Genomic DNA, 60,948 nt, shown 5'->3' with positions numbered 1-60,948 from the left:
TATGGTATCCGGAGTATCCGTGGAGTATCGGTATCCGATACGTATCCGATACGGGTACGGCACCATTTTGGAGTATCCGGGCTTCATAGGTTAAAAGAAGAAGAAAAAAAACGTTGTATTATATGTTGTAAATATACACAAGATTGGAGGGTGTTTTAGTACATCCAACAAAAACAGTGGTATCATTCCACTTTCTGCTCATACTAGCGTGGAAACATTTCTCTTGTGGGACCCGCAAAAAGCTTTCTTTCCCTGCCTTTATGAAAGTGTGCCAAACAGTGGAAAGTGCTATCATTCCACTCTCTTTCCATCCACACATCTTTCTTTCGTTGGAACCAAACACAGCCTAAGGGTCTGTTTGGATGATCAAAGAAAGTGAAAGGAAAGAAAGACTGAGGAAAGATTATATGAGGAAAGAAAAAGAATAGAAAGTGAGAGGATTGTTTTGGTTGTTTGGTATAAAAGAAAGTGGAATAGAAAGTGAAAGGAAAGAGCGATGTGTATATTTGTAAAAAGACAATTACATCCTTGAAGTTGGTGTGTATATTTGTAAAAAGAATAGAAAGTGATATGTATGTGTATATTTGTAAAAAGACAATGACATCAAGGCTATTTTGGGCATTTTACCATGAAGTTGGTGCATTTCTATACTTTCCGTCCTTGCACTTGCAGAAAGTTTTTGAGCGTGGGTCCCACCTCAAAACTTTCTTTCCCTATCCTTTCTTTGTCCTGCCAAACGGTGGAAAACTACTATAGCCACTCACTTTCTTTCCCTATCCTTTCTTTCCCTTATCTTTCTATGGATCCAAACATACCCTAAAGGAATAGAGTAGAAGAACTTCCTGGAGGTAGCAATATATTCATAAAAAAATAGCAATGTATAGGTCCATCAACGGCCAAAATGTGGACCATATAAATCATCACATGATGTGTGTAACCAAATATTAATTAAAAGCTTCCAATTGATCATCATTATTATTATGTCCGTAATTTTCCTCCTAGATCCCTTGTAGTGGAGTAAAGATTATTCGAAAAGTGATATTATTTTCAATCAGTTTTTTAGTCTTGATTAGTTTTTATTTTTAAAGAGAGTCTTAATTTATTACATGTTGTGGAAGTCTGACCCTTTCGATAGGCCCAATCTTATTAATATTGTTTTTGATTTCGATCGTCTAACACGAGTTTTTGATAACTTTAAAATATGAGTATAGATGAAACAGTTTTAAACTTTGCAATTGAAAAACAAGTTTCTTTATATGTAATGTGTCAATGAAAATGTCATATCTATTGGTTTAACTTAACATGTCACATAAGTTTTCAATTACCTAACATTGATATTTGATTGACATATGTTGATTTAATATGCCACTTCATAGTTTGTCTCACATGTCTCTTTATTTAATTTTTTTATGATCATAAGATTTTGGACACAATGTCCTCGATGAAAAAAAGATTTTGAACACATTCAAAAAAAATGTTGTAGAAAAATAATAAATATGATATATTTTTTTAAATAATTTGATCACTCAAATATTTCCATTTATTATGTCACTTAATAGTTTTTGGTCAAGACCTACATTTATTTATATATTTTAGTTCCTCAATTTTTTTAATATATATTTTAATTTTTTTTAAGGATATATATTTTAGTTGCCCTATAAAATAGTTGTTCAAATAATATTACGAGATTAAATTCTTATATAATATCATGACCGACCATTATGTGACAAATAAAATATATTATTTTCAATAGATATAGATGCCAAGTCCATTATAAGAAGAGACAAAAACAGTGAATGATTTTCATTTTACATGGTTTGAAACCCCTGGTATTTGGATTTCATACCATACCATTTATAACCAAAACTATTCATTCTAAAGAAGAGCCCACAGACTATTTATGCTTATCCCAACCACTACTTCTAGTGTCTCTCTCTCTCTCTCTCTCTCTCTCTATGTATAATATGAATGTTGTTTGATGAACTCATTTTACTTTTAACTTATTCTTAATGGCACTTACTGCAGCAATGCTTTTGCTCCCTCAATATTATGGAAGATCATCAATGACCTTGCCACCTTCATCCCCACCTCAAACCACTTATTTTGGGATGAAAGCCTCACCACTCAAGTATTGGATCACCAATTACATACAATCCAGGAATCAAAAACCACCAGATTCACACTCATGACTGCTTGCATGGCTGAGGTTTGAAGAAGCCCTTTAACTTTGCAGATGACTTATGATCCGTAGAGCTTTTGCTTGTAATTATGCTTTTTCTTGTAATTATTATGTTTTCTTTTGACAATATGTAACTTTGATGTTATAAAATAATACTATAGCTTTTTCATATTTTGCATATAAAAATCACCTGCAAGGTAATCTGCAGGGGTGTAAAAATTTAGACTAATTTTAGGAATCCTCCAAGTGGAGGTTTCCTTTCAAAAATTATCGTATGCTGCTTCAAGCGACGCGCACACGGTATTCTTTAGTAAAAGGCGAAAGAATAGTTTGCTTTGTGCTCATCGCACAGCTCCGTGCCTTCTTTTGTTTACCAAAGGTTTCATTATGTATTGAACTAATAAATAAAACTTTCGTTGGTTGAGCGATGTGGGACTTAAATTGCTGCTGCTTCTTCACTCACCTAAACATCATCACTTATGCAAAACAATCATAGTTTCTTATGCATTTATTTAATAATAGCATAGAGATACTACTTTTTTTTTCTTCTATTAAAGGCAAAAGAGACATTGATACTAGTAACAGTGTAAAAGACAGTTTTACTTTTACCAATTGATTGTTTCAGTTCAAGACTTGCGGCCTAGAACAATGATGAACACAGAGTGGATTAAAAACAGGTATAATAATACATAAGAAGAATGAATTCAATCAAATAACGTCTGGCCAAAAGTGCATAATCTATTTGTGAAAAAAATCACAATTGCATAATTCTGCAGACTGAGCAAACATTGCACCCACTCCCCACACTTCAATAACCAAACTTTGCAAAAGCCTTCAACACACACTTTCACAAGACGAAAATCAAAGTGTTCCTCAATATAATTGACACTCATTCCTTGAATCATTCTGTACCATATTTCCTTACAAGTTACCACCATAACCTCATTTTGTGATTTGGTTGTTTTAGTTGTTGGTATTGGAGTTAGGCTATAATGTCTGAAACTATATGGCTTCAAAGCATTGACAAGCTTATGAAAACATCATCAAGGAGCTTGTCTCAGTTCATACAACTTTTGGAAGCGACAAACATGTCTAGAGTTAGGAGAGTGAAAACTAACAAGGGGTTTATAAACTCGCACTTCTCAACTATGCATCAGTTTATACACGAAAACTCATCCTCGACAAAGACAATATCATGTCACACCACAAACATACGTACTTCGCAAAACAAATGCTGTTTTTCTCTGTAAGTGAAAACCAAAATTTATAACACACACACATTTTACGTGCTAACCACTTGGCCTTCAATCGTTTTATTAATTGTTTGGTCACAAAACTTGAAAATATTTTGTAATTAGACCCATCATGAACTTTCAAATAATTTGTGTTTGGGTCCTTGATAAATACCATTAAAACTTCCTTCTCATTCAAATACGAGCATTATATCGGACTCCACTTATGTACCATTAAGGATGAAATATCCCTAACATTGGATATAATTCAATTGTGACACATAAATCGATTCAACTATTCTCTTTCTCAGTTCACATTTTTTATGTTTAAAAAAATTGTATTGTCACATGTCACATTTGAATTGACAAATGTCATGCGACATTATGTGACGCAAGTGCAATCCGCATTAAATCACATTACCATTTAGGGACAAAATTGTCTATCCCCTCAATATAACATGTCATGTACCACTCAATTATTATAATTATTACAAAATCCCTAAAAAACTAACTAATTGAATTTGAAAAGAAAAGAGATAGAGAAATCAAAGAGAAATTGAGAAAAGAAGGATTGAGTGAAAATGGGGGAGGTTGTATCAGTGCAACACAAGAGAAGAATCTTCTGAAACAAACCACCCCATCATCAACCTTCTTTTCTCAACAATCAATAAAAAAAACCTAATTTCCAATTTCCAATTAGGGTCAATTAATAACATTTGTTATTTATTGACCCTTTCAAACCCTAACGTCACATCAATTTCAATTTCCCCTTTTCATACAATAATCAAATTAACTCAAAAACAGCTTCCTGAGTCTTCTTGCAATGGCTTCATCAGAGATCGAGGTAGTTTCATCAGAATCGCCGAAGCCCCAAGAACAGCAGCTACCTCCCATACTCGACGTCTTCACTGCTTCCATCCATGGTGACCTTCAAAAATTGAGAATTTTCGTTGAACAAGACGGTGCCTCTGTTTCTAACCCCGATTTTAATGGCTATTATGCTCTTCAATGGGCTTCTCTCAATAACTTTCACCACATTGTTCACTATCTCATTCAGGTATCTTTATTGATCATAGCAAAATTGGGCATTTTTACTGTTCTGTAAAATTTCAACTTGATTTTGCCTTGTTATGCATAAAGTTTGTTCATTTTTAATATTTATGTTGGTTTGTGATTGTGGGTCATATTGGAAATTAGTAGTTTTTTTTGTAAATTTAAGTGGTTAATGAGCTTTAGTTTAGGACGAATCACGAATCGGGGAGAAATAAGTTTCAATCGTGATCAATGTTAAAGATTGTACTTATAATATGGAATTGTGTTGAATGATGTTTAGTTTAACTGTACTTGTGTGGCATATTTTGAAGCATGGTGCCGATGTCAATGCTAAAGACCTCATGCTACAAACGGCTTTACATTGGGCGGCAGTTCGTGGTGCAATGGCAGCTGCTGATGTGCTCTTGGAGAATGGTGCTCGGGTTGAAGCTGCTGATATAAATGGATACAGGGTATGTTTTGTTTTCCATTTGCAGTACATTCTTAATCGTGCTTGCATGTCTAATTAATGTTTTGATGGAGGATTTGATTGTCCTGTGTAATTAGATACGTTATCAGTCAGGCAGGGGATGGGGGTTTTATTTGAATCATTTGAAATTCTTGCATTCAAACCCAAACACTAATTTGAACTAGTGACCACTTGTTAACTGATACTCCTAGCGGTAAACTGAAGTCAACCACCCATATCAGAATTCATTCACCTGAAATGCAACTGTTTACCAATTTTATACTCTATCTGATACCCAAATATCTGAATATTAAAGGTTCACCTGCCTTATTAATCAAATTTATAACAATTTTTCAAAACATGTATATGTATTTAAGTTGTTCTAGCTTTTGGTTTAATCAATAGATGTTCATGATTGGCATTCTTATCTGTAACTGTGAGCAGTTATATTTCTAATTATTTTCTATTTTAATTTGCATAGTAGTCTAATGATTCACATACATAGATAAAGTTGGTGAGAAACACTTCAGTGTTATTTGGGTTGAGATTTGATTTTCTCGCTTTTAATTAGAAAAGGGCCATCTTATTTTCGCTGTATATATTATTTTTAAAGATTTGCGTTGGAAAAAATAAAAACAAATAGGATTTTAGATGTTGCGTCTGATTGCGCAGACAAATACATTGTAAATGTTCAACAGAATCAATAAACGTAAATCTAGTTGCAAGTATTCTGCTATTTTCATAAGTTAAATGGTTTATGCAGGCAGTTCATGTTGCTGCACAATATGGACAGACAGCTTTCCTAAATCACATTGTTGCAAAATACCAAGCTGATTTTGATGTGCCTGATAATGATGGAAGGAGTCCTCTACACTGGTATGCTATAAATCTCTTGATTGTTATGCATTGGTGATGAAACCCTATTTTGAAAGTAACTGATTGTCAATGGCATATTTCACCATATTTTCTTTTAACATGAATTACTTAAAATCTATCATAAGTACCACAATGCACGTAATGCTTACTTGATACAGAATGTATAGTTCTCTTTTTTCAAAAACAATTAATTTAATGGAGTGTTAACTAATGAATGGGATTCCAATGTGCTTCAAAGATTTTTAATAACTTTAGGTTTGTAAATGCAGTTTGTCTATTTGTTGAAGTTCATTTGTTGAAGAAGTTGATTCTCTTTTTACTTAGTTTCTTAAGTACTTTATTCTTACAACCAGGGCTGCATATAAGGGATTTGCTGATACAATAAGATTGCTTCTATTTAGAGATGCAAGTCAAGGAAGACAAGATAAAGATGGTATACTGTGCTGGCATTTGATACCCCTTGGCTTTTCTAAGTTCTCAATTATGTGATCTTTATATCATATTAGCCCTTCCACCATTTCTATGTCTAGTTTTAATATTTGGTAAAGACCAGCCTGGAATATGCATGTTTGAGATCATCCTAGCATATGCTAGAATAAAGATCAACTATATGGGATTGATAATTTTGGAGTTGAGTACTAGACAGGCTTTGCAAGAATAAAACATACTAATTCAGTATTTGTACAACTTTTTTGGACTGGTTAATTTTATAGTACTCCTATATCTGATTTTCTGTATTTGTTTTGGTTTTCTTTTTCTAGTCTGAGGATTCATTATCCCAACACATCTATCTAATTATAATACATCTTTTATCTAAAACAAAAACTATTCACAAAGTGAAAATGTTTTACCATTGTTTTTTGAACACCTCTCTAATACTAGGTTGAATTATTATATTATGCATAACTTTAAATATCATGTACACGTTGATTTAATTATCTTGTAGTTGCTGGTTCAAGGGGTCTGTATGCTGGAGCAACCTAGTATTAGAGAAGAGTTTGTATGGGGCACTAAATTGAAATTTTGAGATTATACATTCTAGACATTTGATGATAAATCCATAAAAAGTTTAAATGTTCTTATTAATTAGTACAACAGATTGAGATATTTTAATTAATACTTTTGAAACGGGACGTTTGTGTTTTTTTTTTTTCCAAAGGCAAGTCGCTTTTGCTATTAACTTATAGTTCTGCTGGTCATTTTAGATATTCTTTTTTTATTTTTATTTTATTTTGGGAATTTGTCATTTTAGATTTTGATGAGATAATATTCAATAAAACTGGTTTAGGTGCTACTCCATTGCATTGGGCAGCATTAAGAGGTCATTCAGAGGCATGTGCTGTGCTTGTGCATGCTGGGACAAAGGAAGAATTGACGGTGAAGGACAACGCAGGATTCACTCCTGTACAACTTGCATATGATAAAGGTCATCAAAATGTCGCTCCTTTCCTTGTACGTACCATTATATTGATAAGGCCATTGGTTGTGTAAATTTTCAGGAACATTCTTGACTAAACTTTATCGTAATCAATAACCATCGTCAATTTTAGTTTTGCTATGAGTAGTGGGTAGTCAAATTTAGTTTTGCTACCTATAATGAGTATTATATGTTCCAATATCTAATGGATAAGGCCCACTGTACTATACTAATAGCGGTCCTTGAGTGCTAAAGAAGTTATTTCTTAGTCTTCAGGTATTTAGCAAGTGAAAAAGGGATGCCTGCTAAATATTTGAAGGTATCCTTATAAGAAACATAATTTAGCAGTAGGTGGTACTGGCTTATAGATCATATAATAGAAGTAATGTTAATGCCTGGTACACTACATACTGATCAATCATATCAATGGATCTGTTTTTTCATACTTTTCATTGTTACTACTGTTTTATTTATCCTTTAACCTTGACTGACAGATAGATTAAAAAACTGATGTTACTTTGAGTTTCTTTACTCTTTTGTGCGGTGAAGAAAAAGAGGGGTATCTTTTATCTGGTAGACGTCGCTAAATTAAAACAGGAATAATGATACTGTTTACTTGAACAATCATTCTTTGCTTTTGGATATTGCATGGGAACAATCCCTTGTTGCATTTTGTTTATGCAGTTATACTCTTATTGTCTCTATAACTGATTAGAGTGTTCATTTATATTTTTGCAGTCTAATCAACAACGGGCTCATAGCAACCACTGGAGAGGCAAACTTTGTTGTGGGTTGGTGACAGATATTGGTTACGCTCCCATTTTATTGTGTATTATAGTCTTTCTCTCGTTCCTCTTCATCAATTCAGTTGTTGCAGGTACTTTCAAAATTGCATTCCAATTAACAATATCATTCATACAATGCATTCACATTACTTTTAGAGTATTTATATGAATATTACTTACCATTACTAAATCTTTTCCATTAATTTTTGCCAGCTCCTAACCTCAAAAAGATTACCGCTGTTGTTGGATTTTGGTCATGGATAGCTCTCTCTTCATCTGTTGGTTCCTTGATTATGTTTTATAGGTGTAGTAGGTAATTTTCTGTGTCATTCATTCTTTCTTCTTTTGTGTGTGATATATAAATATATCGACTTCCTATTTGTGACATTATATGCTTTGGATGCCCTACCTTCTACTGATGCATGTCCATTATTGCGTGAATGCTCCAATAAGTTTCTGAGGATGCTTACTAGGCCCATTATAGGGAAGTAAAAGGCCGGAACAGAAGGGGAGCAAGCTCATTACTTGGAGAGTATATGGGCATAAGAAAAAAAAGGTGAGAGAGAAGAGAATGGAGCAGCTGCTTAGCTGGCAGTTAGTTGCATTTGGGTTGTTATAGGGGAGGAGAGAGGAATAATCATAAGAACATACGAATTCTGTTGCAAGTTATAACCCGAGAGAGAAGGAAGGGAAAGAGAATTCTTCTTAAGGAACTTGGCTCTCGTTCTCTTGTAGAGACTAGAGAGCTCAGTCCCTTGATTTTGCTTTGATTTCTAATGCAATCGGTCTCTCCATTTCAGTATTGTTTTCAATTCCTTTTTCCTGCTTATAAGAAACTTTACTAGTATTTCTTTGCATGTAAAAATGATGTTGGAACATTTAGCATGATTATATTCATGTTGCATTTTCCTGGCAAGATGGATCATCTTTTTTCTTGTTTCAATACTAAGAATTTCATTTGCTGTCCATATGCAAACATTATAATATATGTCTGCTACAATTAATACCATTAAACATGATAATGTGTTCTAGTATATCAGAATTTTTTTCTTGATTTTAATATTTCTAAACTTACCATCACCGTAAGTTTTTTTTATGTTATCTTCAATCATATGCAGCAGAGATCCAGGGTATATAAAACGGCCAGGAGACTTGGGTACTCTGAACGAAACAGAGGTATGCTGTCCTTTTATGATTTTTGTTTAAAAAATGTTGCTTGTAAGTGATGGGTCTTGTAAAGACAAGACTTTCACTTGGGCCATATTACATGGCTCCTCTTTCCTGAGTAATAACATTGTAAAGTCTGTGAATGTTACTTTGTTGTATTCTGCAGGATCCGTTGCTGAATATTGAGCTGAATAGTTCATCCGTTTGGACGGGAAATTGGTCTCAACTTTGCCCTACCTGCAAGGTTAACTACTTCATATGCATTCTTGAGTATTTGAGAAGTCTATATCAATGCCTGACTTTCCTTCACGTGTTGTTTTATTAAATTCTCAAAGAAGTGATCACTTATCAAGTTTTCTTGAATTGTATTATCAGATAATAAGACCTGTCCGATCTAAGCATTGCCCTACTTGTAAGCGTTGTGTAGAACAGTTCGACCACCATTGTCCATGGATATCTAATTGTGTTGGGAAGGTAAGCAGTGTGTTATTTTAATCTTAACCTGCTAGAAGAAAAACTCATTCTTATGATGGACTTCTCTTCTTAAAAGCCACAGTAGCTGTTCTTTTCCACCTTTTATATGATCCTTAACATCATTAATTATATTCATCTTGCAGAGGAACAAAAGGGATTTCTTTATTTTTATCTGCTTGGGAACTATTACTTCTTCTGTTAGTGCCGTCATTGCAGTTCACAGTATGCCCTGCAGATCTCTTTTTGCAGTATTCTACATATTGAAGTTATAGAATTTTTTGTTTCACATGACCTAGATAACAGCCTTGTTTTCCATGACAGGAATTTGGACATCAATACCAGCATTACCAGCAGGAGAAACATGGATCCATCAGGTGTTAGTAAGACATCCGGGTCTTGTTGCATTTTTGGTGATGGATGCTGTTGTCGTTGTTGCAACTACAACTTTGACAGTAACACAGGCTTCCATGGTAATTGCCTAAACCATACTGGCCAAACTTTATTAGTAATCATTTAGGTTCTTGTCAGCAATATATTAAGGAAGATTGCCCAAAATAATTATTTATAAATATTATGGTAATTGCCCAATACATTCCTTTTCACCAATTCTGTAAAAGAACTGGTTATCTTTATCCAAAAATGAAATGTCACCTTTAGGGAAAAGAAAAGGAAGTAACTTACTTCCATTCTTACCAAATATGAAGGCTTTTAAATTTCCACTGCACACAACTTTCCATTACTAACAACTTGAATATGGTAGTTATATAACTCATGTTTGCAAAATGTGCTGCAGATAGCACGAAATGTGACCACAAATGAACTAGCGAATTCCACACGGTATGAGTATCTTCGTGGTCCTGATGGGCGGTTCAGAAACCCATATAATCATGGTTGGTGGAAGAATTGTGCTGATTTTCTTTTGCTGGGTCACACAGATGACGATGCTATTGCTTGGCCTCCATTACAGCAGGTGGCTTCTTAGAACAATCTCCCCTGCAGTGTCTATACACCCTTTGTTATATTATCGCTTGGTTCATAGATGTATATCAGTCATTTGAAGGGTGTTCATTTACTGACACATGTACATAATGTACATTGGATTACAGCACAGAGAAATAAAAAACTTTTTTGGGTCATCAGAAAACACATTTTTTTGATACATTGCATTCACTCATGTGCCAATAGTGCAAGTGCTTTGTTAGTATCCATAACTTCAAAGGAAATGTTCAAAGGAATGCTAAGCGCAACCAATGTTCAAAGATACACTTGGCATGAATAAAAATGAACAGGTGCAACTGTGCAAGCTTTGGTTATTGAAAATATCAAAGTATATATAGACAATGCATGTATTGACTTTTACATTTACCACCCTACATCCAAAAGCTACTTTGGATTTATCTTGTTCTTACGTTTTAAACATTTTGAAAGCGGAGAATGGAATAAAGACAGTGGAGTTTTTATAAATGTAAATAAAAATTTACCAATTAAAAATGCCAGATAAAACAAACACCTTCTATCTTAGCATTTTTCTCACCACTTTTAAACTCTTAAAACATTTGTTTTTGACCAAAATGCGTGAGTATCTCTTAAATCTAGGACCTCCGATTGTGGAGTCACTTTAAGTCCGAACAGTTCCAGAGCTTTCGGTTCCAAAGCTCAGTCTGAAATTTTTGAGTTCTGATCCAGGGGGGTGAATCAAATGTATTAATTTATTTATGGAAAATAACAATATTTTTTAAGGAAAGAAAATACTTGTCAATAAATTACAGTATTATCGAAAAGAAAAACAATGTTTGAAACATTAAAACGAGATATAAAAGAAATCTGAGGCCGGTGTATAACATAAAAAATGCAAGATATAGAGATACCTACAGTGTCCCATACAGTATCTCAAATCTTATGTTCAAATAACACAGACGTTACAAAATCTCAAATCTAATGTTCAAATAACACGAACATTACAATATCTCAAATTTGATGTTCAAATAACACATGTTATTACACAATATATGCCAAGTTACAACAGCAGTAGAAGAACTTCTAAATTATACAAACAGATGGAACCAACCCATGACTACTTTTTATTCAAAACATCATAGCAATGGGATGGGCTGTATTGACTATATATACTCTTGCTCCCAAGTAGCTGGAGAAGATGAGCACAAAAAACACCATGTGCAGGCAGCAAGGGGTCAACTCTGCTGGATTCCGCTAGGCCATGACTGATTTTTGACAGGCTTTAGAATGGTTCCGACTTCTGACAGAGCCGCTTCGTCGATTCCAGAAGCTGCAAGTTCTCTTGCGGCAGTAACATTTTCCTCCACCTATATTTTCTCAATTTAGAACGGTTCATCTTTATCAAGTGACTGGTCTAACAAATTGTTCTTGAGATATGAGAGAAATTGTACTTGAGATATGAGAAACTCGTATATAATTCTTGCATAAGCCTAGTGCACCCAAGAACTCCAATATTGACATATATTATCAATTATAGTGGTTAATCATCGATCAACTGTGACTGTCTATCAATAATTAATAATGTGTCAACATTACATTATTGATCTGAGTGCACTATGTTTATGCGAGAAATTTTTCCATTTTTCATACTCCTGTTGGTAGAGAGTATGAGGAAGGACAAGAGTAAACAACCATGTTTGCTTATTATAGTGTAATATAACTATGTTAGCATGAACAATAGAACTACTTGCAAATCATTTGGGTCTAAAAAACTTCTGCTGCTTGCAAAAACTTAAAAACGATCTTACAGCTAAATTATAGAAAATTTTAAAGCCAATGCATGCAAATGTCAATCTCTTAACAAAGGACCTTCAAACGGATCAATACATGTTACTAAATTATGGAGTAGATGATAGCCCACTTGTTTTACGGCACAAAACTCCACAAATTATGTGATAGGTTCTTCGTCTAGGTTCCTGATGATAGCCCACTTGCTTAAATATTGCATTGGCATACATTTCTTTAAACTTTTGACTTGCTCTTTGATTAGTTTAGTATGAGAAAGATAGAAGAAAAAACAAGTACATATTTTACAGAGGAAAGTGCTCATATATGTTTCAATGAAAACAACAAAGAGAGAGGTAACAATCTGATAGACCAAGCTAAACAAGTACATATTTTACAGAGGAAAGTGCTCATATATGTTTTAATGAAAACAACAAAGAGAGAGGTAACAATCTGATGGACCAAGCTAAACAAGTACATAATTTACAGAGGAAAGTGCTCATATATGTTTTAATGAAAACAACAAAGAGAGAGGTAACAATCTGATAGACCAGCTATACAGTGATACCAAAGCTTTAGAGCAAGGCTTAATGCACTATTCACCAAATCACAGATTTTCAGAACATGGATGTATGTATGCAATTAAATATGACAAATTATGAAGATGAAACAGAACCTGTTCGACAGATCTCATGCCAACAAGAACTGATGTGATTTCCTTATTTAACAAGCTGTACTGCATTGCTAACTTTGAAATGTTTTTTCCATTTTCTTTGCAATAAGTTGCAGCAGCTCTACAAGCAGACTGCATATTCCAAACAAAATACATAGAACCAGTTAGTTTTGATGAAATATGCAATGTACCAGACCATAAGCAGAAAACAGTGATTCATGAGAGACATTGTTCAAAATGTCCACAAACATCATTCAGTACTAGGAGGCAATTCACTTATCTGCCAAGAATATTGAATGCAGTGATCATTCGTTCAATATATCATATGGGGGAAATCAGTAGTTTGGCTAATTAATTTGATTCGAGTCTTCTTTTCTTAATATGCGTGCACTCCAAATTAAAACTTTATATTTTCTTTCATTGTTTTCTGTCTTCTATGAAACTACTCTCAGATCTTATACATACAGTTATTTGAGTTTCTTTGCTACATGTGAATTCTATTTCAAATTTCCATGCTCAATTTTCTGTATTTCTCTGGCAGAACTTATTTCCTTTCTGATTTACATATACAAAATACTCTCAGAACTAAGTTCTTATACACCGGAAACGTTATCCTTTTACAACAACAACATAAACAATCAAGCCCTATCCCACTAACGTTATCCTTTTGTATAAGAAAAATATAAGAAAAATAGCAGTGCCCGATAAATTTAGTAGCAAATTACAATTACTATTTTTTTGTGCAAAAGATGATTTGGTGCAGGTTTCTTATTTACTCTCTCTCACTCACTTAAACATACACACACAAGCATGATTTGTTTTTTGCAATCAAACTCAAAACTAGCTTACAACACTAAGGTGTGATCATAACATGCAAATTAAGGTTCTTATTTAATGTTTGCTACCAAGTGAACTCAAATTAGGTCTCAATAACAGATACAATATTATCAAATTTTCATTGTCTTATCCGTAATTAATAAAAAGACAAGACCTTAAGTTCCGGTGAAGCAGGATGCCATTCAGGAGGGCCAGCCTCAGTGAGAAGACCCATCGCCAACGGAGAAGCACTGATAATGCCAACACCCTTGGACTTCAGATAGGGCACTATATCCTCCAAAGTCGAATCATTGACAGAGTGATGGCAATAGGAAAGTATCACATCCAATGTTCCAGGCGGAACCCTATCAAGAACATAAGTAAATACCTCCAAAGGAAGTCCTGTAATCCCAATGAAACGAGTCTTCCCTGCTTCCTTCAGTTTCTGGAGTGCAGGAATTGTTTCATTAACAATCTGAACAAAGACAAACAGTTAGTACCCCTTGAAATACAGTTACCAGTTAAGTTACAACTGAAATTAGATCCTCTTTGGATAAAAAACTTAATTAAGCACTTATGTATAAGCTATTTTTGTTTGTAACAAACCTGATCTAACGATCCAAATTCAATATCATGACACTGAAGAATATCAACATAATCAAGCTGCAACCTTTCCAAACTCTCGTCTACACTTGTGGTGACTCTCTCTGCACTAAAATCAAAACCCTCTTTGTACCTTCCACACTTAGTTGCTACAATGTATTCACTTCTCGGAGCGTTTAACGCTTTCAACGCCTTTCCGAGCACTTTCTCAGACAGTGTTCCTCCATAATATCTTCAAATTTCGAGAAACTGTTAGTAAAGTCGAAGAAGAAGAAGAAAATGAAATGAAAAAAGAGAGAGAGGAATTTGCTTACGGAGAAGTGTCGAAGAAGTTGATGCCGGATTGAAAAGCGATACGAACAGAGGAGTTTGCTTGTTCTTCTGAAACGGAACCGAAGACGTTTCCGAGAGGAGAAGCTCCGAACCCGACGGAGCTTAGTTTAAGTCCAGTTCTTCCAAGTTCACGTAACTCCATTTTCGACTCTTTTTCTCTGTTCTTTCTTTCAGAGCTTCTTCTTCTTCTTCTTCTTGATAAGTATCATCATCATCCATCATGATTCATGTCATCCATTCGTACTTTTCGTACTGCTCCCATTTTTCTTGTTGGGCTGGATTTCTAAATAGGCCCAATAAAAACTCTAACATTTGAAAATTGCTCTTTAGACACGTTTGCTTACGTACACCTCGAACGTTTTGTCAAAAACATAACCCATTTGGTAATTAATTACTACTGTTTACCTCTTTTTTTCTCACAAAACATGTAGGATAATTGATCTCAATTACCTCTTCAATCTTCTATTCTATAGTTTACAAATCCTTACAACTCTATCTTTACTGGTCTTACGATATATTCGATTTAAATTCCTAACTCAATCTTTTCCAACAATAATGTAATTGAGAAAAAGAGTAGAACGGTAATTAATTACCGTTACTAAAAAAAAAAAAAATTGAGTATTGTTTCTGCATGGCAGTTTGGAACAACACTTAACTAATTAGTTGTGGTTGGAGGTATTTTGGATAGTTTCACATGTCTATGAGCAAACCATAGGTGTCTGAAGAGCGATTTTCCTAACATTCCACATCACAAAATTTCAGGATTAACCTGTCTACAAATAACATTAAACTAAAATTATTATAACAAGTCTAATATTTTACACACACGAATTGCTTCATTAAAAATTCGAAGATTTTTAAACATGGCCTCCATGATGTGATTTGTTGTAAATCTAGGTTGTCTTCGCTTACTCACTCATGCTTGATGATGGAAAATGCTACATATCTCCGATTCAAGGAAAATGCACAAGCATGAAACATGCAGTCGTTCAAATCCCACGAATAGTTGCTATATATTTAATTTTATTTAAAATGACTAATGATCAATATAATTATGTTGTGTCTTTTTAGCCGATAACCATGGTCAGTGTTACCTCACGTAGGGGTGTTCAAAAAAACTGAAAAACTTCCCTCAAAAAAAAAAAAAAAAAAACTGAAAAACTAAACTAAACTATAGAACCAAACTGAACTTTACTTATAAAAACTGAATCGTTTATGTTGGTTCACAAACTGAATTGTTAATTCAAACACAGTCCACAAACCTGAACCAAACCCATAAAAATCGAATCAAAACTGTGTGAAGTGTGAACCGAACTGCTAAAACCAATTTAATTTCACCAGTTCAGCTTTCATTTTATGAATCTGATTTCATAACCGTGGTAGCAGAGTGCGGGCGAGTTAGTACAATGGTAGTAGTACTACCTAATGTTTAGTGTTAACACTTCGCTTATTCAGGAAGAAAACTTGTTTGTGTTATACTGTTATGTGAATAATTTCTGCTTTTGGTAGAGATTAATTTTGGTTCTTCACATAGTAGGATGAATTAAATTGATAAAAAATGATTAAAGAGCACAATGGTAAGAGTTATTTATAAGAAGAGTTAGTCTCACTAACTCCTAACTACTTAACCAACCAACTAACCATAATCTACATATTAACTAACTATGGTTTATATTCACTATATTCTAATATAACCTTCAATGTTATCACACATTTTTTTTAAAATAAAACATTTTAATCTCTTAATACATTAACCAATATTGTTAATTCTTGATAAAAAAAACCAATGTTGTTAATCGTACTTGCTCTATTCCAAAATATGAGTTTTTTACGTACACTATTTGTCCTTTTATAAGACCTTTTGAAATTGCTTACAATACTATTTTTTTTTTTTTTACCATGATACGCTTCTTTAACTCACACCTTTTCATCAACAATTAACAAACTAGAAATTTTATCAACTCAAACTCTATTGAAAAGACAACCTTGCCAACAACTTTAAGAGTAGTTCGAGTAAATTGATACAAATGGTCGAAAACAAAGAAGTCTACAAGAATAGGATCACGATTTGATGTGGTCAGTAAAGTGACACAGACACGTAGTCATGTTTCGGTGACCGTTTGATCAAGATCAGACGATCCAAATTTGTGCTCGGTATATTAAAAATTATGAGATAAAAATTAAATTTCTTTTTCCTGAACCGTTAGATCAATGTCGAACAATCACTAGTGTTTTTGACAGCATTAATGTATAAAAAATATACGACCTCGTGAATATGTTTCCCAAAAATGTAGCCTAATGATATAAGTTGAGACGTCTAAAGAGTTTTAAAAATGAGATCTAGAGTTTGATCCAGTATCAATTTCTTCCTCTCATAACTAATTAAACACTAACATTTGTCTATAAAAAAAAAAACTGTAATAATCATAACATTGCCTAATTTGAATTAGTTGGTGGACAATGGACATTGATCCACCCACGCCATAAAATGACTACGACTTTAGAGCATAGGTTTGTTAGTGTACAGTATACACGTTTTGCTAGGTTTGTAGATAGCTAGGTACTATGAGCTGAGTTGTTCCAGCCTCCAGTCCAGGTAGCACAAGATCAATTAATTGTAAAACCAGCTTGAAAAAACCTGGATACAACCATGCAGCTCATAGTTACGCCAACACTTCTCTTCTTACTCCCTACCAAACGACCATATATAAGTACTACTAACCTTTTTAATATCAACATTATTTCGTTAATGCGCGTAAACTTTGATATAATATATGCATTTTCATTGTACAATGGGCCACATATCACTGTATGCTTAAATTTTCATCACGTGTACTACAGTCGGTTCACTAAACTGATTTAATTAAGTTGACAACTCAAGTCAAAAACATAAGTAAATTATTTAATGGCAAAAATGCGATGATTTTAAGCATCAGTTTAGAAGTACTCAAAATTCACAGTGTCACTGCAAGTTATGTAAAATCTCTAATTTTAGTAGCTTTGGTAAATTCACGGTGAAAAGAAGAAAATGAGACACAATGGAGATCCAAACTCCTCGTTTTAGAAACTATGTAGGATAAAGAAACCAGTCATGCTATTTTGTACGAAGAAATTGATCGTTGATGCGTAAATTAATATGAGTGCAATTTGTAATGGGAGATTACGAAATATATGGATTTTCTTTTCAAAAAAACGAAATATATAGATTTTGATTTGAGCACTGAGATGGACCTAGATCGATTGCCGGAGTTGATGTGCGACGGAAGAGGACGATTCTTGAGCTCACCGGAGGGCTGTCATACTTGCAAACACTCTAATGCTCAAGTCAAATTTTGAGCGAGGTGGGTAAGAGGTATTTCAGAATAGAGTGTGTGTACATTTCTAATGGTTTCTAGACGAGGTCTCGGTAGGACTGGATGAAAATTCATTGAGTGAGTTGAGAGATTTCCAGCATAATTTGTGGATCAGTGTCTGATCTTGATCCCACGATGATGATGATGATGATAGACTTGACAGACTCACTGGGGTGTGCTGGCGGTGCAGTCCCTTAGCGTGCACCTCTGTAGTAAAGTCCATTAAGGATTTGGGTTTAAGCCTAGTCGCATCACTTCGTGAAAGTGTGTTTCATGACCTATGAAGCATTGACACATACACCGAATACGACACACATTGAAACCAGAAATAATTTGAGAAAATAAATTAATTGAATGCAATCACATGTGTCGGTGTTAGACATTGACACATGTCAAACACCGAAAACGCATCTGAGCAGAAGTGTCGATGCTATGGAGTTCGTCTTCGTGGCAAACAACATTTTCCCAAATAAATATGTCGGTATTTTGAAATTGCAATCAATAACCGGGGGCTAATTCATGACATATATCTACTGATATAGGCATTTTCTTTATAATTTCTTAATAGCCAATACGTTAGCTAATTAGCTCTTTTAGTGATGATTGTGGATTATCATTGACTAAGAAAATTAGATATGAGGGTTGAGGAAGAATTAATCAAGTAAATAAAGCAAATAAAAACGTACCTTGAGGCTTTGGACAAGGATAGGGGACCACACAATCAAGAAAAGTCCTTTTCATTTATAAGCTATTTCAATGACTTGTTGATGAACACCCCCCAAAAGTCCACAATACAACAGAAGTTATATGTGTAAATTTGTGAGCCTCTAAATATATAAAAAAATGTTACGTCAATTTTTCTTGATTGAAAAATAGTAGGCATCTTGGGTTGTATAAGCTGATTCACATCAAAACCCGTAAGAACGTTACTGTTCCAAGTTAGGATACAGTGATATTAGGACAAATGTTATCACCACAAAGACCATATATATAGGCTGATGCTGATGCTATATAGTACTTACCCTCACATTAACAAATACTGAAATCGTGCACATTTGTTGATGAGTAAGCTTAGTTTATTATCAATATTTACATTATTCCATCATTAAGAATTTTACACTGAGTTTTGCTGAATAATATAATTGGTTTGATACAGGATATTTACCTTGACCACTTTTGATTTCAAGGTTAGCTTTCTTATGGAGAATATTTCATTTATCAGAGGGTTTCCTGAGCAGGTAAGACATATAGTTCTTGCAAATAGTTTTTCTCTGAACTTACTATACATTCATACTTTGGCAGTGACTAATTTTGGAACCATCTAACATTTGGTTAGAAAATAAGACAAGTATCTAATAATAAAAAAGAGAAGTAATCTAATAAAGGCACAAGGTAAATGCATGAAATTTCCATGAACATTGTGAAAACGTGTTTGATCTTGCAGGAAATGATGGAGGATCCTTCATTTCTTCATCATCAGTGGCATTTGAGCTCTATCAATGAGTCTAACTCACTGCCAATAGGTACTGCTTTTGGAGACACTTCACAACACCATTCATACGTTTATCCAAACTTCAACCCTAGAACTTCAATGGAAACTGCTCAGACACTAGAGACTCAATTTGTTCCGTACCCGAATCTTCTTTCATTTGTCGATTTGAATCAGTTAAATCAGTTGGGATTGGTGAACCCTAAGGATGAGATGATTGGTTCTCAAAACAACAACACAACTTCTTCCGACATGATTTCTCAAGGAACCTTTGAGGCCAAAAAGGTAGCAACACGTCCTAAACTCTCTCTTCCTCAAGACCATATAATATCTGAAAGAAAGCGGCGTGAGAAGCTTAGCCAGCGCTTCATTGCTCTATCTTCCCTTGTTCCCGGACTACAAAAGGTATAAAAAATTCGACTATCACGAATTTTTTACATTTTATTTTGAACCTGACTCAACTCTACAAAACAAATTTGTAAGGTGAAGATTGCATTAGGCTTTATGATCTCTGCCTAACGCGGGACTTAAGTTTTTTCTCGATATCTATGTTGAACACATGTTGGATCATTTAGTGTTTACTATTAGTAGGACACACGGTGAATATATAAGAATGTGTTTGTGGTACTATCTTTAACAATTTTTGTCGTCTCGTTTTTCATTGTGCTACTACTAACAGATGGACAAAGTTACTGTTCTTGGAGATGCTATCAAGTACTTGAAGAAATTGCAAGAGAAGGTGAAGGTTCTTGAGGAGGAACAGAACATGAAGAAAAACGTGGAATTTGTGGTGGTTGTGAAGAAATATCACTTATCCAATGATGTTGAAAATTCTTCTGCAGAATTTGGTGGTCCCTTTGACGAGGAACTGCCAGAAATTGAAGCAAGATTTTGTGATAGAAATGTCCTCATAAGAGTTCACTGTGAGAAAATCAAAGGAGTTGTGGAAAAAACAATCCATGAAATTGAGAAACTCAATCTAAAAGTCACCAATAGCAGTTTCATGACATTTGGGAGTTGTGCACTTGATATAACAATTATTGCACAGGTAATCTTTGTTTCAACAAAAGTATTGAATTAAGTTTCAGTAGTTATATTTTAAGACTTTTGACTACTTTAATGAAAAAACTTGCTTATTTACTGTATATCTATCCATGCATAATTTTCTATTATTTTGTTCCAACGAAATTACTACAATTGTCTATCAATATGGAAACTATTTGTGCAATTTGCAGATGGATATGGAATTTTGCATGACGGTGAAGGATCTTGTGAGAAACCTACGCTCAGTTTTTACGTCTTTCATCTAAGGACGTTCCTTTAGTTCATACTAAACAGATCCCAGAAGCATAAGAAGAATATATAGAAGATACTGTCGACTATATATACAGGTGTTTAAAGTTTCAGTTCTTTCAGTGATATTTCTTTTTTCAAGGCCTGCAATGTCAACTATCCCGTCTACTCCAAGCATGCTCTATGGTTCATTTGCAGAAAGGGTTTTTTCTGGTTAACTTGTTGACCATGTTAGGGATACTCTATCTCCCCTAAAAATCTTATACAAGGAGCATTGAATTTTTGGGTGACTTTGACAAACAGGCCTTTGTATTGTCAGTCTCTTTCTGTTTAAAATAAAATATGTTGATCAATAAAAGTTGTATGGAGTTTGAACACTTTGCCAAAGGCTGTAAGTTCAAAACTCCTGCAAAGTATGTACCAAAATATATACAGTTAAAATGTTTGGTTGGTTTAATTAATTGTATATGTTACAACACAGTGTAGTTTTTTTACATGCTTCTCATACAAGTCGCATTCCACAGTCGCTATGGAAGGTTGCTTGAACACAATGTGTATGTGTTGCATAAAAATAATGATATCAATGCCATCATAAAATTATCATGATTCATTAAATATTTAACAGAAAAAACATTGAAGGATTGAGGAGATAAATATCTACAGCATTTGAACATTCATAAAATTATTCGGAACTAAAATTGCAAATTCTTCATAAGTAGACAAAAATGTACAAAAGAAATATTTTTTTCATTGAATATGTGAAGTGAAGGATTAGACAAAATTTGATCTGGAAAATAGTAAAATGGCCAACATTGTAACGCCTTTCACTTTCAAAATATATTACAAGGTTTTACTGATGTCATATCCGTTACATCAACAGCTAAGCTATGGATAACACCAAAAATTTAGAGTACTGTTCTTAAGAAAGATATACTATAAACAGAGGGAATTATTACACAAGTTTATTACAGATATAGATAAGAGACAAAGCAAAACTATTTTTTTCCTTATCTGACTTATTTTTTAATGAATTCTACTCCCTTCTGGATGCTTCCTGCCAACTCTTTCTTCGCTTTTTCCAACCCAATCCTGTTAAGTATTAAACATCAAAATTTTAACATTTTCCTTTGTTTGTTGCTTCCAATAAAGAAATTAATAGTTTGATAAACTATTGGAATACCTCTCATACTCATTGAGGGGACCCAGTGGAAATATTTCTTCTGCTCCAGCACGACCAAGACGAACCTTGGTTGCAAAGAAAGGAAGTTCCGTAACCTATTGAAGACACGCGCTGCTGTAAATTTTGATATGAAAGGGAAGATAAAGAGCATGCATAAGGGAAAAAAGGACTTGAAATTGGCACCTGAGAATCAACATAAGCACACTCCACCACTCCAGCTTCTCCTTTCAAGCCATGGAGGCATGAGTTAGCAAACTTAGCAGCTGCATATGCCTACACAATCAATCATGTTTAGTTAGTCCCTCTACCGGGACACAATTGATACCAATTGAGTGTGCGTGGAAATTTAGAAATATTGAGATAAACTATTAACCATTGATAGTGTTGCAGAACCAGCCCCAGCTTTAGCCTGTAGTATGAATAATATTTATTAGATTATAGTCAATCAGTCATAAGCCAAATAAAATTAGAAGTAAAGAAATGAAGTTCAGTGTAAATTATCAATCCGTTAACAAGCTTATCCTTCTTATACTCCAATCGCATATTAGGTGATAAACTCGTTACTTATATGAACATTACCTCAACAACTTCTGTTCCACCATTTTGAATGCGATTTGTCAGGTATTCGGTTTCTTCTGCAGTGAAGCTACTAGGAGGCTTAACCTTTAAAAACCAAGTTTGAAGAAGGTTTAGTGACTTGTTTAACGATGTCATAAATTTTAAGTAAGGAAGTATCAAGTATCCTTTACAAAACCTGTGATAAAAGAGGCAATATTGTGACTCCTGCATGACCTCCTACCACTGGAACATCAACTTCTCTTGGATCAACACCAAGTACCTCTGCCTGCAAGAGAAAAATAAAATAAAATAAAATACACCAGCATATACTCATACAATAGTAGGAACGAAATTCAATTACGAGAGAGAAGAGGAAAGCTATGCTTACCACAAAAGTATTTGCCCTCACAACATCAAGGGCTGTAACTCCTAAAAGTCGCTTTGGATCATATGTACCAGCTTTCTTGAAGACCTCAGCAGCAATTGGCACAGTGGAATTCACTGGATTGCTAATCAAGTTGACAATCGCATTGGGGCAACACTTGGCAATTCCTTCACAAAGAGTCCTCACAATTCCAGCATTTATCTTAAATAAGTCGTCCCTGGTCATTCCAGGTTTCCTTGGCACACCAGCAGGTATAACTACCAAGTCCATGCCTGTGAGTGCATTCTCAAGTTGTGGTTGCCCCAAAAAGCCGCGAACCTAGAAACCCAAATATACTTGCATCATTCGAACATAATAGAAGCTAAATATTGTTAAAACAACTCGCACATCCTTAAAATAAATAGTGGCTTGAACAGAATCCAGGTTGAACCAAAGAAAAACACAACTGTTACTATTCACTATGAATTAGCACAGCCACTACTAAGTGCGTGTTTGGAAACTTGTAAATTCACGGTGTCACCGTGCCATTACTGAAGCTGAAATTTGTTGCTTCAATAAAGTCACGTTCAAAGTGCATAGGAACATGAGAATTGTCAACGCGGCACACAACCAAATATGATTTAAATTTTTTTGATACAATTTTAGATGATATCAACATTATGTTAAATAGAAAAAAAAAATAGAAAAGTGATGAAAAAGAAAAATTACCACAGCACCGGTGTCCATGTGACTAACATCAGCTGTGACACCAGGGGTGTTGACGACATCGTAAAGATGAAGAACTGAAACCAATGGGTTCATCTTCAACAGCAAAGAAAGGGATTGACCAATTCCACCAGCAGCCCCCAATACTGCTACTTTGAATCCAGGTGCCCCACCTTTGGCTCTGCAGTTAGCTCTGTCAATTACAACATCACCTCCTTCCTGTCATCACAAAACAGACATAGCATTCATACACAATAATTTTAAGATAAAATGTCTGCCACCGTGATTTGGGCCGAAATTTAAGCAGTGACATCGAAGTTCTTGGTTTTGATATATTTGCAGCCGCAACACGGCCCTAATTTATACCCTATCGGCTGCATTTGACTGTTATTATCTGTAATATCAAGATTTGCTATGCGAATTTGCAAAATTTAAAACCTTATACACACTTATCAATCAATAATATTCGGCAACAATTAATTAATTACTAACATTTGCCTATAAAAAAACAATATTGGACAACAGTGAAAACTCAAGTTTATCATGCAAGTAATACAAACCAATATCATTGAACTTTCTAGCTACGTTAGCTGAATGAAACCAAAGGAAGAAAAAAAAAACCTGGAAATTTGAAGGGTGAAGATGAGCAGAGATTCTTGCAATCCTTTGGTTGGCTCCTGCATGTGCTTCCATTTCTATGGATTACTTGAGAGACAGAGGAAGAAGCAGTGTGTGCTGAAGTTGAAGAGTTATAGTATATTATGGGGTGCGAAAAACGGGAAAAAAAATGAGAGGGTGCAAAAGAATATAAACAGAAAAAATATAATGAATGGATAAAATATACTAATTGAGAATAGGATACACCAATAAATTGACATATATGTCTAATGTTTTTCCATTTTTTTTTATAATTTTAGCCAAAAATGAATTTTGTGTGGAATCCAGTTTTCTGAACCCTTATCTTATTATCCTAGACCTCAAATGAATGTGGCTCTCAGAATTCTTAACCATTAGGATTGCACAATGTGAAGTAAAAGGAAATGCATAAAAGAAATTACGTGAAAGAAAAGTCTCTTCTAACAGATTAACTACTACTCCCTCCGTCCCAGAATAATTGACCTATTTTCTAAAAAAAAGTGTCCCAAAATAACTGACCCATTTCAATTTTCAATACAACTTTCATCATTCCCAATACAATATAACACTAAATAATACTACTTTTATCATTCCCAATACAATATATTCCACTTTCCCCTTTATTTATACACTTTTCTTAATCTGTGTGAAAAACCAAAGTAGGTCAATTATACCGGGACGGAGGTAGTAACATATATCGATAAATAAAAACAAATTTTGTTGGATATAATAATGGTTCCAAGAGCAGAAATTCTATAAATAAGATGAGTAACATTATTAAAAATTTAAAGTGCAAAATAGTTTATCTTTCCAACTTACAACGCTATGCAAACAACCCCTTTAAAAAAATCACTGTGTGAACAAGTGTCGACTCTCTCTTGCATGATTGCATCCCCAAGAGCATAAACTAGTGGGTGAAGCAATTAACCCTCCTATGAGTTATGATCCTCTCTTGGTTCTTCTCCCACAGTCCAGTGCAACAATTTTCATTTTAACGTTTTTACTGTAATAACATTTTTTTTTACAGAATAATTAATAATATAACGACATTTTACTATAACAGAACCACAGTAGCTTAGCTTTTTTACAGGTAAAATAATTTGCTACACTATTGGCGAGAATCCAAGTATTCTCTGTGATTCGTATACAATGAGAATTGAGGGAGTGTAAAAAGGTTAACATATTAAATTTTAAAGAGTGTTGTGAACGTTTTTTTTCTATCCTTTTATTTGACACTCAATTTTTTATTGAATCCCATGCTTTTTAAAATAAATTTCACATAAAGTGCTGAAGGTATGTGTTCATAGAATTTTTGTTAATTTTTGGAGGGAATCATTTTTGGGGGTATTCTTAGTAGTTCCTTTCTTTTCAAAAGAATAGGGTGATTTGGCCTTTGGGCTATATCACGTAGCTCATGGGCCATTATTATGAAGGTGCACGTATTGGGCCGAATAAACTTTGTTGGTGAAGCAAGCTGCTATATAGGCCCCTTGAAATGCTCATAGACTCCTCAAATTTCTAAAAAGTCTTTCACATCTTAACTTTCGATTGCTCTACTCTAGTTTGGGAGTTATAATCAGATCGACCCTGAAGTTCAAATTAAGCTTGGAACGGTAGATACGACCCAAATGGATCGAGGCAAAATTTATAGTATTAAATACCTAATTTAACAACCACTCGTATTTTCAACAACAATTAACAACACTCATAATCTAACACAATATCCAACACACGTAGTTCAACATCAATACACCAAAGCTCAGAATTTATATAGTTGAATACAAGCAAACAATTTTCTTTTAAAAGTAAGTTTAATTATCATAAACAAACTGAAAATATTTTTTTTTTATAAAATCTCTAAATAATAATATTTAATAGGTTGAGTGTTGTAGTTTTTTTTAAGAAAAAAATTATTTTTAAATAAAAATCAATTTTAAGAGTATTGCATCCATTTGTTATAATTTTTTTATAAAAAAAAATCAGATTTTTTTTTTTATAAGGCAAGAACAAAATGACATCAAATAGAGAGCTATCCAACTAAGTTGGTACCCTACTCTAATCTTTTATAAAATGCTCATAAATATTATTAAAAAAGGAGAAAAAATAACATAAAAATTGGGGGGACATAAACTTAACCCAGTATAACCACACAAGAGTGTAGGTCGACCCAAACATGTGATACAAAAATTAAAACAACGCACAAGTGTATAAGTTTACCAACCTCTAATTAATCTTAAAACTAATTAAAGGTTTTTGATGCGGTGATTGAACCCTCGCTCAACGCTGAGGTGGCTAATGTACCATCAACTATCTGCAACAATGGCAGCAAGCTAAACGCCCCTTTCGAGCCTCTCAGGCCAAATCAAACAAAAGTGAATAGCGAATTTTAAGCTAGCGTATGAATTGCCTGCCAACATAGAGACAAATCAAGATTCATCAACTTCCTGCAAAAATAACAACAAGCTCTACATGACTCTTTTGAGCCCATGAGTCCAACATTAGAGGGATAAAATGATGAGGATTTCAAAAAATCGGAATAAAAAAAAAGAATATCCAAAAATAACTTCAAATGAGAAGCTGTTAAGAGTAGCTTCTCAAAAAATAATTTTTTTTTAAAGGAGAGAAAATAAGAGTTAAAAGATGGAGGTAATTTTTAAGAAAAATCTCTTTTATAATTCAAAGAGACTATGTTTTTTAAATAGTGATTTTTATTGGGATAAACAAACACAAAATAGATTATTTTTTTTACAAAATTTCTTAAAAACAATCTCTAATTGATTGTATGTGAAAATCACTTTTTATTTAATTTTTTAAACTAACCATACATTATTGAATTTGAAGATCACTTTTTAAACAAATACTGCAACAAGACGGAAAAACAAACAACCCAGCACATGATACGAACAACACAACGCCACACTCAAATGATAAAATTATGAAAAAGTTGGATCTACGTGAAAATCACTTATTTAGATTAAAATAGGAAGAAAAAGATGAAGAGAGATGATTTCATATAAAAAAAATATTACCCAAAATAACACTTAATGAAGAAAATGGAAAAGAGAACTTAAAGAGATAAAAGTAGGTCCGATTTGTTGGAAAAGAAGAACACTTGTTAATTGGTATGATCCTCTAAATTTTGAAATTATGAAAAACACATATTTGAATTTGTCAGAACATGATTATGATATAAAGTGATTTGATAATTATGAATTAAAGTTAATGTGTTATATTTTTTTTAAAGGCTAAAATGAATTATATTAACTGAGGTACTGGTAGTTTAAACACAAGGGGTGCCAAAAAAATCAGGATGAAAAAGTCGAATTACAACAACATACAACAAAGAAAAATAAAAAGAAAGGAAGAAAAAAGAGGACTAAGCAACCCCATTACAAGGTGATTTCCAAACTAGTTAAAGTATCAAGCCACCATAGACGATAGTTAAAAGCAAAATTAATGTGTTTCACTTTCAGCCATATGTAAGATTGTAGCTTAATTTTATCGTGAAGTTGTTAATGATTCCCCTTTTTGACAAAAAAAACCCAAGCATTTTTTCACACCAAATCACCCACACACATGATAACCAAATGAGTTAAAAAGTTACACGGATGCTTTTTGGAAACCCGCCTAAATTTTCATATTGAAGAAAATGATTTGCTACATGTCATCGTACTAAAACCAAGCCAATTAGAAATACCTAGCCAAACTTTCCCAAAGAAATCACAAGACATAAATAAATGATCAATATCCTCCACAGTGCCACACCTGCCCCTACAAAACTGAGCATTAGGATGAAGAACGTGTATCCTAATTAAATTATCCGTTGTAAGTAGGTGATTGCGAAGCAGACACCAAACAAAAATACTAACCTTCAAATGGACTTCCTTGTTCCAAATTGTAAATACCACTTGTTTAGCTCATTCATAACAGACTTGGGGCTAATTATTCACATTTAAATCCAACAGAAAGATTTAAGATCATTTGAATTTCTCACAAGAAAATAAATAATCAATTTGGAGAGGAAAAAGTATTATATAATACATTAAATATTTTTTTTTATAAATCTTTTTGTATCATTCTCTTTTTAGAGGTTGTATTATTCTCTTAAAATGAAATTCTAAATAATTTTTAAGAAATAGAGAGCATTCCAATTGGTTTTAATAATAATAATAATAATAATAATAATGCATTTTTCTCCAAAAAAAATGCATTCTTGATTAAAAAAGCAACATCCCATGCTCTTTGGCCTTTGTAAATCAATGCTGACATTACCATATATAAGCGTCATAGAAAAACAGAAAAATAGAATATGATGAAACACACTTCGATAGTAATTCGTGATTACCAAATTTTTATGAAACATCTATTAAATCGTAACATATAAACATTAGCATTGTTCCTTAAAAAAACATTAGCGTTGTAATGATCCGATGATCAAAATTATACGTGAGAGAATTTTTGTACGCTATGCGTTGCAAAATTTTCTTTTGGTTACATGAGAAAAAGAAATAAGAACGAAAACTAAGCCTGTAAGAAGGACACGTCTAAAACATCACCTAGTAAAGCATACATGCAATAAACACGAAAGAGGCTCATTAAATGTAACAAGATGGTTTAAACTATTAGCTCCCAACTTAGCAATGATATCGGCATAAGAGTTCCCTTCCCAAAGGATATGATGAATAAAAATAAATCAATCCTTAACAAGATAATTCTAAATGAGTTCCAAGAGATTTGCATAATGATAAAATCTCGGGATGTCTTTCAACACCAACTGTACCACATGAAGAGTGTAGAGAAACATATAAGCTTTCTATAACCTACCTCCCGACATAACTTTACACCAGTCGACAATATTTGAATCTCAACATGTAGGATATTCGAGATCCCTACCCTACCAAAGAAACCAAGAAAAAAAACTCCCTTCAAGCTTTCATATTAATCGCCATAGCCCACTTTTCTTGGATTGGTCAAAGCACTTCCGTCGACATTGAAAAGCATGCTGCAAAATTTGATAGAGGACATCAACAGAGAAAATAATAGCTATTAACACTTTTTTTATAAACTCATTTATTTCTTTTATTTTTTACATGTTATTTTTTTTTTTTTTATAATTTTGATAATTGTATAATTATCTTTAATTTTTCTGAATTTTTGTATAGTTTCTTTTTCAGACATGTTTGCAACTGTCATTATGTTAACCTGTAATTTTGACAGACTCAATATAATGCTGTTAATGAGAGTTGACCTTTTGTTCTTTCAAGAATTAAAAATGACATTTCTAGCATGAACATTTCGACATGGTCTGGGACTTATCATTTGGAAGAGTTTAAGAGCTTCGGAGTTCGACAAGAGGCAAAGCAGAAAGAAGTTTAGTCAAAGCTAAGCAGTTGCTGTCGAAGGAGAAAAAATTCAAATTCAAAAAGCAACAGTTTTCTTATTGAAGACGTGGGGAACAAACAGTTTTCGATGGAAGAAGTGCAGTTTGTGGCAGTTAGCTTTTTGCAATTATTTTCACTATGTATAAACATAGTTTTTCATATGAAAAAGAGGCCGCAAATCACTTATAGAATTCTAGCACCCGAAGTACCAACGTCTAAAGAAAAGAGTCATACAGAATGTATGTATCTGATTTGTCGAACCACCTTTTACATTAATGCATTGCAATTTACTTTTTCTTTAAGTTTCTGCGTTTTAAACTTTTAAGTCTTTCACTTGCATTTTCTGTGTTTTTCTTTGTCGAGAGACAATTATTTTCATACACAAATTCATCTTGTTCATAAAGCAACCTATGAATATGATGAACATTCATACACTTTATGGAAAAAAATGCACAACATGTCCTAGAATATTTGGTTTGATCCTGCTTGTAATAATCAAAACTAGTCTTGTTGTTTACTAAAAACACCGGTAAACACATTATAAATAAAATTATCTTCACATTAATTTAGATTTTTTTTTTGTTGAAGAAGCTAAGCAAAACTTTATTAAAGAAACAGACAGCTCCTCTAGCACAAGGTGTGCTGAAGAGAAACTGTTAAGAGTAAATTTACATCAATGTTAGGCCACAGCCAGCCGAAACAGAATAAAAAAGAATTACACTATTGCTTGAAGACAACATAATGGGTTTAGCCTTCAATCGAACAAGAAATAGTACGATTTCAACCACCAATACGTTTGGAGTTTAACCTTTTCTCAAGAGTCTCAAGCTGATCTGACTTGTTTTGGAAAATCTCGTTATTACGATCTTTCCAAACAACAAAAAGCACCGAAGTCCAAATAATAGTAAACGCAATCCTTGAATTTTTGGAAAAGCCTCCAAGACCGCGAAACTGATAAGAATGAGTACAAATGTTGCCATTAAAAACCGAACCAATTCCTAACCATTCTTCGCCGTTTTTGTTGCGTTCTTCATCGATTTTTCTCCTCATTCAAGATCTACACATGGTTTTCGCGATTGTTCCAGTTTGATCCGTAGCTTCGACGATGGTTTCTCTCTAATTTTGATCGGTTATCATTTGATTCTTATTCGTCTTCTCTGGTTTCTTGTGGACGCTGGTCTTCTCCAAGCTGTTTGATGTTTTGGCTATCGGTTTGAGTGGTGGTTGCGTCTTCCGGCGAGATCCCTGTTCTCCGGTAATCTTCTTCCTCCATCTGTTTTACTTTTCGTTTGCAGTTTCGGTGTTGTGGTGAGTGCAATTTGAAGATGTACTGTCCTTGGACCTTTCTGGCTCAGCCAGAGGTGGTGGCGCCGGAAAATTCATCTTCCGTTTCTAAAACCTTTGCGCAAGCTGTTTCCGCTACTTGCAACAGCCAGGTTATTAAGCTTCCTCCCAAAGTTATCATTGGGGATACTATTAGAGTTAAGATCACACAGTCTGAATATGAATCAGGACTTGAAGATTGCAAGCACAATCTTCATGGGAGAGTGACCTTGAATAAGAATGATTCGCCATTTTCGACCAAGTCTTTGAAGCTTAAATTGATGAATTTGTGGCCTAATCTCAGGAACTGGACGGTGATTCCTCTAGGAAAGGGCTGTTTTTAGTTCAAATTCAACTCAATTGAAGGTATGAGGAAGGTTTGTGCTCAAGGTGTCGTCAATCTCAAATTTGGAATCTTGAGGTTCTATTGTTGGTCGAAGGATTTCAATCTACAAAGTCAGGTTCAAACACATGCTCTGATTTGGGTGAGGCTAATGCATCTTCCACAAGAGTATTGGAGAAACACCACCTTATTTGAGATTGCTTCGGGAATAGGTACTCCTTTGATCATAGATGATGATACTCAAGCTAGGCTTTTTGGTTTATATGCGAGGGTGCTAGTTGATGTGGATTTTTCTGGTAAGCTCTTCGAGTCTGTGTTGGTGGAACGAGAGGGACATGCTTTCCCTGTTGCGGTTCATTATGAGAGGCAACCTGGTTTTTGCTCACATTGCAGATTTATAGGTAACACAATTCAACAATGCAAGAAACTAAGCTCAATTCAAGGTAAGGAAGGATTAGAGAAGGATAATAAGAAAAATCAGACTCAACAACAACATCACAGTGTAGTTTCACAACCTAGAAATCCATCTAAAAACGATGTTGTGACTCGAGATAATATGGAGGTTTTGAACGCAAGCACTTCAATATTACAATCTAAAGTTGCAGTAGCTCATCATAGTGTGGAAATTGGCATTAATTCTGCTTTGGCGACTAGTACTCGTACCAACACTTTTCAGGTTGATATGGTAGCAGGAAATCCTAGTGTAGTAGATGTGCCAGATTCAGTCACTGGACATGATTGCAATGAAGGTAATGCTCTTGCTCTGAATAATTCTTTTGACGTGCTGAATTCTATTAATGATAAGTTAGATGGTGAGGCCTTGTTTGAGGATTTGGGTAGCAAGGTGGTTTCACCTGACAAGTTGGTAGTGATCAGAGATAATCATGCTGTTAATCCTCTAAAGGATGTTGGTTTAGTGTCTGACACAAGGTTAATGGCACCTGCTAAGGTTGCAAATCCCTCACAACCTTTGTTACATGAGACTAGTATGCAGGCGCATTTTTCTGACATCGGGATAATGTCTTTCCCTAGTTAAACTTCTACCTCTTTGGCACATACGACTCTTGTTTCCTCCGGTAAAGCGGTTGCTCCTTCTGTTTTGAGGCAATGGGCCAATACTCCTGTTTTATCTCCCTTGGCTCAGCCTAGCAATTTGGTAGGAGTTCAATTTGATCCCAACAATGCTATGCAATGTGATTCTGCTGAGTTGCTTACTACTAAATTAGAGGAATCTGTGAGTGCTTCTGCTGAGATACCTGTTACACATAAATTGGTGGAACATGTGACTGTTACTGAAGTGTTGGGACCAGACAAAGGAAGAATTTAGAAATCTAATAACTCTAAGCATTGCTCAGAGGCAAGCAAGAAAAGTGTCCAAATTCTTAGTAAATTTTGGGGTGATGTGGTGGACTCTGACACAACAGATGGCACTATGGATCCTGACACTGACAATGAAAAGATGAATATGCACCCTGTGGCTTTGAAGTATTTGGAGGCACAACCAGATGCTAATCACCAACCTAAGTCCACCAGGAAGTCAAGAAAGACTAGCAACTCTACAAGAGGCAAAGGCTCTGATGGCATCACAAGTAGAGATCACATCCAAACTCGTCTCAAAAAGGGTGTAATCAAAAGCAATCCCAGATATGTTTGACTGTTAGAAAATGTTTCTTAATATGTGCTAACAGCTAGTTGTTTGACAATTTAGTTTCGACAGTTGATTTGATTCTTTGCATATGTTGTTTTAGTTGAGTTTTGTTTTAGTTGAGTTTGGTCATAGTTGGTCTGCTTATATGATGTAATAAGGTTCAGGCCTACTCATGCTTTGCAATTTAATTTTTCTAGCTTTGATTAAAAAGTGTAACACTGCGATGTATGGAGTTTCCACACCCACCTGTCGACCATGCCAACCTGCAAAACACAAGTAGAAACCCGCTCCACACACTCCAAGACCAGCCCCTCCTCCCACGCAAGTAACCTCCTACACCACTTCCACACTTCACCTATAATTTTTTTAAGTTTCAACATTATAAAAAAAAAATTAACGAAAAACACAACTTTACAACCTAATTTTGACCTTTTTTTGGAAGAACTTTTGATAATATTTTAAACATGTTTGCAAAAACTTCATTTAAAAATGCACATTAAGTTAATAACAAAAAAAAAAATACTGAAACTGTATGAAAAAAATATTTGTATGGAGGAATACTTGTAACTTTTTTTATGGAGACGAAAAGTAAAATTTGATACTCTCTCTGTTTCAAAATGAGTGTCATTTTAGGTGTTTACACACATACTCCCTCCGGTCACAATTATAAGCAAAAAACACTTTTTAAATACATTGAATAATTAATGTATCTGACCTATAAATGTGTCTGGATACATTAATTATTCAATGTACCTAAAAAAGTGTTTTTTGCTTATAATTGTGACCGGAGGGAGTATTAAGAAATGCAATGATTAAAAGAAAGAGAATGGTTATTTTACCAAATTATCCTTATTAACTATTGGTTAGTTTTAAAAGTAATACTTTGGAAGTAATACTTTGGCTACAACGACACTCATTTTGAAACGGAGAGAGTAATTTTTAAGGATGAAAAATTGGTTTAATACAAAAATAAATAAATGGTTGTGATGAGATCTTATGCAACGTGGCAAGCAGACAAACATAGAATGAATGGATTACCTTATGCAATGGTCTCGTGCAACGCGAGGACCAGCATAATTCCCCTCGTTTCTTGGAAAGAAATTAATAAATCCCCCTCGTATATCACGAGTTCATACTAATTTAACTTTAAAAAATTCCCTAAAAAAACTTAGAACATCACATTTATAAGAAAAAAATAACTTTTTAAATATATTAAATAATTAATGTATTTGATCACATTTATAGGTCAGATATATTAATTATTCCATTTAACTAAAAAGTTGTTTTTCTTATAATTATGACCGGAATGAGTAAAAGTGAAAACAAAGATTTTTGAAGATGTTCATCTCCTTGGTGATAAATTGATAATAATCTGTCAATTGGCCTCTTAAAAAGATAGTCTATTTTTAACTCTATCAATTTTTTTTCCATACAGGTAGACTTTCTTTTTACAGCCGAATCAAGTCATTTTATTTTTTGACAATATAGTGAATACATGTTTTCTTTATAGCAAAATGAATTTCATCGAATAAGATGATATAATACAAATGAAACTTAATTTCTACCATGAGATGAAATACAAATAGTATTCACCCTTTTTAAATAATACACAATCCGAGAGACCGGCCACCTATTGTTGTTCAATACAAGTAACTTGGTTGATGATCTAAGAGACATTGGACGGGTTTGAAGGAGGATATTTTAGGTTAAATCTCTGAAAACTAACATAATTATTAACCTGAACATAAGACTCTTTATAAACTTCTAGATGTAGTTTCTTTAAAACTAAATATCCGACTCAATGACCGACTAATTTAAAGGGTCCAATCACACCGTTTACTTGCGAGACCTTGTTTAAAGCCAAATCTACTTTTTTTCATCATAAAGTCTAATAAAAACATATTTTTTGTTCATGAGCCTAAAACATGATTTTAGTAGACTTATCCTTAGACCATTATCATTAGTCATTTTCTTAACATGTGCCCTAAGGGCACAAGTTAACACCACCCTTTACTATATCTTTAAAAAATAATTGGTCTGGTTTCCAGGGAAAATGAGTTTTGGTAATATGGAGTTCGGCCATGAGGTAAATATAACCTGACCAATAATTGTTTCACCCAAATCAAACTCGTATTCTTCCAAACGATTCGTCTCTGGTGAAGCTCATTTACCACTTGAGCTCAATTGCTCGATTCTTTTAAAAAAAATTCTACTAAACGTAATTAACCGAAAATACAAGCTATATCAATTACGTAAATAAGTTTTTACAAAACTTGTCCAAATTTAGTTATACACGAAAATTATTTGTCATTTTTCATTTCAGTGACCAGACATGCAGTATTTATTGTATGTATATATAGGTGGGTGTAACTGCAAAATCACGAACATGAATATTACTTAACCACATACTCCCTTTGCCGCACAAAATTGGAAACAGGAAGAAAAAAATAACATCAATTAATAAGCAAAAATTAAGCAATGATGCCAGCTATTTCTCTCAAGTTGTACATTGTAATTGAAGATTAATAATAAATCTGCTGCCTGCTAGTACATAGTACATACCCAAAACTAAACAGTAGTAACTTCTTTTGTTCCCCTTAGAAGAGTTCTAAACTATTTCGTACCTCAAATATTAGAATTCATTTACAAAACCATAGTTTTAATTTATTTATTATTAACAACAAAAGAATAAGTTTAAGACTATACTATTTTTTATTGGTTGAAATTTATGTGGATCTACCAAGTTATGTGAGTCTCATATAAATTTGATTGGATCTATTTGAAATTTTAATCGATAGAAGATAAATATATTAGAATGTGTATGGTAAGATTATTTTTCAGATACTCCTCCAATAAAATATATGACCATTGCATATATTTTAATAAATATAACATATTAATTTTTTTTAATATCTAATAAGAAGAGATATGAATTTCTCGAAACTTTATTATAATATACTTATTGTTTTATTATTGATCCAACGGATCTAGATTGACGACTGGAGTGATGGAAGAGCATTTCAGAAAAGTCGGAGAATTTTAGGGTTTTTTCGGCACAAAGTCTCTTAGAGTATTCTCAATATGACCTGTTGATGATGATTACTTGGTTATCATCTGGTGGTGTTGATGGAATCCCCCAAATTCGCTTAGGTGTGCTTCTAGTTCTAGGGTGGTCCAGTTTAATAGCAAAATTGGCTCAGACCACTTATGGAAGAATTGTAAAGGAAAACAATGAGGCATTTGTCCTTAAGACAATGGTAGTAAGTTTTGCTATAAAGGAAAACAAATATGTATTTGACCACAACACCACACTCACTTAAACTACTGCTCTTCACGTGTCTCAACATATCCACACTCACTTGCATTTGATTTCTGTCCATATAACTTTACCTGCAATATTAAATACTCAAAAAAAAAAAAAAAAGAAGCTATTGACTCAATTATTGAAGTCTACTATAAATTTAGAAGTAATGCATGTAATGTTAATTAGATAGTACCGTTGAAAAAAATCAATTAAAACTTCTTGTGACACTTCTTCAACAAATGTGTCAATAATTATGTAACACATCGAGTACTATATTACTAGTATATGTGAATGTGATTTTATCGAAAAATAAAAATTGTAATTAATGTGAGTAATATGAGAAGATGATTAAAAAAAAAGTAACATGAGAAGATATAAAAAATTAATTGCAGCATGCATAGAAATGATTTTTTTTTTTGGTGTGATTCGGGTAAAAGAGATATAATATTGTTGTATAGTTAAGGTTGAATTCGAATCCCAGGTATTTAGCCAAGTTGAAAAAATTTATCATCTTATCTAATTTTTTTTTTTAATTACCATCTCATCTAATTGTTCTTGCTATTTAAAGAGTTATTATTTTTGAATTTAAATTTGTCAATAGAAATGAAAAGAATACTTCCAAAAGTTTTGTCAAAAAAAGAATACTTCCAAAAGTGATTCCAGCCACTTGAACGTGAGAAAGAAAGAAACAAATAAACGAAATATAGTGTTAGTAGTTGGTAGGTAAATGGATCCATATTTCCTTAATTAGAAGGGAAGGTCAAAATATCAAAACTCTTAATTAAAGCATAGAAAACGATATATATCAGCCCTATATACTTATGAGTTAAGTATATTTATTATGATTATTATGTACAAACGTTTGCCGCTATAAAAAGTAAAGAAAGAAATTAGAAAAACTAGTTTTCTCATTTCATTCTTCTTATTGTTTCTAATAAAAAAAAAAAATCTTTGAGATGGATTATCAGTATATTCTAGGAGGGATTCTGGCTTGTAGTTTGGCATTTGTGTTTGTTATGTATAGTTTTGGAGAAAAGAAGAAAACAGGTTCAAGTTCAATGGATGTGAAAAGTAATGGATATGCAAAGACATCATCAGAAAATGGAGAGGTTGTTGGAGAAACAGATATCATCATTGTAGGTGCTGGAGTTGCTGGTGCTGCTCTTGCTTATACACTTGGAAAGGTATTACTATATATAGCCTTTTATTTTTTGAGTTTATGCATTTCATCAATATGATGGTTTTTCTTGTTTTGTTATATGAAATCATATGCACTTTTTGATTCATAGATGTGCTTATATTATATGTTCCAATGAAAAGATTGGTGTCATGTTGTTAAGACTAATATCTTAGGCCTTGTTTAGATGATCAATTTAATAAGTTTTTATATAGCATAAGCACTTCTTATAAAAGTGCTTATTATGTATAAGCTGTTTTCATAAGCTATCTTGGTGAGCGTAAGTTTCTTTCATAAAGCTTTCTCAAACCGTCGCACAACAAGTGCTTATCTTTGTAGATAATAAGTTCAAATGAGTCAACTTAAACAGAACTTAATAAATAAAGAAAAGCTTCATGAATGTGATAGAGAAACAAGGGTAAATTTTATGCAGATAATAAAGTTCTATAAAATTATGTATAGGTAGAAACATTTAAGATATATTAATACTTATATGTATTTTTGAACATTTATTCTACTGATAAAATGCTCATATCTTGTTTTTATGTCTTGGAAAATAAGACTAGATTGCAAGAAAATATGTTTTCGAGGAACCTTGTTAATTTTTTGTATAACATATGATTTGAGAATGACTTGGATTGTGCTTGTTTGTTGCAGGATGGACGGCGAGTACATGTGATAGAAAGAGACTTAACTGAGCCTGATAGAATTGTGGGTGAATTGCTACAACCTGGTGGCTATTTGAAGTTACTTGAGTTGGGTCTTGAAGGTAAGCAAGAAATCATTCAAATATGTTTAGTCTTCTTCGAAAAAATATGTTTTTAGTGACTATAAAATTCACGAATTTTCAAGTTTAATCCTGCATAAATTGTCCAATTTAATCATTGTTTTGCTTTAATAGAGACTAAATGCAGGGATTACAATGACTAAAATTGGACAATTTCCGCAGGATTAAACTTGAAAATTCGTGAGTTTTATAGGAAATAAATATATTTAACCCTTTAATATATGGAACATTATGTGACAGTTGAAGTATATATGTTTCTTAGGTAACAAGTAATTAAAATTCTTCCTGATTCTGCTGCTCAAATTCATATGGCTCTTAGCATATTGATGTTTTGAATTATTGCAGATTGTGTGGATGAAATTGATGCTCAAAGAGTTTTTGGCTATGCACTTTATAAGGATGGGAGAAATACCAAACTGTCTTATCCCTTGGAAAAGTTTGACTCTGATGTATCTGGAAGAAGTTTTCACAATGGTCGTTTCATACAGAGAATGCGAGAAAAGGCTTCAACTATTCCAAAGTATGTAAATTGTATTTGTTGTATATATATACATATATGAACTTCCACACTACCAATGATTAAGTTTTATTGAATCCTTCTTGCATTAATGCAGTGTTAAATTAGAACAAGGAACTGTTACATCATTACTTGAAGAAAATGGAACTATCAAAGGTGTGAACTACAAAAATAAGAGTGGTCAAGAATTCACAGCAAAGGCTCCTCTCACCATAGTATGTGATGGTTGTTTTTCCAACTTGAGGCGTTCTCTTTGTAATCCTAAGGTAAAAAAATTGAGAATTTTAGCGAAATTTATTTATCTTGATTTAAGATTTGTAGTGTTGCTTAACAGGTAGATCTAATTTATTTGTGCAGGTTGAAGTTCCCTCTCATTTTGTTGGATTGATTTTGGAGAATTGTAATCTTCCACATGCAAATCATGGACATGTTATCTTGGGTGATCCTTCACCCATTTTGTTTTACCCTATAAGTAGTACCGAGATTCGCTGTTTGGTTGATGTGCCTACTGGCCAAAAATTACCTTCTCTTGGTAATGGTGAAATGGCAAATTATTTGAAAACTGTGGTTGCTCCCCAGGTACCAAAATAATGAACATTCTACCTACTCATGCTAGATACTGGTACATTTTTTCTGATTTAGACGAATGTAATTAACTATCTAAATTCTTGTCAAATTATAATTTTAGATTTGTGCGTCAAAATAACACAACTCATTTATTTATGCTTCATATTGCTTCTACTAATTGTGGGAATTATATGTTCAGGTTCCTCCAGAACTGCAAGCTTCTTTTATTGCAGCAGTTGATAAAGGAAACATAAGAAGCATGCCAAATAGAAGCATGCCTGCATCACCTTATCCCACCCCCGGGGCTCTTCTGATGGGAGATGCCTTCAATATGCGTCATCCTTTAACAGGAGGAGGAATGACCGTGGCTTTGTCTGACATTGTTTTGCTAAGGAATCTACTTAAACCTCTGCGTAATCTGCATGATGCTTCTGCTCTTTGCAATTACCTTGAGTCGTTCTACACTCTACGCAAGGTAAGTCGTATATGTTACAGAATATGTGACGTTGAGCTTTGATAGTACTTAGTGTAATGCTAAAATGCAATGACACTAATATAATGGAATGACTCAAGTATAAAACAGTTAGGGACAGTCATTGCACCATTGTTTTCCGTATGAGCCCGGCAAATGTTTTCTATGTGATATCATGTTTTGGTGGTTAGATGCTGGATCAGTTAGAAGAAGGAAACATTTGACATATTCAAACGAAAAACTAATACAAGAAAGCGTCTAACTTTTGTAATTTAAATGACCAAAATAGAATGAAAAAACTTAAGGGACTAAAGTGGAATCTAAAAATAATCTAAGAACAAAGTGTATTTAGTCAAATAAAAACTCAGCGCTTTGCTTGATTCTATTTGCAGCCAGTGGCATCTACAATAAACACATTAGCAGGTGCATTGTACAAAGTATTTTGTGCATCTCCTGATCCAGCTAGCATTGAAATGCGCCGAGCTTGTTTTGATTATTTGAGCCTTGGAGGTGTTTGCTCAGACGGACCAATAGCTCTACTCTCCGGTCTGAATCCGCGTCCATTGAGCTTGGTTCTACATTTCTTCGCAGTGGCTGTATATGGTGTTGGCCGCCTCTTGATACCGTTTCCTTCTCCAAAACGAATGTGGATCGGAGCTAGATTGATTTCTGTGAGTACTTTTCATGATTTCCCTATGTGCTTAAACATATATTTGTTTGTTTGGATAAACATATTGAATAATTAAGCTTGTATCGAGTAAGTGCTGATGTATAGGCTATATATGTAACTGAAAAATACATCTATAATGTATGTTATGTAACTGATACTGCAACAGATTCTGAATTTTTGAATCAAATATGTATTTTTCCATGATATTTCAGGGTGCATCAGGTATCATTTTCCCCATTATCAAGGCTGAAGGAGTGAGACAAATGTTTTTTCCAGCAAGTGTGCCAGCATATTACAGAATGCCTCCTGTCCATTAACATGTCATAAGAAAGGCATGGTGCAAATCCAAATATGGCCCACTAATTGCCAAAACGGATGTGTGGTGGACTCTCTTCTATAAATATAAATATGAAAATAATGTGCAACTGCAACCTGTATTATTTATTGTACTATATAATTTTTTGAAGATTTTTTATTTGAATTTTGGACAAAAGAAATTGGAAATTCAGATTTATGTCATTGTAGTATTCATATGATTTATATGAGAAATAACAATCATTGTCTCTTCCAACTTTATGGCATTAATAAACGGTTGAAGTAGTGAAATTCAATGTTTATAATAAGATATTAACCATAATAACTTTTTTTTTTTTTTTTTTATGGTTAATAACCTAAGTTATTAGCCATAATAACTTAGGTTAGAGAGTTGCTACTAGAGTTTCTTGATCCCTCTTCACACACACACACACTTAATTCTACTCCACTTAGTTTTTTTTTTTTTTTAAAGAAGTCTATGCGGCATCATTTGGTAAAGAGTTCAGACCCTTTTATGGTTTTTTTTTTTAGGGGAAGATCCTTTATTTTATTTTTTTGAGGGAAGGGGAAGATCCTTTATGGTTAGAGTGTCATGGAGAGAGACATATTTATTAAAATAATATTAATGAAAGGTAGATTTATTTCTTACTAAATGATAAGAGTTTGACTTTATAATCTCAAAAGATATATGACACGGTTTAAACTTCTTAATTTAATTGGCGCATGACACTGATACAAGTGATAACTCTTCACCGTATACATAATTTTAGTGTTTTTGAGTCTTTGTGTATTATTTGGTTATATTAGATTTTAGATAGATTTAAACCTGTCTCAAATCAATTAGATGTTTATTCATTTATATTTCTCCAAAATTTAAACAATTCTTGTAGCTTTGTTTAATCTCATCATGTCCAAGTATGATGTAGTGTAAATAGTCTATAGGTAAAAATGTACATAGTTGATCAATCAATCTATAATCACCCACACCACAATCATAACCCTTTTGGGTTTGTTGCAAATCAAATCTTAAACAAAATCCATAACTATATCTTGCCACTTCCATTCAAGTATTTCAACATATTGAAGTAACCTTGCACGCTTTTAGTCTTCAACCTATACTTGCTAGCACAACAAACATTTAGAGACAAAAGATGCTTCATCCCTCTTCATCCCTCCCCAACATAACTCTCGCAAGTTTTGATTAAGTATATTATTAGAAGAATGACAAGTCTCATCTAAGATTTTCTCTTCAAATAAACTTATCTAGTAAAAAAAATTTGTTAAAAGAAATCTAAAATGACGAGAAAGCCCCTGAACGAAACCTTACTTGGAATGAGAATACCCATCCTACCCCCTTCTCGTTTCTCTCCGTTTCTTTCTGGTTTCTGTTCACTGATTGGATCTCTCTCTCTCTCTCTCTCTCCCCTCGCTTCTTCAGGTAACCAACTTCATCCCTCTGTTTTGTAATTGTTGAAAAACTTGTTTTTTAATTTTTTTTTTTGTTCATATTCTGCTACAACATGGTATTTTCACTTTGTATTTACATTTCCACTAAGTTCTACTCATCAAAATTGAACCTTTTGTGCTTGTGATTGGTTCTACCTCTGAAATATGGATGTGGGTCATGGTAAAAACTATTATGACCTCTATTTTATTTCTGATTTGAAAGAATTTGACTAATTAATCATGGTTGAGATTGGAATACTAATTGCACAGTATTGAATTTGATGTTGATTAGTTTAAATCAATATCCATGTTGAATTTATTTGTTATTTTAAATAAATTTGTGGAGAGAAATGCTAGTATAGGAAAGATATTTGTGCAAGTAAAGATGCTAGTTCACAAATTAGGATTCATTTTAGAACTTGCATAAGATAAGTTTGCAAAAAATCAAAAATTTGGGCTTGTTTGCATTGGCTTATCTTTGAGCTTATGCAAATAAATAAGCTTTTATGTTGATTCATAAGTTCTCACTACCCGTAAACTACTTTGACAAGCTTATGAATAATAAATTAAAGCTTATTTATTTGCATAAACTGTTTTGTATAACTCTAAAATAAGGCAGTCCAAACGGACCCAAAGTGCAATGGATAAAAGGTGAGGGGATCGGAAGCTTCAAGTTATTATATAAGTAGTGATTTGGGGAAAATGAGGGAATGCTGAAGGTATGCAGAATGAGACGGCGAGAAGCTGAGAAGGATTAAGATGGTTGCAAAAGATTGGTGAATTGAGAGGAATCAAATTTAAGTATAAAGAAACTTGATAATGGGATGCAAGTGTTTAAGAGAAAATCGTAGTTAAAAAGAATATTATGAAGCTTGGTAATTTTGTTAAAATTATGAGTGGGAAAAATATAAAGAAACTTTGAGAGATACTCAAAAGATCGTGAATGAGGTAAAAGCTAAAGCTTTCAAAGGATTATACAGTAGCATGTACCATAGCCATATTTTAGTTACCAGAGGAAAGGAAAAACTTATTTATAGACTTGCTAAATGTATTGATTGATAAAATAGACTTGCTAGAGGTAGGGCAAAGAAGATAAGACTTAGATCAAAATAAATGCATTAAAGACAAAGTGGGTAAAATGTTGGTTATGGAATAAGATATCAACAATTATTTGCAAGAGTTATTTGAGCTTATCTTATGAGATGAGCACTTGCATAAGTGTTTGTTTGGAAGATCTTACAAAAAATAGTTTGTCATATGGCCATAGACTAGTTTTAGCTTATTTTCATACACTCCTTCAGATATGTAGCTTATTGTAATGAACTGTTTTCAGCTTATGTTGAGTTACCCTCATTTCCTCCTTTATCATAGATATAGCCTATACACGACCTCTTATATGATACCAAGTGTTCATTCGATAAGTGCTTAATCAAGCTGTCTATCATTCTATCCTAATATCCTCCTTACTGCACGCAAGCTTTAACATAGTTGCGGTATTTTAGATTTATCATACAAAGCAATAGCGGAGATGTAAACTATTAGATCCAAGTTGGGTGATGAAATGACGGAATGCTCTATGTGCTATTTCAATCTGTGATGAAAAGGTACCTAAAAGTTTGTTTGAATGTTGAGTAAGAAAGGTCCAACAAGAGTGTATTATAAGTATTATTATGGTGTTGAGAATAGAGTATAGGATGAGTGCGTATATAAGAAATATAAAATCAAGAATAAATGCACATACAAGGTTGATTATATTTTGAATCCCTACAAAATACCTCTCATTTTAAGTTTAGTCTCCGCTAATTTTTCTTCTAAATTTGGTCCCCCACTTCCCATTTCAAAAGTTGGAGGAAAAGGCTTGGATTGTTGATAAAAAAACTTCTTGACAAACCTATCTATGTTTCTGTGTCAATGTCCTCACGTATGAATTGTTTATAATCATCATGATAGTAATTACGATGCAATCATTTTTCTAAGAAGTTATCCTTCTGTAGGATTTCGCTTGCTCGATGATCTTTGGCTTCTCTGTTTTCAGAAACCAGCCTTCTGATGTGTTGATATTATTTTTGTGTGGATTATTGCAGGTTGTTTTAGTGAGAAATCTGTTAAGCTGTTTTGTATATATGATACAGAAGATGATGCTGTTACTGGTTTATTACAGGTTTGAATGGTTGATTATTGCCGCATAGAAGTTAAAACCTCAAAACAGATAAGTAAACCTTGACTGTATGGAAGACCACAATTTTGTTGTTGGTCAAGAATTCCCTGATGTGAAAGCATTTCGGAATGCTATTAAAGAAGCTGCTATTGCACAACATTTTGAGCTTCGTATTATTAAAAGCGACTTGATTCGATACTTTGCTAAGTGTGCCTCTGAGGGCTGTCCATGGCGGATTCGTGCTGTCAAACTCCCCAATGCTTCAACGTTTACCATAAGAAGTCTTGAAGGGACTCATACTTGTGGGAAAAATGCACTCAATGGACACCACCAGGCTTCTGTTGATTGGATTGTGAGTTTCATTGAAGAAAGGTTACGTGATAACATCAATTATAAACCAAAAGATATTTTACATGACATCCATAAGCAATATGGTATAACTATACCATATAAGCAAGCTTGGCGTGCAAAGGAACGGGGCCTTGCCGCAATATATGGCTCTTCTGAAGAAGGATTTTACCTACTTCCTTCATACTGTGAAGAAATAAAGAAAACAAATCCTGGAAGTGTTGCTGAGGTATTTACCACTGGTGCAGATAGCCGCTTTCAGAGACTCTTTATTTCCTTTTACGCATCAATTCATGGTTTTGTTAATGGTTGTTTGCCCATTGTTGCTCTTGGTGGAATCCAGCTGAAAAGTAAATACCTTAGCACATTCCTTTCAGCAACTTCTTTTGATGCTGATGGTGGGATGTTTCCTCTTGCTTTCGCTGTTGTCGATGTAGAAAATGATGAAAGCTGGACATGGTTCCTGTCTGAGTTGCATAATGCACTAGAGGTGAATACCGAGTGCATGCCACAGATTATATTTTTATCAGATGGGCAAAAGGGTATTGTGGATGCAATAAGATGGAAGTTCACAAAATCTTCTCATGCATTCTGCATGCGCCACTTAAGTGAAAACATTGGCAAAGAGTTCAAGAACTCTAGGCTTATCCATCTTCTATGGAGTGCTGCATATGCTACTACAATTAACGCATTCAGAGAAAAAATGGCTGAAATAGAGGAGGTCTCTCCCAATGCCGGCATATGGTTACAACATTTTCATCCTTCCCAATGGGCCCTAGTATATTTTGAAGGGACAAGATATGGTCATTTATCCTCTAATATTGAGGAGTTCAATAAATGGATTCTTGAAGCCCAGGAGTTGCCAATTATCCAGGTGATTGAGCGGATTCAAAGCAAACTTAAAACTGAGTTTGATGACAGGCGTTTGAAAAGCAGTTCATGGTTTTCTGTGCTTACTCCATCTGCAGAGAGACGAATGGTTGAAGCCATTAATCGTGCATCCACATATCAAGTGCTTAGATCAGATGAGGTAGAGTTTGAGGTTATTTCCGCTGATCGATCCGATATTGTAAATATTGGCAGCCACAGCTGTTCCTGCCGTGATTGGCAGCTGTATGGGATACCATGTTCCCACGCTGTTGCAGCCCTTATCTCATCTCGTAAGGATGTCTACGCATACACTGCAAAGTGTTTTACTGTTGCAAGTTACAGGGATACGTATGCAGAGGTGTTACACCCTGTCCCTGGAAAACTCGAATGGAGAACAGATGAATCTGCTTTGGATAATGATATCGCAGTTGTGCGGCCACCGAAATTTCGCCGACCTCCAGGAAGACCAGAAAAGAAACGAATTTGTGTGGAGGACCATAATCGCGACAAACATACAGTGCATTGCAGTCGATGTAATCAAACTGGACATTACAAGACAACATGCAAAGCAGAGATGATTAGTAGTATAGAACAGTTTTAGTTGTCTGATTTTGTACTCTGTATTATGTAGTTATTTATGAATCTAGTCTACTAATTAGTATCTAAAGACCCCATGCTTAGGACACACATATTATTCAGATTATCATGTAATATAGATATAAATCACTGTATTACATCCGCTGGTGTAGCAGAAATGAAGTTTTGGACATTAGTAGGTTGTAATCAAAACCTTTTGAAGAGTGTTTGAACTTTGAAGCGTGGATTTAGGGAGGTTGAAAAATCATTAACATAAACTTGAAGAATCTTTAATCTATGTGATTCCTCACACTTGTAGCTGCCTTTCTATATTTTTTGTACATGTAGGTTTTCTTTGAAAAATAGGAATTGAATTCAGTACCTCGAAGTTTACAACACATGTACACACTGTGCACTAACCACTTGCGCCACGTTGAAATACTTTTTACACATCTTGTGCGTTTTGTGCTTAATAAACATGGTTTTACAGACAATTGTTTTCTTGGAAGAGGTTCTACAGACAATTGTTAATGAGCAACAATCTGTTTTTTTTAGAGTTAGCTACAAAATATTTGGATACAAAAACAATGCGAGGTCGCTTAGATTTTTTTTATCAAAAGGAATTAAATGCTTAGATTTTTTTTTGTTAAAAGGAAATAAAGAAAAAACAAGAAAAAGAAAATAGACTATTACATACTTGGCACTTCAAGCTTACACATTCATAACACTCAATTTGATATTTTAAATCGACTTCACATAATTTGATTCATACAACTCATCACAAACTCTAAATTTATTTTCCATTAATATATAAAATATATAATTAAAACAAAATAGTCCAAAAAGACACAGTCCATTTACTTTTTATATTTACTTTCAATCCAAAAAGACGTGAAAAGAAAGGGTATTGCACGGAAACGATGGTCAATAGCATTACAGTGATACAAGGGTAAATATTCTGTAACCCATATTTTGAGCTATAGCAACACTTTACAAGCCAATCAACACAACTATTACCTCTCTTGTGGAAACCCATGGCTGCTTAGATGATTATATATGGAACATTATAGAAACAAAATTCTCACAGTATTCACGAGGTAGAAGAACAATACTGTATTTATAACTACTTCAAGTAAGAATACATTTTTATCATGGTCAATTTTATTTTCTATTTTTCCCTCAAAATAATGCATAATTTTCTAACATAAATAGAAAAATTTCAATTGGAGGAAGACTTGCAAGTCTTTTAACGGAATCATTTACCCATTTGAATTGCTACATTTTCCATAGAAGCATACAAGACAATAAACATCGTCTAAGATGCGTTGCATCAGATTCCAGGTGCATGATACAAGGATAAAAATGAAAATGGTACGATAGTATCAGTCTCTACAACATAGTCTAAATTTAATTCTAAGGAAAATTATTCAAAACACAGCACCACCAGTCGTAGAAAGCTCATTCAGCATCAGTCCACAATAATACAGCTTGAAACCAATTGAGATATTCTAATTCATCATCACTTGTATAGCTGCTTGAATCTTCTGCAGGCCTCCAAGACATTTTCCCGGTGACCAAAGGCACTGACCCTGACAAACCCTTCACCACCAGGTCCAAAACCACTCCCAGGTGTTGTAACCACATGTGTCTTCTCCAGAATCTCACTGAATACATCCCATGAATTTTGCCCAGGGAAGTGGACCCACACGTATGGTGCACTTTTCCCCCCATACACTTTAAACCCGAGAGAATCAAATGTTTCCACTATAATGTTAGTATTTTCTTTGTAGAATCCAATAACCCCGCGCATAGCCTGCATTCAAATGGAGCAAGCCTATTATTTCGTTCGTTATTTGAAAAACACATGTCAGATAAGTTTTTTCTTCAATAACGGCGTTTTGTAGAAAAGTTCTATCTGTTTCAGAAACTTAATTAATGATCAAACAAATGAATCAACCTTAAGGCCTTCTGGTGAAAGGCAGGCGAGACCACCAGCCTGGGAAATATTTGATGCACCATTGAAACAAGTACATACAATACGGTTGAAGTCCTTGGCCACGGGAAATCCATCAGAAAACAGTAACTGCTTTGGAATCACAGTCCAACCCAGTCGAACTCCAGTGAACCCAGCATACTTGCTAAATGATGAAGTTTCAATGGCAACCTGCAAAACGACATAACATGCCATTCACATTTATATTTGACTGAATTCACTAAACATCAATAAAAGCAGATTAACAATCCTCTAAATGTTAATTCTAATTGATATTATCATTTCATTGTTTTTGTTACACAAATTTCCGTGGTGGTAAAGCAAAGATTAATCATCCAGACTATCTAGAAAGGTATAAATCACTTGTATAAGTAAGTTGACAAAATTTTCCCAAAATAATGTAGCACAGTTCAAAGATAGCTTTGAAAATTTAGTCCTCCTAAACTATTTATAATAAAAAAGTATCCGAGGAAGTCAGCACTAAAAGTAAAAGGTCCACATGGCATTATTGGATCAGCTTGATCAAAGATAGTCTCATGTTAGAAACAAGAGATTTCTGGTAAACTATGACAATAACTAAATCTAGAAGGAATGAGACATGTTGAAAATAAAACAGGTATAATAACACACAGACACACACATACTCAAGCTAAATGTAATTTCTAGCAGAAGTCACTTGTCCTTAGGTTGAGAGGAAATAATGTGTAATCAAGAAGAATCCACTGGATGCATTCCATCAAAACAATTTATATGAAAATAGTTTGACTTTATTTTACCTTTTGTTATAGAAAGAGCTTATACATAAGCACTTGTATGACAAACATATATGTTATAAGCTTTTAATTAAGTTGTTAGTCCAAACATGGTTTAAATGCTCAGAATCATATTCTAGACTGACTGACCTCTTTGGCTCCGGGAATTTCAAAGATGGAGCGGGGGTTGTCGCCAGAAATATACATAGCGTATGCTGAATCATATACTATTATAGATCCATTGTCCTTAGCAAACTGAACTAGTTGGACCAGTTGCTCCCTTGTTGCTGCAGCACCAGTAGGATTGTTTGGAGAACAGAAGAAAATAATATCTGGCCGAGAAAGAGAGGACAAATCAGGAAAGAAACCATTTTCTGGATTACACCTCATGTATTCAATGTTCGCAAACTTTTGAACATCCTTTTGGTAGAGACCAGTCTGGCCCATAATTACACTCGAGTCGACATAGGCCTGAATATTAAAGATCCGTTATTTACAGAAAAGCTACAAGAAACAAAAGGCCAGTAAAGTGTTCCCTCACTTTCCTAATTTTAGGTATTATTCCAATCATAATGCATTCATTTTCTATGGAATTCAATATAGGTTTGCATAATTCCAAATAACAAATAAACTGCGAATTTCTACAAATAAACACTCATCCAACCAGTTTAACACAGTTTATTACACTACAATTAAGCCCCCGTAGGAAAAACTCAGATTCAATCCACATGTTATTTTTAAAATAATTATTTCATAATGAAAAACAAAAATTTGAGTCAAAGTTGAAACATCATTCATAGTGACTTACTGAAACTGTATGTATCATACACATGTTCACATGTCACTTTTTCAAGTAATGAACAGTCTTTCCATTCAAGGTTTTCCATTAAAAAATACAGAAAAAACCTTTCTCAAATATTAGAATAACATTCTTTCAAGTCCTCTTACTTTACATAAACAAAATATACAACTTGATGATCTAACTACTTTGTATTATATCAAATGCATAAAAAAATCGATTAATGAATTAAAATCAGTTAGCACATCACACACTAAATCAATAAAATGTGACAATTGGAACAGAACCAAGGCCACCATTTTTGGCATAATAAAACCTAATTGAATGCTTAAGCAAATGATGAAAAGATAATTATAAACCAGGATATAGATATGAATTACCGGGTAGGATGGATCCTGCACAGCCATTTTCACATTCGAACCGAAGACAATCTGCCACAAAATGAAAATAAAAGAAAGAATTAGTTACATTCACATAAAAGGGTATCTGAACTCAAATAATAATAGCATGTAGATCAGGAGAAGAACGCAACGGATAGAATAGGTGATTTAAGGACATAAACTATTCAAAAAATACAAAATGAACCTGGAGACGAGATATATCACACTTTGCTCCATCTGAGACAAATATATCATCATCTTCTATGCCAAGATCGGGGTAAAATGTTGACGCAATTGCACTTCTTAATGGCTGCATAGATTAGGGATGTCTCTCAATCTTCCAAGCATCATAAACTTAGGTAAAAAGTAGGCAAAAGATGAAAAACTTCTCAAAGATATCACTGTAACATACCTTTTCACCCTGTTCAGCTCCATAACCACTATATCCTTCTAAGGTTGACAATGCATGTGATTTCTGAATAAACAAAAAAAAAAAAAAAACATTTTCAAATGCTCAGTTTTCAACAGGTGAAGGGTTTAGGGTTTAGAATCAATAAATTGAATTAATAAAGTAGTATTTACAGTTAACAATTCTACACACACCCTGCAAAATATTAAATCTTTACGATCGATAAAAAAACAAGCTTCAACAGAAGCAACTAGAGACACAACGTGAGATGACAACACAAAAGCTCTGGTGAAAAAAAAAAAAATCAAGGCATCGGATGTCGTACTATGATGAAATTCATCAATAAATAATAATAATAATAATCAGAGGTCCAAATTCAACAGAAAATGATAATCGCTGTTATAAAAAATACAGAATAGACTATTCTACTGTCCCAAGTGCAAACATGAAAGATACATCAGCGTCACTCACGCAAAAGCTCTACCTTTGCCAATGCAGAAGTTATGACTTCAGGAATGGGTTCAGTAGTATCACCAATCCCAAGGCTTATTATTTTTGCATCAGGGTACTTCAGCAAGTGTGCAGACCTTCTTCTAGCAATCTATTTTTTGCAATAAAATGGCAAACAAAACAAGGTCAGTGACGAGGAAGGAAGAAAAGCAGTCATCATATAAAAAATTAACTACAAATTTGGAGGGTGTGAAAGAGATAGAGATTTGCATATACATAAACCAAACGAATGAATAAGTAAAATGGTACATATTTCTACAATTCTTTCTTATTTATCCTTCCTGAGGTAGACCACAAAAATCAAATTTCAAGTAAACCAATTAATCACAATTGTTTTTTTTTAGGGGCAATTGTTTTTGTTTTAAAAGTCGTATGACTGACTGTTGAACAAAGCCAACTTCTTTTAAGTTACTTCCATGGCTCCAAGATAATATCATTTACGAAGAATTTAAAATTACCCGACTCACCCATGGTTAAGAAAGGGAGAATACTGATCACCAAAAAAGAATGCAGCGGTTTAAATATTATCTTTCATACACTTAAATTAAAATTATTCTTTCCCCCAAAATAGAATTACAATTCTTTATCATATATAATGGGGAACTGAACCTGCATAGTACAATTCTAACCTGGATTGAGGCATGTACATTGGACACTAAAACACAAACATTTTTTTAAAAAAACTATTTTAGAAAAGAGCATCACATGGGAAAAAATAAGGATAGTGACTGAACATAAACTATACATTAAAAAAACTAAAATGACAAGTGAATTAATGAACTACGGTAGTTAAACTAATTAACCAGAAATTAATGTTTTAACATATAAATGAAGAAGAGAAAGACCAAAAGCATATAGATCAAGCAACATGACATACCTCAGGAAAGAGATAGCCAGCTTGAAGTTTACCCAAATTTTCATTGCGAGAGACCCTTGTCTTGTAGGCTTCAAAACAAAAAGGGCATAAACAAATTTAATCTCACTCAAAAACTAGAACGATAATAATTCAATGGAGCAACTAGCATGCTCATTATCAAGACTAACAAAGTAATAAACCACTACTGAAACCCTTTCAACACACAATCAACTAAAATAATTGAACAGCCTGAAAACGCTACCTACCCAAAATATCATTTGATGAACTTGCCAACTAAAAAAGCATAAAAAAAGGAACCATATCTATTGTCTGTTTAGATCAAGCTAAAAGTGAACCACTTCCCCTCATGTGCACCTCAGTTTGTTACAAATTGAAGAAAAAAAATATATACATCGATTTTGATATTCAATAAGTTAGAAATTTTTAAGAAAAACAAAAGGTATTTTATGTTTCTTTACCATAATGAAAGTGAATTTCATAAAAGTGATTTTGAAGCTGCTCAAAACATGATATTGTTCAATCTGAAGTAAAATTATAAATGACAATAATTAAACCGAAATGATAAGATTACAGGGCAGGTTACCAACCAGTCTCAGCTTCTTGGGGTGTAGCAACGCATTTACAAATGCTGACACTCTTCACAGGCAATGAAACCTGACTCCTGTGGAAGAAAGAAAAAAATCAATATTTGAAAGAGTAAACAGAAAAAAAAGATATAATTTTTGAAGAAAAGAGTTAAAAAAACAGCAATGGGTCTGATCCGAAATGAATGATTGGTACCTGGAATTGAAATTGGAAGGAGATAAGAAAGAAGTTGAAGAAGAAGAGATTGAAATGGTGAGGTTTTGGGTTATTGACATTTTGGATTGGAAAAGAGTGTAGTCAGTGTGCGCGGCGTTGAGTGGGTGAGTTATTGCAGCTTTTTGATTATAAACCCTGCCAAATTCTAACATGGACCATTTGATAAGTACTCAATCATCTCTCACCGTCAGATTTATTAACTAATATGCATACTGCTATCATGCACCTTCCTTCATTATTTTTCTCTCTCCTAATTCAACCTTAGACAATAATTTGGTGTGAGTGGTGCATCATTAGATCTGGTGCAACTTCAAAATCCAGGGTGGTGAAACATGGTCCATCATAAATCATTTTTCCTTAACTTAAACCAATTGAGATACTCAACCCTACTATCATAAACCATTTGACAACCTTTGTGTGTCATTGGTTGGTTTTACCATTTGACAATCTTTGTGTGTCATTAGTTTTGTTTGTGTTTTAAAGCCAACAAGTGTTCTTAGAACATTTTTTAAGCAAAAATTATATAATATTAATTTTATTTGTGTTTGACTTATATTTTCATGACAACTTTTTTTAATTGGATTCTTTAAATAATGTCGTTAAGCATTTGTTAACTTGATCTGATATGTGTTGTCCTATAATGTAAGTTAAACTAACCAAAATTTAAACAATATCCTTAAAACATTTGCTAATGTGAACTATTGTGTGTCGTTATAATTTGAGTTGAGTTAAACTAACCAAAATGGTTCACGTGATGTGCGTGTTGCAGAAGTGGCATTTCTTTACTATTGTTTTTTCACGTAAAATGTTAGTAGTATTTTATCATGGGAAGTTTTTCAAGAATGGATGATCGATTCAAAGCAGCTAATTGCATTTGATGCATGTATTGATCATGCCATCAAACTAATATGAAATGAAAACGTTAACAATTTTTTTACAAAGGAAACTTGGTGATACTGTTTGGTTTTAATGATATGCAAAAGACACCAACCGACTGAATTAACAAATACACAAGTTAGAAAATCAATGATGTTTAAAGAGAAGTTACTTGATACCAACTGATTACTGACTCACTGATAGTTTAAAGAAAAATACTAACAACACAACACTCTTTTTTATCTTGGGAAAAAGAAAAAAAAACACTCTTTTTAACAACCCCTCTAAGACTCATTTTCTTATTGAGTGAAGCTTATATAGTATTTACCTTTGATAATAGGTCTTACTTAAAGTGGTGAGATTCACCTGAATTTCATTCAATAAGAGAGCGAGTGTTAGGATTAATCTAGCATAAAATAAGAGAAATTCTATGAACTCTCTCTTTAACATTTTTTTAACACTCAATCTTTCGTTGAATGAAACTCATAGATTTCACCACTTTATGTGAGATTCATTTTCAAGGTATGAGACACATAAATTTCATCAAATAAAAGAATGAATTTTCATAACACTCTTAAAATAATGTTGTTCTTTGTTGCAATAATATCGCTATGTATTTTCTCCTTGGTCAAATTCACGAAATGTTCTCGCGAAATAGGAATGTAATCCAAACAAGTATACAAAGAATAGGTAATTATTAAAATAAAATAAGAAATAGGCAAAACAGCTTTTGTGGTTTAATTCCGGTATTTGTGGAATACACCCCCGCAGTTGGTGTTAATTAACCAATAGAATGCATTCGTGAAGCATTCGGCATAATTTCTTTCGCTATACTTAGCATTATCCATCAACTATTTTCCCAACTAAAAATATACCATGATTTGCTGGCATGCCTCATTGCCTTAAAGACACATTAGTGTACCGCATACATCTCTAAAAAGAAAGTTTGACGTACAAGTATTAACAGCTTTCTCGTCCCTACAATTCATTACTGATGTTCTAATCACACCTCAGGTATCTTTTTTGAAGGAACACCTCAGATATCTAAACAGCAGCTCTCACCCTAAACCACATTATCTAATTATCTATTGAATCCAAACAATAGAAATTCCGAAAACGCTATGTTTAATGAAAAAGCCATTGTCATGAGTCTTCAAAATGATGATCTGTCTCATCAAATATCTCCTCCTACAGAAAAATAGACGTGAGTAAACTGTCTACAAGTAAATAAGCTTGTTTTCTACCAAGATTTCAAGAGTGGATGAGGTTTACTATAAAATATAATTATTACCTGTAAAAGCTCTTCAATAACATCCTCCATTGTAATTATTCCAACAGCTTCTTCTTCTTCAGGGATATTTGGAAGGGGACTACCATCTATCTCTAAAATATCTGAGTACATATTTTTTGACCATTTTCTGCTCCGAGAACCCCCATTCGACTTGTTCGTATTTGGAAAGCTTTTCCACTTTTGGATTGGTATCTTGGGTTTCAAGACTTTCTCTTGGAGAGGCTTTTCACCATCAATATCCACCTTCACCTCTCTCACAGAATCTATTTTAAAAGCATAAGACACACATCATTAAACTTGAAAGAAAACTTCAGTTCCAATGAGATCTAATTAAAATATTTGCAGAAGACAGACTAGTTCAAAATGTTAAAAACATGTTCTTACCATTTGAATCATTTTTGGAAGATGGTTGCTTGGTTTTATCACATTGTCGTACAACAACGGCCATGTGACTATGCCCCTTCTGAAACTCATTCAAAATGTCATACAGCGGCATACTTTCTGGAACCCTGTCAACATATGTAATTTTAAACAAGTGTTCAAATTATGGTGACATAATGCCAACTAAGTACATTATGAAACTTGTTAGGGCAAGTGTGAGGTGAGTAGAAGTCCCACAGGATATATACAAGATACCTTGGAATCCTGCGTATGGTTACACTCTTTACAGGCGATTCATCTTCTGGATGAATAGTCAACAAGTTCTTGATCTACAATTGTGCAGCACATATTCAGAAATTAAAAGGCAATACTAATAACTAATAACAAACACAAAAATAAAAAGAACGAGAAAATACAGATCAAATGAACAATAGAAAAAATATATAGAGAAAAGAATGGCACAAAAAACTTCCTAACATATAAAATAGTACCAAACAGAATCGTAGGAACAAAATAAAGAATGCATGTAGGTATGGCTTACTCTCACATAGACCCAACGAGAAAATAAATAATGTAGTTTTGAGGCAAGCCATACCCAAAGTCTACACAAGCAGCATCATTTTTCAATTGCAAAAATAACTTTGGCCTGTATGTCCTAAAATCGAGTACATGTGTTCTACAACCACAAATATCACAACTGGCTTAACTAATGATGGCTTATTTACCAGAATCCTTGTATATTATGACTTGTGTAGCGAAATTGTTAGCAAAGCAACCAATTATTTTATCTGCTATATCATATATGACCCGAAGACTTGAAAGCGATATATATCTTACTAGTGGCTAATAGCCGACCATCAAATTACAGATCTCAGAAACCTTAAGAGTGTTATTTGGTTATGGATAACAGCATACTAAGATCGTTTCGTAGTGGACCACCATGCAGGAGGCAGTTAAAACAGATTTGCTTCCACCATCTCCCCAGGAATGACATAAATATCACAAGACCTTAGACTGAAACCTAGGACCAGCTCATCACACATGGAGATGGTTTTTAAAATAATTTGAACCATATAAATGACTTTTCTTGCTCATTCCTATAGAAAGCTCAAATACTCCACAGCTGAAAAGAAACATCGATAATTTTTAATCGAGTATCAATTGAACGAAAACATTAACAGTCATTGTTCAATCTATCCTAAGAAACATTATTTCCATCTCCTCTGCTCTCTAAATACTTCAGAGTTCAGACCTGTTCTTTGGTTAGTAGAAATTCTAGCCATGCCAATAGGGCAAATGTCCTCTTAATATCTTAACACAGTCTAAAATGGCCACTTACGGCTCTAAAATGAAATGATAGAAAATAAGATTCCTAACGGGAGAAAATATTAATTAGAGGAGATATTATAGGGTCAGTAGTGCCCAAGGTAGAAAGTTTACATATAATCCTATCATCTGTAATCAACTCCAATAACATGACGCACCATTTTTTTTTTTTATTGTCGCGCAACCTGTATGCCACAGCATTTGTTTATTTTCTTAAAAAACCAACCCCCTTACATTGCACCTGTTATATACTCAGCATGAAGTGTATCTGATTTTCAACTTAAGTTGTCCAATAATTTATTCAATTCCCTAAAATATCTGGTTATTAAGAAGAATTAATATAAGTATATAACTCATTATGAGACTCCAATTCCATGAAATGGTATTGTCTAGTATGGAGGTTTGACCCTTCTTTAATTTATAGAACTCCAAGTGATGATATTGTCTCACGTGGAGGATGATCATCAAGTTAAATTTCTTTGCAAATAAAGAGCCTTAAAAAAGTGAATCATGAGAGTCTGATAGTTTTCAGGTTGACAGTTTTGATCCAACAGTAAAAAATGGTTGACCTGCATATTAATCCTCTGGATAAGAAAGTTGTCACATTGAATTTTTATTAAAAAAGAAGGTGCTTCGAAAAAATTGAGTCCAAGCTGTATGTGGGTTTTACAGCATCTTTTCATCTAATGGAAAATGAGTGTTCTTCAGTGCTAATGGATTAAAGAGAGAGAAAAATTAATATACCAGTATTAGTCCAATAATGTTAGTAGATTGCTCATAATAGACTGGGACTCTGCTATGTCCTTTCTCCAATATTTCAGTCATCAGTTCCCTGCTCGGTAATAGGTATTTAATTATGAGTAAAATTTGCATAAAATACAAAACTCAGCTTTAATATATAAATAGTTTTGCAGAAATTACCTATCAAGCTTTGAATTAATATCAATAGCAAATGTTTCAGATATAGGAGTCATAGCATCACTGGCTGTCTTCTCACTGAGTTCAAGTGCCCCGGCAATTATTGTTGTTTCATCATGTGTCAGTTCCCCACCTTTTCCAGCCTAATACAATTCAATCATGAACAGAACCACAACCATGTGTAAGCATGAATTCCAAGTGCAGTGTTAAAAAGAACCAGAAGAGAAGTACACATATATCCCTTAGTGACATTTCAGTCAAATTACATATTTACATTAAAAAAGAAAAGGTAGAATAAAAGTGGCGCTCTAATGTATGACATCATACAAAATTTGTTCAATCACAAGAGCAAATGAATAAAAACACTGTAAAACATAGTCAAATGCTGATACAGACCTCATTACCATGCAAATCTACTAGTGTTTTCAACTCGGCTCTACGGAAAAGGGCTTCATGTCGATGACCCAGCAAATAGTCTAACAACTGGAAAATCAAAGAGACAGAAAAACTGAGAAGAAAAGAAAAATAGGACAGAATATACATTAATTTTCCTCCTTGTTTATTCAAATAAAAGTAACAGAAATTACGCTCAATGTATGTCACCTTGCTAATTGGAAAAGCAACTGGATAACATATCCATACAAGCACGCGGACAAAAGGAGTGACTGATGCACCAATGGCCAAACCATATCGAGAACAAACTGATTGGGGTATAATCTTCACACAAGAAGACATGTGTTAGAGCCCTTTGTCAGGAAATGATATACAAGAACACTAAGATATAGGCATTCATGTTATCATGTTATGTAGTAGACAAAGAAATAGCATGCATAAATCCAATATAAAAAGTATTAAAGCTGAAAACCAACATTCAATATGGCCCTAGGGAGAGATCCTTGAAAATTTATGGGACGAAGAACACCATCAAGATAACATGATATACATGTATTTCAGTTGAAACATATAGGGAGAAAACTTTCTCACCTCACCAAAGAGAAGAATCAACGTGACTGAAATCAGGATAGCACCCCAAGCAGTAACAAGACTATCAAGAAAAATAGGAAGTGCCTGAAAAAACCAACAACCATGGTTTTGAATACTAAATTCATATAAGAACAACATACAAAGTAGCATATGATTGTAAGCCTCCTTCGAATACTATTGAATACTGAATCCATATAACCTTCTTTGAATATTAGTATTGAATACTAAATCCATATAAGAACAACATACAAATTAGCATATGATTGTAAGCCTTCTTTGAATATTACACGAATTAAGCATTTATAGTATATAATTGATTATGTATAACTATATTTGGATTAATTTGTCTTCAATAAAAGAGGGCATGCGATTTCAATAAAAAAGGGCATATGATTTCAGTTCTTGTTTCGATTCGATATACAGCTTAATTAATTGTTTTCATATAAGTTATAAGTTGTTTTGATAAGTTATCCTGAAGATTTTATGAAAATAAGCTTAAAATAGATTATGGAGCTTGTGTCAGTAGATAAACTCAAAAAAATCGATGAAAAGAGGTAGTAGTACCTCCATGGCGGCGGCATTGCAAATGAGCAAAGTACAAAGCAATAAATGCTGATTTCTCACAACAGGTAATATCTTGACTGCATAATAGCAACAAAAAACAAGCACAGAATATTCCAAATCAATAATAAATGCATAATTCCAATAACATGAAGCTGCTAAAGTTATTCGAATATTCCAATAAATAAAATTGGATACGGTGTTAGTTCTAATTTGAACAAAAAAAAAAAAAAAGTAGTTAGTTACGTTACGTTACCGGCGTGTTTACGATCGTGAGGAGTACCAGACTTAGCAAGAACTTCAAGATCAACGAGACTGAGAGACATGAGACCTAAGGTGAGTCCGGACATTAAACCGGCGAAGACCACCAAGAAGATGATAACCAATATGTGGATGAAGAACTCCGATTCGCAGCATGTGTATTCCACCGCCATTCACACTTTCTCTCTTCGATTAACCGCTTCAGATGAGTTCCATCACCGACTTCATTTGTTTCTTATTTAAGAGGAAGATATTGAGAATTGAAAAGAAAAGAAAAGAAAAGAAAAGTAGTTAGCGTTTAGTGGCGTGTGTTGTGGTAGATGGAGTTTTTTAATATTAGCTGGATTCTGTTACAAAGAAAGAAGTGTGTGAGTTTGTTTGTCCTAATGTAATCAAGACAATAACCAAAAGCCAAATTATGGTTATCGATTGGGGATCCTTTCCCTTCCTTCTTTCTCTCACGCACTTTCCGCTTCCATGTCATGCTCCTTTAATCATCATTATTTTCATTCATTAACTTGTAGTAACACAAAAGCTAGCAATTTTTTTTATTTTTTGCTAATAAAAATTCAGGAAGAGAAGATATGAAGACTTATAAATGTAAACTAGTATGGACACCCGTGCCAAGCACGGGCTAGAATTCCGTCAAACATAAGGGAGATAATATTGCGATGTAGCAAAAGTCAGTTGAAGTACAACATTAGATGAAAGAGTGCAGGTTGAACATCAAAGGAGTGAAAAACTCATATACCTAAGCTTTAAAATTTTGGACGAAAATGTGGTCTCATTTTCAATGTGTGGTTGGCCTTTCTCCAATGTGTCGATCCACATTAGTGTTTGCTCCTCTAGAAAGCCCAACGGTCGTATGATATTATGGTTCAATGTTGTGGGGGAGCGAGAGTGTTCTAGGTGGTGGATGATGAACACGGGGTGTCTGACACTTAACGGAGAGATGTTAATGTGTTAAGTGTAAGTTGAAATTTCACATTGTATGCAAGAGTAAATGTGAGCAACATATAAATAATATGATCCATGTCGTAATGCCTTGAGACTTTGGATGAAGTATGTTAATCTCACTCGTGTGATTGCTCTTAGTCTAATATGATCATACAACTCAATTTAGACACTCACAGAAGTCCCAATCCCAACACTGGTGAAAATATGGTGTCAATCTCACCTGTGAGATTTCTCTTGGTCAAATATGATGATCAACCATTATAGGCTTGCTGAAAACTCCAAACATTATGATGAACTATTTTTTTAGTTTTTAGATGTCATTAGTTTAATTTTATTATATCAAATATTAGTTTTTAGATGTTCACTTTCATGAAAGAAAAAAATTATCCAACCTCTACTATTTCAGATATCTTCACATTTGGTCTTTGGTGGGATCTAGTAATAGAAAAATGCAGACGTGTTATGTTAAGATAACAAATTACATGCTTATCAGACATTTTAAAACGATGTGATATTTTTTTAATCGACTCTTTTTTTGGGTGAAATAATTACTAATAAATCTTCAACTCCTTT

At 33.6% G+C, this 60,948-nt stretch overlaps 9 protein-coding genes and 1 non-coding gene across 15 annotated transcripts; 5 read left to right on the top strand and 5 right to left on the bottom strand.

Moving 5' to 3' along the window:
• Positions 1-2,416: 2,416 nt before the first annotated feature.
• LOC146932572 (U5 spliceosomal RNA) lies at positions 2,417-2,533 on the bottom strand. Its single transcript, XR_015009005.1, has one exon. It is a non-coding gene; the product is annotated as a U5 spliceosomal RNA (small nuclear RNA).
• A 1,425-nt stretch (positions 2,534-3,958) lies between these two features.
• LOC146932571 (Ankyrin repeat family protein with DHHC zinc finger domain-containing protein) lies at positions 3,959-10,775 on the top strand. 2 transcript variants are annotated; one of them, XM_085704273.1, is made up of 13 exons: positions 3,959-4,468; positions 4,776-4,916; positions 5,676-5,788; positions 6,142-6,221; positions 7,077-7,240; positions 7,944-8,082; positions 8,204-8,303; positions 9,112-9,166; positions 9,324-9,401; positions 9,533-9,631; positions 9,775-9,853; positions 9,953-10,101; positions 10,425-10,775. In XM_085704273.1, exons 1-13 carry the CDS (start codon positions 4,235-4,237, stop codon positions 10,611-10,613), a joined length of 1,620 nt encoding a protein of 539 aa, XP_085560399.1. In that variant the 5' UTR covers positions 3,959-4,234; the 3' UTR covers positions 10,614-10,775. The 2 variants fall into 2 exon arrangements, with proteins under 2 accessions (XP_085560399.1, XP_085560398.1); XM_085704272.1 differs by having other exon boundaries at positions 9,109-9,166.
• A 670-nt stretch (positions 10,776-11,445) lies between these two features.
• LOC146932570 (NAD(P)-linked oxidoreductase superfamily protein) lies at positions 11,446-14,998 on the bottom strand. The gene is made up of 5 exons (XM_085704276.1): positions 14,780-14,998; positions 14,469-14,697; positions 14,038-14,337; positions 13,050-13,178; positions 11,446-11,955 (listed from the first exon to the last, which is right to left on the bottom strand). Exons 1-5 carry the CDS (start codon positions 14,938-14,940, stop codon positions 11,824-11,826), a joined length of 951 nt encoding a protein of 316 aa, XP_085560402.1. The 5' UTR covers positions 14,941-14,998; the 3' UTR covers positions 11,446-11,823.
• Positions 14,999-19,171: 4,173 nt separating this feature from the next.
• Positions 19,172-22,958, top strand: LOC146932569 (transcription factor bHLH25-like). 2 transcript variants are annotated; one of them, XM_085704278.1, is made up of 5 exons: positions 19,172-19,216; positions 19,308-19,389; positions 19,596-20,045; positions 20,320-20,688; positions 20,876-22,958. In XM_085704278.1, exons 2-5 carry the CDS (start codon positions 19,351-19,353, stop codon positions 20,948-20,950), a joined length of 933 nt encoding a protein of 310 aa, XP_085560404.1. In that variant the 5' UTR covers positions 19,172-19,216; positions 19,308-19,350; the 3' UTR covers positions 20,951-22,958. The 2 variants fall into 2 exon arrangements, with proteins under 2 accessions (XP_085560404.1, XP_085560403.1); XM_085704277.1 differs by lacking the exons at positions 19,172-19,216; positions 19,308-19,389 and having other exon boundaries at positions 19,548-20,045; positions 20,876-21,394.
• LOC146932568 (malate dehydrogenase 2, peroxisomal) lies at positions 21,715-24,542 on the bottom strand. The gene is made up of 9 exons (XM_085704275.1): positions 24,383-24,542; positions 23,765-23,980; positions 23,060-23,374; positions 22,868-22,957; positions 22,693-22,776; positions 22,487-22,522; positions 22,297-22,386; positions 22,114-22,208; positions 21,715-22,022 (listed from the first exon to the last, which is right to left on the bottom strand). The coding sequence occupies exons 1-9, from the start codon at positions 24,452-24,454 to the stop codon at positions 21,950-21,952; spliced, it is 1,071 nt and encodes a 356-aa protein (XP_085560401.1). The 5' UTR covers positions 24,455-24,542; the 3' UTR covers positions 21,715-21,949.
• Positions 24,543-31,469: 6,927 nt separating this feature from the next.
• On the top strand, positions 31,470-32,771 carry LOC146932567 (uncharacterized). The gene is made up of 2 exons (XM_085707773.1): positions 31,470-32,430; positions 32,527-32,771. Exons 1-2 carry the CDS (start codon positions 31,470-31,472, stop codon positions 32,769-32,771), a joined length of 1,206 nt encoding a protein of 401 aa, XP_085563899.1.
• Positions 32,772-37,246: 4,475 nt separating this feature from the next.
• On the top strand, positions 37,247-41,157 carry LOC146932566 (squalene monooxygenase SE1-like). The gene is made up of 8 exons (XM_085704271.1): positions 37,247-37,580; positions 38,231-38,342; positions 38,706-38,880; positions 38,975-39,143; positions 39,235-39,456; positions 39,644-39,919; positions 40,309-40,587; positions 40,799-41,157. Exons 1-8 carry the CDS (start codon positions 37,353-37,355, stop codon positions 40,901-40,903), a joined length of 1,566 nt encoding a protein of 521 aa, XP_085560397.1. The 5' UTR covers positions 37,247-37,352; the 3' UTR covers positions 40,904-41,157.
• Positions 41,158-42,264: 1,107 nt separating this feature from the next.
• On the top strand, positions 42,265-46,539 carry LOC146932565 (uncharacterized). 4 transcript variants are annotated; one of them, XM_085704269.1, is made up of 2 exons: positions 42,265-42,339; positions 44,509-46,539. In XM_085704269.1, the coding sequence occupies exon 2, from the start codon at positions 44,576-44,578 to the stop codon at positions 46,322-46,324; it is 1,749 nt and encodes a 582-aa protein (XP_085560395.1). In that variant the 5' UTR covers positions 42,265-42,339; positions 44,509-44,575; the 3' UTR covers positions 46,325-46,539. The 4 variants fall into 4 exon arrangements, with proteins under 4 accessions (XP_085560395.1, XP_085560393.1, XP_085560394.1 ...); XM_085704267.1 differs by having other exon boundaries at positions 44,432-46,539; XM_085704268.1 differs by having other exon boundaries at positions 42,265-43,951; positions 44,432-46,539.
• Positions 46,540-47,543: 1,004 nt separating this feature from the next.
• AGD2 (Pyridoxal phosphate (PLP)-dependent transferases superfamily protein) lies at positions 47,544-52,931 on the bottom strand. Its single transcript, XM_085704266.1, has 10 exons — positions 52,800-52,931; positions 52,607-52,680; positions 52,020-52,087; positions 51,117-51,233; positions 50,636-50,698; positions 50,429-50,533; positions 50,224-50,274; positions 49,195-49,515; positions 48,257-48,463; positions 47,544-48,112 (listed from the first exon to the last, which is right to left on the bottom strand). Exons 1-10 carry the CDS (start codon positions 52,877-52,879, stop codon positions 47,819-47,821), a joined length of 1,380 nt encoding a protein of 459 aa, XP_085560392.1. The 5' UTR covers positions 52,880-52,931; the 3' UTR covers positions 47,544-47,818.
• A 1,619-nt stretch (positions 52,932-54,550) lies between these two features.
• Positions 54,551-59,808, bottom strand: LOC146932563 (DUF21 domain-containing protein At2g14520-like). The gene is made up of 11 exons (XM_085704265.1): positions 59,414-59,808; positions 59,161-59,237; positions 58,597-58,680; positions 58,216-58,329; positions 58,009-58,095; positions 57,616-57,755; positions 57,439-57,526; positions 55,624-55,697; positions 55,372-55,496; positions 54,988-55,250; positions 54,551-54,884 (listed from the first exon to the last, which is right to left on the bottom strand). The coding sequence occupies exons 1-11, from the start codon at positions 59,589-59,591 to the stop codon at positions 54,840-54,842; spliced, it is 1,275 nt and encodes a 424-aa protein (XP_085560391.1). The 5' UTR covers positions 59,592-59,808; the 3' UTR covers positions 54,551-54,839.
• Between the last annotated feature and the right edge of the window lie 1,140 nt (positions 59,809-60,948).

Source organism: Medicago sativa, chromosome 4 (assembly GCF_051527215.1).
Source record: "Medicago sativa cultivar Bolivia chromosome 4, Bolivia_mono, whole genome shotgun sequence".
Lineage (NCBI taxonomy): Eukaryota > Viridiplantae > Streptophyta > Magnoliopsida > Fabales > Fabaceae > Medicago > Medicago sativa.
This window is presented reverse-complemented; position numbering and strand designations above follow the sequence as displayed.

Bases quoted from the DNA above. Each gene is read 5' to 3' on its own strand.
- LOC146932567 (XM_085707773.1), top strand. From the start codon at position 31,470: ATGAGGAAGGTTTGTGCTCAAGGTGTCGTCAATCTCAAATTTGGAATC. The intron at 32,431-32,526 runs GTATGCAGGCGC...CCTCCGGTAAAG, and splicing joins ACCTTTGTTACATGAGACTA to CGGTTGCTCCTTCTGTTTTG.
- LOC146932569 (XM_085704277.1), top strand. From the start codon at position 19,548: ATGCATGAAATTTCCATGAACATTGTGAAAACGTGTTTGATCTTGCAG. The intron at 20,046-20,319 runs GTATAAAAAATT...TACTACTAACAG, and splicing joins TTGTTCCCGGACTACAAAAG to ATGGACAAAGTTACTGTTCT. The intron at 20,689-20,875 runs GTAATCTTTGTT...TGCAATTTGCAG, and splicing joins ATATAACAATTATTGCACAG to ATGGATATGGAATTTTGCAT.
- LOC146932568 (XM_085704275.1), bottom strand. From the start codon at position 24,454: ATGGAAGCACATGCAGGAGCCAACCAAAGGATTGCAAGAATCTCTGCT. The intron at 23,375-23,764 runs GTAATTTTTCTT...TTGGGTTTCTAG, and splicing joins ACATGGACACCGGTGCTGTG to GTTCGCGGCTTTTTGGGGCA. The intron at 22,387-22,486 runs GTTAATAGTTTA...TTGATTGTGTAG, and splicing joins GTTCTGCAACACTATCAATG to GCATATGCAGCTGCTAAGTT.
- LOC146932570 (XM_085704276.1), bottom strand. From the start codon at position 14,940: ATGGAGTTACGTGAACTTGGAAGAACTGGACTTAAACTAAGCTCCGTC. The intron at 14,698-14,779 runs GTAAGCAAATTC...CGAAATTTGAAG, and splicing joins AACTTCTTCGACACTTCTCC to ATATTATGGAGGAACACTGT. The intron at 13,179-14,037 runs GTCTTGTCTTTT...TGGAATATGCAG, and splicing joins CTGCTTCACCGGAACTTAAG to TCTGCTTGTAGAGCTGCTGC.
- LOC146932566 (XM_085704271.1), top strand. From the start codon at position 37,353: ATGGATTATCAGTATATTCTAGGAGGGATTCTGGCTTGTAGTTTGGCA. The intron at 38,343-38,705 runs GTAAGCAAGAAA...GAATTATTGCAG, and splicing joins ACTTGAGTTGGGTCTTGAAG to ATTGTGTGGATGAAATTGAT. The intron at 40,588-40,798 runs GTGAGTACTTTT...ATGATATTTCAG, and splicing joins TCGGAGCTAGATTGATTTCT to GGTGCATCAGGTATCATTTT.
- AGD2 (XM_085704266.1), bottom strand. From the start codon at position 52,879: ATGTCAATAACCCAAAACCTCACCATTTCAATCTCTTCTTCTTCAACT. The intron at 50,699-51,116 runs GTAGAGCTTTTG...TTGTTTATTCAG, and splicing joins TAACTTCTGCATTGGCAAAG to AAATCACATGCATTGTCAAC. The intron at 50,275-50,428 runs GTTCATTTTGTA...ATTTTGTGGCAG, and splicing joins GTGATATATCTCGTCTCCAG to ATTGTCTTCGGTTCGAATGT.
- LOC146932563 (XM_085704265.1), bottom strand. From the start codon at position 59,591: ATGGCGGTGGAATACACATGCTGCGAATCGGAGTTCTTCATCCACATA. The intron at 57,527-57,615 runs GTAATTTCTGCA...ATTACCGAGCAG, and splicing joins ATTAATTCAAAGCTTGATAG to GGAACTGATGACTGAAATAT. The intron at 54,885-54,987 runs GTAATAATTATA...ATTTTTCTGTAG, and splicing joins TTATTGAAGAGCTTTTACAG to GAGGAGATATTTGATGAGAC.
- LOC146932565 (XM_085704269.1), top strand. From the start codon at position 44,576: ATGGAAGACCACAATTTTGTTGTTGGTCAAGAATTCCCTGATGTGAAA.
- LOC146932571 (XM_085704272.1), top strand. From the start codon at position 4,235: ATGGCTTCATCAGAGATCGAGGTAGTTTCATCAGAATCGCCGAAGCCC. The intron at 4,469-4,775 runs GTATCTTTATTG...CATATTTTGAAG, and splicing joins TTGTTCACTATCTCATTCAG to CATGGTGCCGATGTCAATGC. The intron at 5,789-6,141 runs GTATGCTATAAA...TCTTACAACCAG, and splicing joins GGAAGGAGTCCTCTACACTG to GGCTGCATATAAGGGATTTG.